This window comes from Peromyscus maniculatus, chromosome 3 (assembly GCF_049852395.1).
Source record: "Peromyscus maniculatus bairdii isolate BWxNUB_F1_BW_parent chromosome 3, HU_Pman_BW_mat_3.1, whole genome shotgun sequence".
NCBI classification, from domain to species: domain Eukaryota; kingdom Metazoa; phylum Chordata; class Mammalia; order Rodentia; family Cricetidae; genus Peromyscus; species Peromyscus maniculatus.
In genome coordinates, this window is record NC_134854.1 from 25,951,387 (window position 1) to 26,023,475 (window position 72,089).

Here is a 72,089-nt window from a genome sequence, read left to right on the forward strand (position 1 = left end):
GTCTTCGTTTGACCAGATATCCACGAGGCTGTAAAGTTGTTTCTGTGGTGTAGATGCAGAATGTCTCCAAAACTCATCTGCTAAAGGTTTGGTTGTGAGGCTTTGTGCTATGGACTTTTAGGAGATGATCCCTACTTAGAAAGACTAGAACATTGGAATCATGCCCTTCAAAGGATATTGGAATCTTGACGCATTCCTTGCTTCTGTTTTGCTTTCTGGCTTCCGTGAGTTGAGCAGCCTCCTCTGTTGTGTGCTCCCTCTGTGATGATGCTCCTCACCACAGGCCAGAACCCAGGAGAATTAACTGACAGCAGACTAAGACCACTGAGACCATAAGCCAAAAAATGTTCTTCTTTGAATTTCTTTTCTGCTGTATTTTATAACAGCAGTAGAAATTGGAGACAGTGTCTTTCTTAATTTTATTTTTGACCAGTTATGGTTTTATAGTAATTTTAATATTTTCTATAAATAACTTGTAATAGAATTTATCAGGAAATAAAGATATTATTCAGTGAATAAGAGTCTGACAAATCAGAAGTCTGAAGATCAGCTTTCATATAAACCTTTTTAAATCAATAATAACTTTATAAAATTCTTAATCTGGCCAATCTTCTTGTAGTCTACAAATTTCATGTTGAATGGAGTCTTTCAAGATGAAGTGATCCAGTGATATAGAAAAAAATAGATTGACTAATATCACAAGCACAAATTCATAGAGAATTAAGGTGCTAGCAAGGATCCTATGCATTGTTTTCATTTTTATTTATTTTGGTTTTTCAAGACAGGGTTTCTCTGTGTAGCCCTGGCTGTGTTAGAATTTGCTTTGCAGACCAAGTTGACCTCAAACTCACAGAGATCCTCCTGCTTCTGCCGCCCAAGTGCTGGGATTAAAGCTGTGCACTGCCAATGCCTGGCCTATTGTTTTTATTTTTATATTTGGGCTCATGTGTCTTTTTATTACTCATTTAAAAATGTTTAAGGTGTATAAAAAAACATGTTACAATTGTTAGTTATTTTCTGGCGCTGTGCTCTTACCCTTCAAGGAAATGTCACAAAACATGATAGAATCCGCTAATAAGAGTTTTATTAAAGATAAAAGGGACAGAGAGTGTGCAGGCCTGTGGGAGAGACACATGTGTGGAGAAGAAGAACAGGGAACATGGCGCTGGCTTTTAAAGGCTGGGCGTGCACAGGTCAATGTCACTACTCCACACATGCGCAGATCACATGGCTACATTGCGTGCTTACGTAAGCATGCAAAGTCACGGATCCTGACCCGGAAATGGCTATCCTGACCTGGAACTGGCTAGGCGGATGTGTCCAGGTCCACCAGGCATATGCAAACATACCCAACCGTGGGGATGTGTGAACCCTTCAACAATGTTTTAAGAAACTACCCAAAGACAATTTCTCTTCACTCCTTCCCTTCATTCCCCTGTAATTTTGTTTTAAAATTTCAGTTCCAATCATAAGTATTATAGACTGAATTGTCTTATCTCTCAATTCATGCTGAAGACCTAACCTCCAGTGTGGCTGTCATTGCAGATTGGCTTATAAAGGTATAATTAAGGTTAAAGAGTCATGTGAGTAGTGTCCTAATCCATTATGACTCATGTCTTTTATTAAGGGATGAGCCATACAAGGCCTGTATGGGATGTAAGGGTACAGCTAGAAGGCAGCCATCTGAAAACTAAGCAAAGAGGTGCTAGAAATACCTTTTCAGGTATCTTGATCTTAGTCTCTAGCCACCAGGACAAGGAGAAATAAACTTCAGTTGATTACAACAAAGAGTGTGATATTTTGTTGTGATGATGCAAGGAGATGATTAATAGTCTAGGCAAATATTTTCCAAACTGTCTCTTCAGGTAGAATGCAATGTTCCTTGGTGATTTCGTATCTCAATTGGAAACACAGGTAGCAAAGCTGTATCTGCTCACAGTGTCATGGCTGTTTGCATTGAAACCTTATAATTCTTATCACCTCTGCTGTTTCCTATTGTCATTTATTTGACTTGGTTACATCATTACTCATGATGCTTTATCATTCATCATGCCCCCGTTAAGTGAAAGCTGGCTTCCCAAGATGCTAAAGACTGTTTCTGTGCTTCCATGATAATGACCTGTGTGCAAGAAAATATGAATCACACACAATGTATTTTCTAGACATGCTAAATTTATCTTTTAAAACTTTATAGAGTATGTATAGAGGTACACACCTTCCAGCCATGTCTTATTTGAATTCTGTAGGTGGCAGTCATTGTGTCCTAACACTGTGGGCACTAGGGATGTATGTGGTGTACAGGCATACGTGCAGGCAAAATGTTCAGATACACAAGATACATTGAATAAGGAAAAAGATATCTTTAAAAAAGAATTAACCTTTAAAGGGAGGCATAAAACTCGGAAATACAGATACAGTGGTTTCCTTGTGTCTAAGGGTAATAACAGGCCTTTACAAAATGCAAATTATTTTCTGTCTGGTGACTGGTTAAGCAGATATCTTCTTATATTTTCTTGTAGTCATTTAGTTTTTAAGGATGTTTGATTGATAATCAATTTCCTTTTCCAATAAAGGCAGGCTTTGAACTTGGGTTTATATAACATGAAAACTCCTTTCTACTATGCCCAAATTAAGCAGTTATTTGATGCAGTAATAGTATTTTCTTCTTCTACAAACTCACCATCTTTCTATATCTTCTTTCTTTACACATTAAGAAATGCCCAACAGTCCAATTAAGAAATGGGCTATAGAACTAAACAGAGAATTCTCAACAGAGGAAACTCAAATGGCTGAAAGACATTTAAGGAATTGTTCAACATCCCTAATTATCAGGGAAATGCAAATCAAAACAACTCTGAGATACCACCTTATGCCCGTCAGAATGGCTAAGATCAAAAACACTGAAGACACCTTATGCTGGAGAGAATGTGGAGCTAGGGGAACTCTCCTCCACTGCTGATGGGAATGCAAGCTTGTACAACCCAGCTGGACCAAGAACAGAGAGGGAGAACAAGAGACAAGAGACTATGATAATGAAGACCACATGAGAATAGGAAGAAGCAAAGTGCTAGAGAGGCCCACAGAAATCCACAAAGATACCCCCACAATAGACTGCTGGCAATGGTCGAGAGACAGCCCGAACTGACCTACTCTGGTGATAGGATGGCCAAACACCCTAATTGTAGTGCTAGAAACCCCATCCAATGACTGAGGAAACTGGATGCAGAGATACACGGCTAGGCCCCGGTGGAGCTCTGGGAGTCCAACTAGCAAGAAAGAGGAGGGTTTATTTGAGCGAAAATTGTTGAGACCAAGGTTGGATAAAGCACAGGGACAAATAGCCAAACGAATGGAAACACATGAACTATGAACTATGAACCAAAGGCTGAGGGGCCCCTAACTGGATCGGGCCCTCTGAATAGGTGAGACAGTTGATTGGCTTGATCTGTTTGGGAGGCATCCAGGCAGTGGGACAGGGTCCTGTGCTCATTGCATGAGTTGGCTGTTTGAAACCTGGGGCTTATTCAGGGATACTTGGCTCAGCCTGGGAGGAGGGGACTGGACCTGCCTGGACTGAGTCTACCAGGTTGATCTCAGTCCTCGGGGGAGGCTTTCCCCTGGAGGAGGTGGGAATGGGGGGTGTGCTGGGGGGAAGGGGAGGGGGGCAGGAGGGGGGAGAACAAGGGAATCCATGGCTGATATGTAGAACTAAATTATATTGTAAAATAAAATCAAATTAAATTTAAAAAAAGAAACATCAGTGTGAATATTTACTGAATCTGGTAATATGTACATAGAAACATAAGGGTCCTAAATTTATTATCATTCCTCAGCTTCACTGAGAGTTTTGGTTCTGGTGAGAACAGTTCAACTCCATAACCTAAAGTGAAGTGATGGTTAATACTGCCTGTCAACTGGTAATACTACTTGAGTAGGCCATGAAGTACCCAACCATTTGGTCAAATATTATTCTGGCTGCATCACTGAATGTGTTCCTGGAAATTATTAATTTTTAGATCAATTAAGTAATTGCATACCTTAAAGTGGGTAGGCCTCATCCAGCCAGCCAGAGACCTGAAGGAGAAAAAAAAAGCTTTACTCCTAAATAAGAAAAATGTCTCCTGCCTGGCTATGTGAGCTCAGGCATCACTTTTCCTTCATTCCAACTTGGCTGAAAATTTCACTTCTGTTTTGAGCTCATTAACTTTCTGGCTAGAAGGAATACCATCAGCTGCCTTCATTCTCAGGCTTTGGACAGAGTGAAACTTTGCTGTTGACTCTCCTGGCTTTCTAGCTTGCTGGCTGAGTATCTTGAGTCTTAGCTCTGTAATCATTAAGTCAGTGCTTACACACAGAGAGAGACACATGTACACACAGCGTAAACACACACACGTGCTATTGGCTTCATTTCTCTGGAGATCCCTGGTTAATCTTCAGATCTGGGTACTGAGAGTAACTCTCAAGGAATTTAAGGATATGTTTCCTGAATTGGTTCTGGGATTCTAATGAGATCTCTAGTCTAATTATATTTAAAGATGCTAATGACTTCATTTATAGTAGTGAAGAAACCCACCAAACCATAAAATTGACATGAGTGGCAGGAATATCATCAAGTGCAAGCAGTGTACATGTGATCAGTTGAAGCAGGTCATAAATGTTCAGATGAGTGACCTACATGAGAAAGTGGTCCATGGTCTCCCCTGTGGCTGCATTGCTTTCTCTCTCCCAGTCTTCACCATGCCTGCAAAAGAAGTTGACAGAGGAGGAGAAGACTGGTTTATAGTGTTTTGCAAGACATAAAGGCACCACCTTAAAGTGAACAGCAGAAGCTCTTCAGCCTTTCCGAATTCTTGTGGGCTGCAAGAATATATTATAGAGATTCATCTGTGTATTAAAACTATACTTTGACTGACCAAGGGTCCATCAAATGGGAAGCCATTTATCATGGAATATTTGGTGGTATACAGCCTTAATATTCAGCTACCACCTTGCTGAGAATTTCTTGTGAGCCTATATATTACTAGACCACTTGGCAAACAGTTCTCCTTCTCAGATCTGCTGAACTCCAGGTAACTAACTCCACCACTGAGCCTAGGAGACAATCAGGCAGTAGATTCATAGCTTTGTTTCTTGTGCAAATGAAGCTCAGACCATTCCCTTCCTTCAGGCCTAGGTGTGACAGAGAGATTGACTGAGGACAATAGGGCTTTTTGCATAACCAGGTGCAGTAAGGACTGGAGCAGAATTCCAGAGACAGACACTGAACTGGATGGGCAGAGAGAGGAGAGGAGGACAGAGATTCTGTAGAGGGTAAAGCAGATCTCAGGAGAGTTTTCTCAGGAAAGCCAGATGGAGGACGAAGAAGGGACAGAGGATGAAGATGAGCTCAGAAGCATAGGATCTTTTTAAAACTATGAGGACAGGAAAAGTGGGCACAGAGAGGAGCTGAATGAATGTGAGGATGGAACTGAAGCTGTATAGATAGAATTTTGTCATAGAGGAATAAAGTAAACAGACCCAAAAACATGGTGTATGTAGATTTTTTTCCCTCAGAGAACCCCACGCTGGACGTAGCATTTTTCCCCAGGACTCTGGGAGGAATTTTCTCAGGGATGGCCTTGGGAAAATGCTGTTATCTTTAGGGATATCCGTGAAGGTCAGTGACATAAGAGAATTCTTCCAATGAGCAGAGCTTTAAGTAGTGATCCTGGTCATTCACTTTGCTTGTAAAGAGAAAGGATAAAATATGTGATTATCTGATAGTTCATGGACTGTAGCAAATCATTTGGCTGGATAATCAGGAACTTTGAAGTAAAATTATTTGAAAATTTGTGACAAGGAACATGGGAGAAGAGACTTATGGGTAGATCTGCTTGGATGAACAAAGCTACAAATATATTTGTGTCTCACACGAATGCTCACCAAATGGTGTTCTTAGCTTAATAGTGATCTGGAGGGGGTAACCGATTCTGTAGATCCCAGTCAGCTGCTTTCTGCAGCTACCTTACCACTGCCCAGTGTGTTCATGGACAATGTGATCATGTTACCAGGGATGGAGGTTATAGAAGGCTCAACCTACCATGGCCAATATAGCTTCAGCTACTCCTGAGTGAGTGACTTACCTGCTAGCCGTGTAGAGAAACACAGAATCTCTACTAAAGCATCATTCTCCAGAGAGTTCAGCCAGCTGCCTGCATGGTGGCAGATTGATGACTCTGGATCAGTTTCATGATAGAAATAAAATAATTTGTCCTTATATATATTAGGCACTTATTCTGGATACATACTTGTCTTTTCTGTATATAGTCCTTTTTTTTTTAAATCAAGACTACCATCCACAGACTTACAGAATGCTTTTTATAACATCATATACAAGACATTACAACTGACCAGAAATCTCACTTTATAAGAAAAAAAGTAGAGCAGTGAGACAGTTCTCATGGAATTTAATCATCATATCATGATTTCTGCTCTCCAGAGGGAGCAAGTTTGATAGACCAACAGACATTTTTAAGTTGCAGTTACAATGACATATAAGTGACATATCTAGAAGCATTAGGGTACATTCTCTATAAGGCTGAGCATTCACTGAATTAGTCTTCATTGTGTGGTGCTATCTCTCCTATATTTAGGATTCATAGGACTCCAGGGATAGGAATGGAAAAGTTACTACTCAGCATTAGTAAACTACCAACAAAAGTTTGTTCCTAGGATCTTATACTTTTTTTTTGGCCTAGACATCTTGGTTCTAAATAAAAGAATGCTTCTACTAGAGACATGCAGGTTGCTCTACTAGACTAAATGTTAAGACAGCCACCAAAACACTTCATTTATAACTGAATCAGTAATCAAGAATGTTAAGCTTACTGGCTGGGGTAGTTGTTCTTGAATATCAAAATGAAATTGAATTTTATTCAACATGTAGGTAATGAAGACCATGTATGGAACACAACACATCATTTAAGGCATCTTTTAGAATTATAAGCCTTGTGATTATGTCAGGGAGTTATTACAAAACAATACTGGCAGGGTTGCTAGTGATCATTTGAGCTATTTCAAAAACTGTTTAAAAAGTATGTCTCGCTGAAATACTTGCTGAAGACAAATGGCAGCACAGGATGATTTGTGGAAGAAGGTAGTTAGAAACACTAGCATGCTGTGTTTTCTGTTTTGGCTTTGACATAGTTTGAGTCTATTCCCCAAGGTTCGTGTGTTGGAAGCTCTGCCAGTGTGGCAGTGTTGAAGGAAGACGGCACTTTAGGAAATGGAGCCTCATGGGAGTTTAACAGGTCACTGAGCTGTCATCTCCATAAATGATCAACGCAGAATCTGTTGAATGAGTTTGGTCTAACAAGAGTGGTTGTAACGCAAGGCAAACCCATATGCCTGGAATCTACTGCACATGGCCATTTCCCGTTCTGGTCCCCTGTCAAGTTATTATTCAGCCAGTACCCTCCAACAGAGTCCAAGCATACGAGATTGCCCACTCTTGGAATTTTAGCCTGAACATTTAAACAACCAGACAAATACATACAGTGTTCTTCATAAGATACATGGCCTCAAGTATTTTGTTAAAGTAACATAAAGTGGACAAACTTTATTATTTTTAAAAAACAAGACTGGAATTGTCATGAATATTTCCTACTTGATTTAAATATTCATGCATAAATATATTTGTTTGCTTTATACCCCTATGCATTTATCATTTATCATAAAATACAGTGGCTTTAGGTCACAGATTTTAAGTACTGTTTATTTTATGCCATGGCATGTTAGTTATGAGAGCAGTAGAAAAATAAATATCACTTAAGGATTTCTATCATCTTTGAGGAAAGGTTCATGTGTTTTTCATTTTCTTCGTTTGGAGATTAGGTATGGTTTGAGAAAATGCTTATGGGTCCCAAGTGAACAAGAGGGTGGGCATGTGAGGGTAAATTTGCATCAGCTTGACTGAGCCATAGGGTTTTCTAACACTTGGGCAAATATTCTGCACAGGTCTGTAAGGGTGTTTTGGAAGAGATTAACATTCAAAGTGACAGATGGAGTAAAGCAGATTGCCTTATCTAATTTAGGCTTCCCTCCTCTAAATAGTTAAAGACCTAAAACTAAAACATAGTGATGAAGCCTGCATTCAGTATGGGAGATACCCTTCTGCCCGACTGCTTGAGCTGTATCTGGATTCCAGCCTTCACTTCAAGCTTCAGGCTCTCCTTTGCCTTGGGCCTGCTGGCTGCTCAGATGAAAAGTTGCCTCTCCTGTTTCTCAAGCCTGTTGGTTAGAATGGGAACTACATGTGACATGTGCCTTAAATTGACAATGTAGTAGATGTCCCTTCTTCGTATTGATGTATCTAAGTATTTACATGTCCAGTTGTCTGATTTATGGTCATCTCTCTTCTTTACCATTTATTCTGCTTCTCTAGGACAGTACTCTTTGTAATATCAGCATGTTTTTAGAAATAAGAAAAGCAATTGCACTGTGGTAAATCCTCAATGACTACTTTTTGAGTGAATATGGTTTATTACATTATTATTTAAATGCATTCTCTCTACATCCAATAGCCATATGAAATCATTTGCAGAAGAGTACCATAAGCAATGTTAGTTAAATCACACCTCTTTTTAAAATGTATGAATATTTATAATTTAACATTGTGTATGATAAGTTCTCTACATAAGTAAGTGGTTTAATTCAGTTTGTGCTGTGATTTAACATGTACTAGGCTATGCAGCTGTTTAAAATGAAAATGATGGTTCATACAAGATGTTCTATGAAGTAGTACATTAATGAATTAAGTGTAAATTTCTGCTATATATCATATTGAATAGTTTTGATGGAGTTGTATATTCTTAAAATGTGTTGTATCAGTTATGATATAATTTATACTTGTGTTATTTTAAATATTCCTCTATCATTAATACTTACTTTACAGTGTTTTGCAAACTGGAAAATAGCCCAGGGCCTTTGCACAATATTCCTGTGTTCTTAGACTGCTCTTGGCTCAATCCATCACATTTTAAAGACCCTCTGACCTATTGCTTCCTGAGAAAGTTTTCTTCTCTCTTATTGATCCTTGTTAGTTATGTGAAACTTACCATGAAGATGAGTTTTTTAATGTTTATCTTCTTCATTAGACACTATTGATCATATACATTTTGCTGAGCATTTTTACCATCTTCTAGTCTACAGCATAAGCATAACAAATAGATATGTTTATGTAATAACTATTTCTTTTCTTTACATGGTAATTAGTATAAAGTCAGGGATTTGTATGTATTTTTTCTTTTAACCAAAAACATGAGTGAAGTAAATAGCATTGAACTATTTTTTTTTTAAATGAGAAAACTAGCTATCTGGTTCATTGACAAATATTTGATTCTTTTTCTATCCCTTCTAGTCTGTTAGTCTGATAAATAAATAAATAGATAGATAGATATTATTTATTATAATAGTTTAACTGGATGAATGCTAGAAAATAGGCTTTACTGTTGTTGCCTTGGGTGTTATTTTAGTTCTACAGATGGAAGCATGAAAAGAGAAAAATAAAGCAAAATGAATTGTCTGGTTTATCTTCTTGGTTTATAGCATAGCAGAATGGAATGTCACCAGAACAGAATTTAAATATAAATCTGAGTTTTAGGAGCTTCTTCTTCTACTATTTCTATAAACAGAAATTCCCCTATGGTATTGAATGGGCAGGAAGCAGAAAAGAATTCAGAGGTGTGGGCACTTGATTACTTATCAAATATTTTTGAAACTCCAAGGAATTCTATAGTGTTCAAATGGATTGAATATCAGTGTGGACATCAGAGGCACACCAGATCAAAGTGTGGTTTTCATTATGAAGAGTTAGAGCAGTAAAGACAGAGAAATACCAAGGAACTCTTGTAATTATTTTCTTTTTACCAACTGTAAGCCACAGGAAGCTCACCACCTCTGGGGGAAGGGCAGTGTACAATGGGTTAGCTCCTCTTAGCATAGAAGGCTTCAGCCCTGTGAGCTGTGGTTTAGTTTTCATCAGCACCACTTACAGGTACAGCTGGACATAGTCCTGGATTTGCTGACCTGTGCTTTATCTGTGGTGAGAGTCTTTCTTCTTTTCCCTCTGTCCCTGATCAGCTTGGTTCTTCAAAAATTACTTTAGCCTAAAAGTTTAGACAAAGAAAGTTCAGCAGCTTTTATTTCAAGATGTATGTCTTGGGAGAAAAATAAAAGACTTGGGGGGGGGGTTGTTACTTTCATCAGGAAAGTCTTTTGAGACGTCTGGGAATGTGGAGAATGGATGAGAGTAGGGGCAGATGCCGTGTCATGAGCTTAAAAGCAATCACAGGAAATGAGTGCAACTCAATAATGATGTCTAAAGCAATTTCTAGGACTCAAGATGAGTGAATTGCAAAGAGAATATGAAAAGATATATATGCAAGAGAGGTTAAAGACAATCTGTTCCCCATTTCTCATTTCTTTCTTTAAAAATCCTGGAGGCTTTTAAATAGCTGGCAATTCTCAATGTTCTGTATACAAAGACATAGCCTCTTCTCCAAGGAGTTCTTTTGTCTGAGGCTTGAAGCACAGATAGCCTATCGTTGTTTTGCTGCAAATTATAACTTCTCTGAGTTGTTTCATGAAGCAACTTTTCATTTGAATGCGCTTAATGCTTGTGATCACAACTGATATCTCATTATCAGCTCATAGATACTCAAAACTCCTTTAGTGGGTTTCCACTGCTTGTTAAAGTCATCTGTTATTTTAATAAACATGAGCTCTGGCTACATGACAAGTACTGATCTGTACTGGGGGCTTTGCACTAAATAAAAATACAGAAGGCCTATAGTCATAAGAGTGGGAGAGCCATCCCTCATCTCTACCAGCTACAACACTCGGGAGAGCAGGCCCTGCACCTTGCCAGGGCAGCACAGTAGAGCCAACATGGTTAATGCTGGTGTAGGTGAGCCAGCTTTGAAATTGTGACCATGAGAGAGCTGTTCCCATTTTCCATCTGGAAGAGCAGTCATACAGCTGCCCAGGCCCAGACCCAGGGTTATGACTTGCCCAGCTCCAACATCCACCCTGTCTATGATCTGCTGGGACATATGTGCAGGATCTCCACAACACAGCAGCAGAATGTTCAGGAAGAGTCCTGGTTGGGGCCCAGCATTAAATGTGTAGTGGAGGCCAGGGGCCTTGAACCAGACCAATGATTCTTTGCAATGAACACTTGAAAGTAGAGATGTATGGACAAAGGTGTACACGGTGTGACTTGTTGGGTCGCACTGCAGCTTCCATGACAAGATTTTTAATTCTTTTTCTTTTTTTTTAGATTTCTCATTTTATTTTTTTCTCTTGAGTTTTGTTTTATAGTGGGGGCATGCAGGGGCAGAGGGCAAATGCAAAGGGACAGGGAATGAATGGGATCAAGAAATTAAGATGTGAAAAACACATAGAATAAATAAATTTTACTAAAAAATGATATGCATAAAAAGTGTTTTTTTTTTTTTTTTTTTTTAAAGACAGAAGGCCTGCACTTCTGGAACAAAAGAGAAAAAAATATACAAATCAGGGAGGATAGGTATAAAATGTCAGGTGGCCACTAACTGAAACACAGGTTTTATAGTGAAGAAATAAAGAAAGTTAAGCAGATGGCATCACCAGTTGACAAGATTATACTCATTTAGAAGACAAAACTCTGTGTATGTCTTTAAGCATGTTTCTAGAGAGATTTCAATGGAGTGGAAAGACTCACTCTACATATGAGTGGTACCATTCCACAGGGGGTTGCTGACTGAATAAAAAGAAGAAAGTGAGCTGAATACCAGCATTTATCTCTTTCTGCTTCCTGAATACAGAGTCAATATGATCAGTTGACTCCTAATTCTGCCACCATTCCTTCTCCACCATGATAGACTATAACCTTTCATTTGTGAGTCCGAGTAGACCTTTTCTTTCTTAGGCTAAGCCTTTTAGGTTTTTGTTTGCTCATTTGTTTTGTCACAAGAAAAGTAAGCAAAACAGTAGGTATGTCAAGAGCAGCCATCAAAGGAAATAGAACAGGTAGTGTAATGGCCAAGAAATGGGGCTTTGACTATTGTCTTCAAGAAACAGAGAACATGCCAGTGCATTTTGGGTAGTATACATGAGGATTCACTACAAGAGATGAAGTCAGCAGTGATATGGTCTGTGTTGGGTCTTGCAGCAATGGGGAGCTATATATTTGATTCACCTACAGAGCTTAAGGCATTCCCCAGGTTACTAAATGATGGGTATCCCCAGTCACTGGTGTGTTTGGAAGCCATCATAGGCAGCCAGATTGGGACCCCACTGTAAGTAGTAGAAAGACATGCTCTAAACAGTATAATGGGATGCTCATTTTAAAAAGTTCTCTCTAGCTCACACTTAGTGGATTTTCTGAAGAGGGGAGAGAGCAGAAGTTACAGCAGTGGCAAAACTCTAGGCAAAAATGATAGCCATCTAGGGCAGCAAGAGGGCTAGAACTAGCTGGATATATTTTGCACTCTGTGATGAACAGGTTACATACACTGTTCTGCATGCTTCTCTGAAATAAGCTGCTTACTTAACCCACCAGACATGTGAACTACTATGTCCAGACTCCTTGATCATTAACATAGTTGTGATGCTTTAAAATAAGGGGAAACAGTAAACAGAGACAGATTCTTGTAATGTCCTCTTTTGCTACAGGTGACTATAGAGTTTTATTCAGCTACAAGACTCCATGAAGGCATATATTCATGACATCATCACTTGCCCATTTGCAATTTATATTTCAACATTAACTAGATAAGCACCCACTCCTGAGTGAAAGAGACTGAAAGTATTTAAAACCACAGGTGCCTTGCTGACTCATGTCTCTTATTCACTAGTTGCAGGATGATGCAAGTGATTGGGGTGTAGCTAGAGTTTTCCTGCCTGGCCCACAGTCAGGACAAATCTTTGTCACTAGCCAGTCCCACAGCTGTTCAGACCCAACCAAGTAAACACAGAGACTTATATTGCTTACAAACTGTATGGCCGTGGCAGGCTTCTTGCTAACTGTTCTTATATCTTAAATTAATCCATTCCCATAAATCTATACCTTGCCATGTGGCTCGTGGCTTACCGGCATCTTCACATGCTGCTTGCTTGTCATGGCAGTGGCTGGCAGTCTCTCTCTCTGCCTTCCTGTTCCAATTATCCACTCTGTTAGTCCTGCCTATACTTCCTGCCTGGCAACTGGCCAATCAGTGTTTTATTTATTGACCAATCAGAGCAATTTAACATACAGACCTTATGGCTTTCCAGCCCCCAAGAGCTCCATCTGTATCAACAAAAACTTTTGTTGATTTCCACCATAAAGATGAACTTGTAAAATATCTACACAAATATCAATTTCTCCATGTTAGTGTTGAACACAATGGGATTGAGGTCCTTATGCAAGTGAAGTAGATCTTTCACTTGGTGTCTTAGTCACTATTGCTGTGAAGAGACAATTATAACCAAGGTAATTTATAAAAGGAAGAATTTGATTGGGGGCTTGCTGAACAGTGTCAGAGGGTTAGTCCATGATCATCATGGTGGTGAGTAAGGCAGCAGACAGACAAGGTGCTGGAGCAGTAGCTGAGAGCTCACATCTGATCCACAAGCAGCAGCCAGAGAGATCTCAACTGGGTTCTGGCTTGAGCTTTTGAAATCTCAAAGCCCACCTCCAGTGACACACCTCTTCCAAAAGGCCACACCTCCTATTTCTTCCTAAACTGTCCACCAACCGAGAATCAAACATTCAAACACACTAGCCTATGGAAGCCATTCTCATTCAAACTGTCATACATGGTAAGAAGGAAGAAGGGGGGCAAGTATAAAGTCACTAAAAGAGGAGAGAAATCAGTGATTTGGGCATCTTTTTAGTCTTTACTATTGACCTCATAATGTGATCTTACACTCTACTAACCCTGAAGTCTTAAAATGTGAGTCTGTAGTGCCAGGGAGGGAGTTGAGTAAAAGTTAATATTTGAGAAGACCAATGGACCCAAAAACTCAACCAGAAATTGGAATACCTTTTAGAATCCACTAGTATGATGGACTTTTTTGAATTTATTATTATTATTTCTGTCTGTGTGTGTAGACTAAGGTAAGGTTTACACTTATAAACAAAAATGATACATAAGATTCATACCTTGTAGAAAGGAGTTGACTTACCAGACATGATTAACTCACTATAACATTCATTTATTAGAAAATGCAGTGCATTTAAAGATAGCAATTCTAAGGAACCAAGTCTCATTGAGTGTATTGCACTATTTCATTGATCTATACCTAGAAAGAGTACACTTTGCAGGGCCTGCCAACATTTGCTTGGTATTCAGAAAACGATACTTGGAGAGGCAAGTGGGATTCTAGTAATGTCTGTGATGCTAAGGAAGACATCTTTTAGATAAACAGATTCAGCTCTTTTTTCAATGTAAATAATTTAAATGTTGTTTTTGAATGTAGAGGTGTTTAGGACCTCTACTTACCTTCTAATGCTCTATGATTATCCAATTATTAAGTGTCAGCTAATCAATTGAAGAGCAGTCTTAGACAGGATTATTTTTCTGTTGTCTTCCTCCACAACAGATTGTCCCAAAAAGCTTGAGAGAAAGGAATGTGTGGAGACCTCTTTCCACTCAACAGGCATAAAGATCCCAATCACTGTCTTTTCTAGGCTCACAAATGCATCTTACTGTAACAGGACATTGTGAACAAAGATGTTTTGCCACACATATTTAGGCAAGAATTATAACACAGGGCTTGTATTAATTGCATTCTAGACCATATGCTCTGCTTAATCAAATGCATTACCCTTGTTGAAATTGCTTTCCCTAATAAACTTAGTGTAGACATTTTTCCTTTTCTTTTTAGGATGTATTCTAGGCACCCAGCCTAATTAGTAACACTAACATTTAATATATTAAAAACGCTGTTAATTTTTTGTGTTTTCTAATATTGAAACACAAATATAAAGAACAATGGAGGATTTTGAGGACTGTTTATATTTTGTTTATTTGAATAGGATTTGGTAGGCTCTAGGAATGTGTTTTGTATCTATAATTTTGAATTTTAAAAGTTTATGCTTTGAATTTATTAACCTTTTACCTTGCCAGTTATATAGAGTATTCCAAATGAATTAAAAACAAATGCAGGATGTTTTGCTTTAATTTATATACAATGGAACCAAAAGCAGGATTATTTGTTTGTTTTGTTTTTTTTCTTCTATAGGAACAGAACTTGGAGTATAGAACCTCTGTGTTTGGATAATCTTGAAGTTAGTTTGTGATCTTATGAAATTTAGAAGCATCAATAAGAGAGTTTCCAATGGTAAGAGATATACTGGCAGTCCATGCAGCCTGGCATATATCACAGTATAATAAGTCTAATGATCATCTTTGGATAATTATAATAAGTGTCCATGAAGAAAACAAGGATTTGGGTGGCCAAATTCTTGCTATCATTGAAAAAATCTTGCTACCCTTGTTGTAACACTGGGTATAATCCTTTTGCACAGCTATTTCAAAATGCACAGAAAAAGTAAATATATGAATATTATGACTTCAAGTCTCAGGATGCAAGGAATGGTCTAGAATCCTTCTTTGGCTGCCCCCTAATAAACTTTTCTACTGAACTCACAAGGTTAGTAGATTTCTGAAACGTATTTCTAAGTCCTAAAGTCATTTTTTTAAAGCAAAACAAGTTTATAGCCTTGCAGAGTTTCATGGGTTGAAAGTGTCCCATAGATTTAGACATAGTAGAAACTAAAACCAATTGATATGGCCCTTGTAGAAAGACCCTGACAGAGCTTGGGGCATTGGACTTTAAAAGCTTTGTTGACTGTCTGTCAGAGTAAGCACTTCCTTATTATCTCTGGACTTAGTCTCCTTGTATCTGAAGACTATCAAACCCATTCTAAGGGAAAAGCCTCACAAGTAACTACATGGTTACTTGGTATCCATCTCCATCTACTATTTTTCAGATATATAACTAGACTAAAATCCATGAGCTATCCATGCAGGCCAGGTAGTAAATACAACATGTAAAACTGTCCTGTACATTGTAAGATAGGTGTATTTTTTTTTCAATTTATATTGACAGAATCTTGGAGCACAATCTATAGAAATGGATCCTTAAAATAATTGGAACAGTGTAGGGAAAGTGAAATACTAGGTTGTGCTTGATGTAATTGGACTGAGCAGAGATTCTGGATCTTATGCTCTACTATATCAGCTAGAATGCCTCTGAGTTTATTTAGTCTGTTTACTAAAACTTGTTCCTCAAATGATGTACAGTAACTGAAGCAGAAATCTTAGACGTTCAGTAGAAAAAGACAGTATCTGATGGCTAAGGGAGATTGAATGTAAGGGTAGATTTGTGATGTAAAATTTGTGTGTGCAATACTGAACTTTATCTCCCAGAAGGGACTAGAAACTCTTTTCCCCAAAGTTATAGGAAATGAGAACACTCCCTCACTGAAGCTGTAAGAAATGTTATAAATGAGTCCTGAATCTTACAGAGGCCTGGAGGTTCTTCCTTACAGGTCAGGGTTGTAAGCTGTAAAGCTGCCATCAAATTGGACGATCTTGAATTCAGAGGAAGGGATGACATGATCCCAGGGTTGCAGGGACCAAAGGCGTCAGTTAATTGACAGAAATAAGATGAATGTATTTCTCTTACTGGACAGTGGGGCAAAGCAAGCAGTCATCAGATTTTGACCTGTAAAAAGAGATCCTTGATCATTATGGGATATGTAAGACTCAAATATTTATTCAGCCCTTTGTAGCCATACTTCGTTTTAAGTAGACATCTCTAGGTCTTAGAACAACAATCTTATTTGAATCATCACAATGAAGTTATGTCCTCTCAATTGCCAAACACGAGTTGGTTTCTAGACCCAGAGTCCCTTACATGAATGTGAGACCTGATTCCCTTGAAGAAAAACCTTAACACAGCCAGCATTTTATTCTAACAATCTTAGCATCCTTCAAAGGAATCTATTCATGTTTTAGCAGAATAGTAAATTTAAGACAGTGTTTTAGCAAAATTATTGGAAAGTGGTCTTGTAACTGACACTTACGTGCCATTGTGACCCCTCAGTCCCAGCATTGATTCTGCCAGTTCAGGAGCACAGGAGTTCATTTAATGTCTAGTGTCCTCTTCAGTTTCTTTTTATTGTATTGAAGCTTTTCTTTGTAGAGATCTTCTTACCTCCTTGTTTAGGGATATTCCTAGGTAATTTTTTGGAGCTATTAGGATGAGATATTTTCCCCAATTTCTTTCTCAGCAAGTTTGTTATTGGTATGTATAAAAGCTACTGATTTTTGTGTTACTGAAAATGCTTATCAGAGTTAAAAGTTTTCTGGTGGTGTCCATATAAAGTATAAAACCATGCTGTCTACAAATAGGGATGATTTGAGCTCTTCTTTTTTCTTGTATCTGTACCTTTTATACATTTTTCTTATCTTGTTCTCGGTATGACTTTGAGCACCATACTGAATAAGAGCAGAGTGTGGACCCACTATGTTCATTTTCAAAATTTCTATTTGGTTATTTTTTATTGTCTCAATTTCCTCACTGAAGTTTTCCTCCAAGTTTTTCATTTCTTCTCTAAGTTATTGATCATTATATTCAGTTTGATAACTTTCTAGTCTAGGTCCTGAATTGATGTCTTATCTCCCCCATCTCCTTTTGAGTCCTCTATATGATTATTTATCCTTTTTAAAAGTAGGACTCTGTATTCTTTCTCTAAAACTTCAGCCACCTTAGTGTCTTAAGTTTCTATTTTGTGTTTGTGACCATGTTATGACAGGTTGCATTGTGTTCTGTGCATCTGTGGAGATAGAAATGTCTTACAGTTTCTCACCTTTGTTTTGTTTTATGAGTCCACTTGGAGGATTGTGTTTTCGAGACTTATGTTTTCTACTACTATTTAGAGGCCATTTTGTGCCGTCTGCCCCAACGATTCATCCCAGCAGTTTCAACATTAATACCTGTGAAATGCACTGTCCTGATAAGTCTCTGAGAGAGTTGTGTTGAGATTTTGAATGGGGAAAGTGTACTTTTAACATTTTTAAGAGCTAAGACATTGATATTTAAATATAAAATTGAAGAAGGAATGGGGAAGGTGGAAAGAAGGGGCAGAGATGTATGAGAAGGAAACTATACAACTGGAGATGTAAGAGGCAGTGGAAACTATGGTAAATGTAGAAATCTAGAAAAGAAATAACTTTATAGGTGCAGAAAAGAAATGGACTCGATGGTCAGATGAAAGTTTACAATACAATAGCTTAACTATTGAAGTAAAAATTCAATAATCAAAAATTAAAAATATAGAAACATAGCTAAAGTGTTTAATAAAATAAACAATAGCACAAAATAGAAGGTATTATTTTGCTTTTAGTCAGCTTTCCTTCCTCACTGGGGTGATATTGTCTCTCTCTCCTCTTGTGTTATCATTTACATCAGTCTCCACATGTGCCGGGTGGACTGCTAATCTGGATACTTTAGACAAGTTAAGTCAGTGTTCCCTGTAAACGAGGGATTTCTGTGAGTTTAGATTATTTTCTGTCAGAATTAACCATTCAGAGCCCTCCTGCTCTCCCTCTTCCCACAAGTTACAGCATGGCCCCTAGTGAGATAGGAATTGAACTTTCTCAGAGATAGGTTCTTCTACACCTCAAGGAATGAAGTGATAGGGAAGATTCACACCCCTGTGAGTAGTAGGGCTGTGTTCCCAACAAGTGCTGCACTGGGTTCCGCCGCACACTCCCAGGGCTCTTGTGTAACAATAGCTTGTATCTTGTCCCCCAAGGCGCGAGCGTTGGGGAATCATTTTCTCTGGGTGAGTATCAGAAGTCCACATTTCTCTTACACACTTTGGTGATGGCTATTCACTTGGACAGACAGTTAATGCTGATCAGCAAGGTAGCCACAGTGGTTGTGCCTCAGTGCTGGTAGCAGTAGTTGGTGGTACCCTTGATGTGTAGCCCATACCCTAATGTCTTATTTTGATATGAATTTAATCACATATATACATTTTTTCCCATTCCTTCTTCCATCCTTTTGTTACCTAATTTATGCCACAGTGTATCACAGAAGGAAGACCACATGAACTTGTTGGTTTGTGTAGATTGCCTTTTAGTTTCTGAGTCCCAGCCAGGAGAGCTGCAGTTCTGTGATGTGGGGGCAGGGTAGCTTTACTTGCAGGTCATGGTGACAGTTGGACGTGTTCAATCAGACATATTTCAGTGTCTCATTGATTTAACTTTGTCTTTGCAGATTCCAGTTGATCTTGTTCCACCTCTTTCTCTATTGAACTTTTCTCCTCCACATCACGGGCCTTGGTGACTGACTTATAATGGCTTTAGACTTACTGACAGATGAGGAGTCAATCGCTATCAATAGATTTCTTCCTCGGGCTCTTTTCTTATTCGATGGATCCAATTTTTCAGGTCTCTTCTTTTAGACTTCACTACTCTTTCATCTCACACAGTGGGTAAAGTTTTCTTGCTAAAATAAATGTCTTAATCAACAGCACTCAGATCTCTGGCTCTCTCAAATACTGCTCATCTTAATTATTAACTGTTATATTTCCCCTTAGTCTCAACTCTGTTATAGTTTTTTATTTTAAATTATGTGGTGGATAAGTGAATACAATGTGGTTGATAGGGAAAGTTAAACAAGACCCTTTACAATATATGAGCATTTCTCTAATGTCAGTGTCATTTACTGTTTAGATTTTCTCTGTCTGAAGTCTAAGATGACGTGCTGCTTCCAGGCCAAATGTGCTTGATGGCTTAATAGTCATGCAACTGTCATGGAGAAACTACTTACTGACTGGATTTTAGGGCTACTTCACAGGAGGAGATATCATACTTGGTTCTGGGCAAAAGCCCATGGCTGTGAGGTCATGAGATCCTGTGTGGAACCTGGTATGGTTATTTTGTGAAATGGTCATGCTGTCAACTCTTCTTCAAACATTATGTTTGTACCCACAGAGCCAGGCTGCTCTCAGCCTTGGTCAGAGAAACTTCCTTTTGCAGTGAAAAGCAGTCAATAGGGAGGTGAATAATTAGTCAAAGAGTTGAGAATGGGTACTAGCACTAAACAGGGTACCTTTATTAACTACTCTGCCTCACAAAGTCTCAGGGAACATCGGAATAATGAAGTGAAAAAAACGTAAGAGTCAGAAATGGGAAGGAGCACTGTGAAATGCTGTCTTCCGATACGGAAGATATGGCTGTCACAGTCGTGAAGGCACAGCAGCTGTGGTTACCAAATCCTGGCATAGATGGGTAGATGATCTCTAGGTCCAACACATACCGAGCAGCTATTGGCAGTGGGCAGTTTCTGGAGGAGGATTGTTCTTTATTGAGGATATGGCAGCTGGTAGGTTTCTCATGCCCTAAAGGATGATGCCACACCCATGCATGTATAGTCGACACTAACTAGACGTAGTAGGTTAGTTTTTATTATAGGCATGTTACAAGGAGGAGGTATGATGGGAGAATATGGGGAGAGTTGGAGGGAAAATGGTAATAGATATGATCATATTTATTGTGTGTATGTGGGTATAAAAATTTCAAATATAAAGAAAAATTTAAACATATTTTAAGTGTTATATTAAGATATGGTTTAAATTGAGCAAAATATCATTGGGTCTATAAAACATTTAGCAATTATTACTGAGAGACTTAAATTGGCTTGTTACTATTTTCATTCCTTATCTGCTAAGCCAAAGCACAATTCTGAACAAAATTCAAAGCAGAAATAGGCTTTTTCTCTCTAACTCTTCTCCAGCTGTGGCCATAATTTTCTTTTTTTAGCCATGCTGCTGACTTTTGGGTGAACCTGTATCTTCTGTGCATGTTTTTTGAGGATTGACACTAACAGTCTGATACTTCAGGCTTTTGGGGAGAAAATGTCAGCTCTGTTGTGGCGAGTTTTGTATTTGAACTGCTGTTAACATTTTAAACTTTAGTTATGCTTCTGAGAACTTTCATTATGTGCCTTTTCTTTATGTCTACAGCATAGTATCTTTGTTAGGCTGTGGACCACACATTAGAAATAAAAATGAAGAGGGAGAGTTTCTGTACAGTTTTACCTATGGTAGATTTACAGTGTCACATTCCAGGATTATTACATTTGCTAGTGAGCAACGCTCTCCACTTTGTCGTACATCTTGGAGGAAACTTAATGAAAAGCACCAATTGGGATCTGGAAGGAGACTTCCAGAAGATTCATGATAGCAGAATTGACTTCTGACTTAAGATTAGTGCCTGTGCATTACTCTGCAATAAAAGGACAGGCTACACAGAAGGTAGCAAGTCAATGTTTCAGTGCTGGGGTCCTGATGAGGACCAAAGCTGTGCTGAAATGGGTGTTGCAATGATGCATTTGCACAGATGCTCTGTGCTCTCTGACTACGGATGTGGACCTTTCCTGTTCATCTAAATGTAAAATTAAAGAAAGTTTCATGTTGCATGAGGTTTCTTCGGTAATATAGTCTTAATATACAGATAAACAAGGAGAATTCCTTGTTTCTTTAAAGCTAAAAATTGAGACAATTCTTAAGAAGTCAGAAATTGCTTTATTTTTTCCAAAAGGAAAGCATGTTCTTTTCACATTTGAAATTGGAGCCATTCAAAAGGCAGAAGAATGGGAGAGGGGCATTGCTTGCTTGAACTTTGGCTTGAGATGGTGAACCTATCATTTAATGTTGCTTTCAATTAACCATTTACCATGAGTACCTGTCTGGCATGTAACTGAACTAAGAACAATAAACATAAAATAAAACCATAATAGTGGTCAGTAATGTTTATTAAATGGTGAAGGACTTAAAAATAATATATTTGATAGGTCAAGCCATAAAGTTTCTAAATTTGACAGTTCACTTAAGAGGATAATGCAGTCTTCAGACAGCTGCCAACGGCTGAAGAATTTTTATCACTGACTAATCTTACCCTATGATTTAGGAGATGCCAAGGATTACACGTGGCTTAAGGCAGGCTGCCTTCCATTACTTTATCTTCTGTATCCTATTTTAAGTATTTTGCTGCCATCACAAGTTACATAAATATTCTCAGGGTATAATCAGTCAGGCAGCCCATTGTGTCCTTTTGGCTGGCTGTCAGAGTGTTCTGGGTAGAAGGAAGCCTTTATGGGGAAGGGTAAGGTTATGCATTGCTGAAAATATAAAAAAGAAGTTTTGTGATAAAATGCATTTCATTAATCTGGTAAATACCATTTCTCAAATTACAGATGAAGGGCTTTATCATATCTAGGATCTATAGGACTGTGAAAACATAGCTCTGTGCTAGGCTTTCAGAAATGAAGAATGAAAAACTAAAGTTATCTTTTCTCTCCATTTCAGTTCTAATGTGTGAATTCTTTTAAGTTGCATTAGTACTTCAAAAGTTACTTTCTCTCTCTTTGAAAATAAACCAATTTATTGTAACAGATGTTTTACACATGGCTTTTCTTTGTTTCACATACATGCGTGTGCTGTGTATAAATACACATTCACATCTACACCAACAATCTCCTCCCCACATTTTAAAAAAAGAAGTCTTAAGACTCTCCACTAATATTTGTTTTCCTGAATATAATAAAATTAAATCTGAGATAGTATGGCTCTGATGTAGTATGAGTTTATTGCATCCTCTTTAAGATTCAAATAACTTTAAAGGTGTAAAGGAGTCCATCTATGGATTCACAAATCAACTGTTAAGAATCTACACAAATATTCTGGAAAAAAATAATAGGATACCAGCAGGAGCTGTTTATGATGTCAGAGTTCAAATGCCACTTGTGGGTCAAGGGTCAATGATATAGGTAAAATTGGATGTTGGTATATGGTTTGTAGTGTGTTTTGCAATAATAAGTTTTGTTAGATACTGTGTTTCATGGGTTTGGGGCTGAGAGTCTTAAAGTGTTTGCTATAGGAACACAAACACAAAAGCCTACATTCAGATCCCAGAACTCAGGGCCACACATGCACCTGCAACCCTGGTGCTGTGGGAGGTGCAGACAGGAAGCTTGCAGGGCCTTCCTGACTGTCAGCTCAACTCCACGTTTAGGGAGAGACTCTGTCCCAAAGGAATAAGGTGGGAAAGGATATAGCAGGGCATTCAGCATCCCCTTCTGTCCCACTCACATGGACTCACAAGCACATGCACACACATGTGCACATACACCACACATACATACACCATGCTTACATAGCATATATAATTAAGATGGGTTCTCTTCATGAAAAAAATAAAAATCACATGTACAAAAGTAGTAAGAAAGAATTTTTCTAGACTAAATTAACACATTTGGTACCACATAGAAATCTTTAAGACATATGCCAGGAACCACACGTTTTGGGGCAAATTGCATGTTATTTAAATCATCATAATTACAGATCATAATACACTTTAGGTGTTGTTTTCAATAATTGTAACATTTTTATTTACAAAAACAAACAATTAAAGACCTAATTAAACAATTAAAGTTTCTAGTACTTTTTTTTTTTTTTCTGAGACAGGGTTTCTCTGTGTAGTTTTGGTGCCTGTCCTGGCTCTTGCTCTATAGACCAGGCTGGCCTTGAACTCACAGAGATCCGCCTGCCTCTGCTTCCTGAGTGCTGGGATTAAAGGTGTCCGCCACTGCTGTCCGGCCCTAGTAATTCTTTTTTTCCCCCCACTCTTTGTATATTCTATCTTTTTAAAAAGATTTTTATTTTATAATTAACTTAATTTTACATAATTAGCCACAGATTCCCCTGTTCTCCCTCCTCCCACCCACCACATCCCCCCCCCCCAATTCACCCCCCATTCCCTCCTCCTCCGAGGCAAGGTCTCCCCTGGGGATTCAGCTCAGCCTGGTAGATTCAGCTGAGGCAGGTCCGGTCCCCTCCTCCCTACACCAAGGTTGAGCAAAATGTCTCAGCATAGGCCCCAGGCTCCAAAAAGCCAGCTCATGCACTAAGGACAGGTCCTGGTCCCACTGCCTGGGGGTCTCCTAAATAGTTCAAGCTAATCAACTGTCTCACTTATCCAGAGGACATGATCCAGTTCCATGGGGGCTCCTCAGCTATTGGTTCTTTTTTTAAATATGTGGTACTGCATAGAACGTTTTTCACTATGAAGAGGGACCAAACAAAATTTACATAAGTACCTAGATTCACTCCTCTTCCCTTGGGCGGCACAAACCATGCAGGCTCTCAGGAAATGTTTTCTTTCCACACACTGGAATAACGAAGGTTCATGCTGCTTCGCATCCCCTGACAACCCTTTGGATGGATCATTATGAGGTGCTCATCTTGCAGCCCCAGGGGAAGGGCTAGACAGATTTGTTTCTGGTTCCGGAGACCTTCATTATTGTCCTCTGTTATCCAGTCTCTCACCATCGATAGCAGAAACTGTTCATTTTTCATTTTTGCTCGTGAACTGAAGAGGTACACTCCAAATGAACTGAAAAGTCCAAGATTTATAAGGTACAGCATTACATTTTTGTCCATTTCATCATTTTCCTTTGAATGGACAGGAACTGATCCTCACGGTCAATGCCTTTCATGTTGGCCATGATGTGATAGGGTTACAATATTCTCTCCCTATTTTTTTTTTTCCTGTTGTTGAGATAGAAGTGTCATGGATCATTGATATCATTGGGACAACCTGATTGTCTTTCCATGCTAGGAGAAGACTATATTTTCCTTTTCTGGAAAATATTATGTCACCTTTCTTCATTCTTGATGTTTTCATTTTCAGATTTGGTGATAACCTCTGCTCTCCCTACTAGTCCCACAGACTCTAATTTTGTTCTGTAGCAGGAATTCATCAGTAGATGTAACATTGTAATAATTATCCTGGTAAATATGGTGCCCTGTGCTAGAATAGGGTCCAAAGACTGAAGAGCAGTTTCTTTCCTCCAGCAGTGTGTATCTTCATGTTGTAGACACAGTCAGTGTTATTGGTGGATTCTTGGGAGTTTCCCTGGTATCTCTCTGACCCCAAAATCAGCCCCCATCAAGACATCTCTTTCATTACTCCCCCTCTCTGCCACATCCAACCCAGCCAACCCAGTCCTTCATGTTCCCATCTCCCCTCCAGTGTTAACACAGGAGATCTCTTCTATTTCCCTTCCCAGGGAAATCCATGCATCCCTCTTTGGGCCCTCTTTATTACCTAGCTTCTCTGGTGCTCTGGATTGTAGCCTGGTTATCCTTTACTTTACAGATAATATCCAATTATGAGTGAATACATGCCATGTTTGTCTTTCTAGGTCTGGATTATCTCACTCAGAATGAATTTTTCTAGTTCCATCTATTTGCCAGCAAATTACATGATGTCATTGTTTTTTTCTTTGTTTTGTGTTTTTGTTTTTTTAACAACTGAGTAATACTCCATTGTGTAAATGTACCACATTTTTCTTATCCATTCTTCAATTGAGGGTCATCTAGGTTGTTTTCAGGCTCTGGCTATTACAAATAACACTCCTATGAACATAATTCAGCAAGTATCCTTGTGGTATGCTTGAGCATCCTTTGGGTATAGCTTGGTCTTGAGATAGATTGATTCCCAATGTTCTGAGAAACAACCATAGTATTTTCCAAAGTGGCTATACAAGTTTGCATTCCCACAAGTTTGCAGTGGAGGAGTGTTCCCCTTACTTCATATCCTCTCCAACATAAGATGTCATTAGTATTTTTGATCTTAGCCATTCTGACAGGTGTAAAATAGAGTCGTTTTGATTTGCATTTCCCTGATGGCTAAGGATGTCAAACAATTCTTTAAGTGTGCCTTGACATGCAAAACACAAGAAAACTTGTGAGTGGTATGAAATGTGTTAAGAAAAATACTTTATTATGATTGTTTAGATTACTGATACTTGTTTTGGCTTATTTAGAATGGAAGGTTTGCTACAATTTTTAATCAAATGAAATTACTTAATGATGCTGTCACTAATAAAATCCAAGAGAGCTTTCAGACTAACTAAAACATAAGTTGGAGAGCAAATCTTAGCATTGTTATGACATTGCATACATTACATACAAAGATGTACAAAACATGGGATAATACTGATACAATGTGTTTTGTTTGTTTTAGTCCTGCTGGCCACAAGGGGTATAGCATGCTGTATGTTCATAATGTCTATCTGTATTCAGAGATATGCTATTAGAAAAGAAATGTCAATGAGAAGACACAACTTTCCCATCTATCTGGTTTTTGTATATGTGTTTATACTAAGTTAGTGTTGCCTTACAGAAAATTTCAAACTTATAGAAAAGTTACTAAACTGTTCCCTGTGTGTTCCATGATATCCTTCAACTTTATTTTCTTTCACTGACTTATCATATATCAGTGATTTTCTATTTCTACTTTTGACAGAAAGAATAAACACCAAGTTGGCTTTACTCTGGAGGAACAGAAAGACTTTAATGGAAATACCTGTATTTATTAGAAGTTGATGAATTTCTTAGCAATTCTCTAGAGAGATATTAAAGTATATCCAAAAGCAGCTGTCCCTTGCATTCTTTCCTGTCTTCTTAACATTTAACTGCACAGCTAGAGCACAAGGTTCACTTTTGCTGCATTTAGCTCACAGTGAAACAAATCACTGGTCCACAGATGTGTGGACTTTGAATTTATTTATACTTCAGGTTTTCTGAAGTGGTATAGTATAAAGCAGCATAATTGCTTGAGTTAATGAGAGTCAGGCAAATGTGATGTGTGAGAGCAAAGGAAGCAAATGAAGTGACTTGCAGTAGGGCGGCCCATGCATGACCAGGGTCAGAAATGCCTTCTCTTTAACCCTAAGCACACCGTGGCTGATGCTGAGCTAGGCTTGTCTTTAATATCTCTAGCACTGAATGAAAAATATATAACAATAAGGTCAGTCTTGCTTTCTGGTCATAAATGTTGACCAGGGAGGCACACTGTATATTATGTCGAGAAAGAAGACACTGTGTGCCAAAGTGAGCAATGCTCTTGACAAAACACTGAGCTTCATTGATGTTTTTTCTTATCACCTGTGTAACCTATAGGTCTCTAAAAGCAATTCAATCTCATCAATTTGTAGAGGCCACAGTGTTGTTGTATAGGCAGACTGCACCCTTGGATAGCCCACTTTAACTCAGTGATAAATTTTAAAACTCCTAGAGGAGAGAATAGATGCCTCATGTTTGGAGATGCCTACCATAAATATTGTTTTCCATTCGAGTTCTTGATGGATCACAGGTTGCAGTGAATTTGGGGTTAAACTCACCAAAGATTCTGAAATGATGTTCTTTCTTCTGAGGCATTGCTGATCATGTACATGGATGCTTGCTCTAACACAGCCACCCTGGGTATAAGGTACATTTTTCTTGCCATATGGGTTGAGATGACGTTGTGGTAGACAATGTTTTCTTCTAAGCATGTCTTGGAACTGCACTGGCAAACAAATGATTAATGGAAGTCTTAAGTTTTATGTCATAAACTATGTACATAGAATTTAATATTAATCTGCTTTAAAAGGTATGACTGAACATCTGCTGTGGCTGTTTTTAAAAATATTCTCAACAAAACTTTCTTCTAAGTGCCTCTTTTTCTTCTAACACTCATACTTAAACCTGTCTTAATTTTTTAAATATTGTTTTCAACTCTACTTCATATAAAAAAGGAAATTAACTTTTTATCATGTTAAAATAAGGTACAGTTTTATACCTCATACATTAAGATTCACAGTTTTTAGTGGGTGGTTTTGTGAGTTTTGGTAAGTACACTCAGATATATAACCACCTTCACCATAATAAAAATATAGGCTAGTCCTATCACCTCTAAAACCTCCAATGATGCTAACATCCCTCTTCTGACTCGTAGCCCTGGCAACCACTAATCTGTTTGCCATCTCTGTCATTTTGCCCTTTGCAGAATATTTTGTAAAGGTACATGGTGTGATTTTGTTGAGTGTGTTATTTCACTTAAGTTAGTAAACTTGTGATTCATGCATTCCATTGCATGTATCAAAACTTGGTTCTTCCTCATTGTTAAGCAGCAACCTATCATTTGTTCACCTGTTTCATATGTGAGGGAAAGTTGAATTTCTTTTTTTTTCTATTAAGAATGGACCCATACAAAGTATTTGTGCTCAAATTTGGATGTAGCTATGCTCTATTACACATACTGATGTGCCTTTTAAAAATTAATGACATTATCTTCAAGCAGCACCATAGCACAGATGTAACAAGTTCCCAACCCTGTGTTCCCAGCCTGCCTCCTCCCATCTCCTTTGCTAGTCCCATCATACATTACACCTGTTTTTACCCTAAGATCTCACCAGATATTGTGGTCATTGTTGCTTTGGGTAAATGGTGACCTTTTATATCATTTATTTGAAACTAGAATTTTTTATACTAATTTCACTTGTCATTTTCACTTCTCAGTTTTTTGTGTTTCTTTATTATTACTTTTACTTGGGGGAAATGTCTTTCATCTGCCAAATATAAATCTTTCTTCTAGTAGTAAATTCTGATTTTATTTATTTGAAATACATTTCTCTTCATTTTATAGCTTCTACTATAAGGTATTATATGGCATTCTTATACAATTCTGTTTACAGTTTTTATTCAATGCTATAAAATGTCACTCTATTATGTAGCCAATATTTTATACAAGCAATCATTAGTTTGTCAAAGTAGATAACTTCTAAAATGTGTAGTATAGGACTCTAAGAGAGTGAGTGGTTACTGGCTCTAGGGCCAAGGAAGCATGGTCAAATTGAAAACAGAGAGCTGTTGGTTTTGGGAGCTGTCCTCTTCCACCACAAGAGTGCACTTCAGACCCTGTGGGAAACATGGGGATAGGGGGTGCTGGGTGTAGAGGTCCTTGATGACATACAAGGATGAAGCTGAAGTACAGCAAGTTGACCTTGTGTCAAAGAAACTGGCTGGAGAGTAAGCATCTTTGAACCTTCAGCATGCCACTGAGCAGGAAGGAGAAAAAACACTGAGAACTAGGAAAGGAAGCTGCCACCTCTCACCTTAGCACTTACTATTGATAAAGCCCAGAATTATGCAGTTGACAAAAGAGAAATGTTGATAAGCCCCAGTTTTATTTAAAATGTATGACAAACAGATGTGGATTTGGAGGAGGTAGGAAGCAATAAACTCATAAGTAGTGCACATGCCAAGATGGACTACATGCAAAATCATGCCCAGGTAGCAGGTGAGACATTCATTTGAATTTTTAATCATTTTATTGTTGTTTTAATCAATGAAAGCCTAATAGAGTGACCTTCTGTGACTTTAGGGAACAGTCTTTCCTTGCTCCTGTAAGAGTCATTGGCCTTAGGCATCACATTACTTTCAATCTCTGTCTTCTCATGGACTATGAGCATCTTTGTCCTTGTTTCCTTATAGAACACCAGGTTTTATATTCAAGGCCCCTCTGAAATCCAGGACAAGTTCCTATTGATTTTATCTGTAAAAGCTCCCATTTCAAGTAAGTCACCTTCCACAGTTGTGGGTTAAAACAGGTTTTTTTTAAAAGATACTATTTAACCCACAGTGGCCATTATGAAGGTCTAACTATAGTAGCATATGTTAATGAAAAACAATTGGAAAATTATAACCATAATTGAAGAAAATTCAATAACAAATAACATAAATCAGAATTTATTAAGCTTTGCTGAGAGAAGTTAAAGGAGGCAGAAGTAAATGGAAAGACATACCAAGCTCTTAGATTGGAAAATTAAAATTTTATAAGATATCAATTTGCCTCTAATTTTGTAGATTCAATTTCATCCTAATAAAATTTCTAACAGTTGGGGTCTGGAGTGATGGCTCACTGGTTAAAAGAACAGACTACCTTCCAGAGGACTCAGATTCTATTCTCAGCCCCATATGACTGATCACAACCATCTATAACTTGAGTCCCAGGGGATCTGACACCCTCTTCTGACCTCCAAGGTCATCAGGCATGCATGTAGTACATGTACATATACACATACAGGCAAAGCACACATACACATAAAAATAAATAAATCTTTAAAAAAAGTTTCAAGAATCAGTTTTTTTTTATTTGTAGAAGTCAATCAATTTATGATGAAATACCAGAAATATAATATAACAATAGCATGCTTTTAAGGATAGGAAAAACATTGGTACACCTACAGTAGATGACTTCATTTACGTATGAAACAAATTTAGTATATTTAAGGTTATGGCAACTGAAATAGCTTCTTATTATTAATGGAACAGAGTAATGATGGAAATAGTAGAAAGTATGTGGACAATTGATCTATTGTTAAAAAGTATAATTGAAAGGTATTTTTTAATAAATCACCTAGACACATTAGGAAAGCCATGTAATTTAACTTTTATTCATGTAATTAATAAAAAAAACTACAAATGGATTAGAGAGAAATACAAAAAGTTTTTTGTTGTTGTAGTTGTTGTTTTTCAAGACAGGGTTTCTCTCTGTAGCTTTCCACCTTTCCTGGAACTCACTCTGTAGCCTAGGGTGGCCTCGAACTCACAGAGATCTGTCTGACTCTGCTTCCCAAGTACTGGGATTAAAGGTGTGCACCACCACCGTCCAGCTATGAAAAGTTTTAACTGTAAATGCTATAGGATAAAGTTTTTTTTTTGTTTCTGTGTATTTGACAACACAGAATGCATGAAGAATTATTATTGATAACTTTGAATTCATGAAAATCAAACAACTCTGCCTTTTGATAACCAAGAGAGGGGCTTTAATGCTTTCCTCAGCTTGAAACTTCCCAGGGGCTTCTTCCTCCCCAGCTCCTAACCTTTCTCCCTGACCCTGACTGAATTCCGAAAGGTCTGCAGGTGGTGGCCTCCCTTCCCTTTCTGTAGAGCATTTACATTGGATTGCATTTTCTGTCAAATTCTTTTAAAAACTAAATCAATTTTTTGAGACTTTCATAAATGAGGATTATGTTTCATCGTTTTTTATACTTCCTCTTTTCCATCCAAATTCTCTACCTTTGGGACGAAAACTCTTTTAAAAACACCCATTTCAGTTTTACTGGAGGGCAGTCTTAAGGACCTGGGATTCAGCTCTTCCAAGTGTGATCATTAAGGTGGTAGCCACATGCTTGCCATTCTCTGCCTTGGAGTAGGGGTGGCATGGGGGTCTGACTTCACTGCAAAACCACCTCTTGTCCCAAATGTATGAGAACACTTACTTTTCACTAGGATAAGACCAATTAGCAAACACAGATGGCTTGTGGTTTTCTCATTAGCTTTAAAAAATCTTGCTTTCAGCAGGGATGCCTTCAGATTATATTTCATTTTCTGTCATATATATAATAATACTCTTAAAGAAAGTCATCTTTACTGTCTCAAATGTCCAGGCCAATATTTGCTTCAATACTACAAGCTATTGAGAAGATTAAAAGGCAAACCTTGCCCCGAAGAAAAATAAAATAAAATAATGACATAAAAGAAAAGTCACAAATAGGAAGACAGTGTTACCAATACAAATATCTGACCAAAGATTTCTATCAAGAAAACAGATCTTTTACTGTCCATGTTTAGAAGACAACACTATAAGACACTTTACCAAAGATAATAAAAATAGCCAATGCATACTTAAAAAGATGTTTACCAACTTATCAAGGAATAAAAAATAAAACAGTAATAAGAACTAATTCCCACAAAAATGGCAAGCATTAAACATATAAATTCCTAAAGATAATCACCAAGTTCTGTTTAAGAAAGAAAGCTATTGGATATTGTGTGCATTGCTAGTGGGAATATAACGTTGCAGACACTTTGGAGAACCATGTAAGCAGTTTCTTAGAAAGTTATACAAATTTCATCAGATAATTTAGAAGTTCTACTTATAAAGCAGTCTGAGAACAAATGCTTATGTAAGAAGTTATATAAAAATTCCCAGAGAAATTTATTCATAGTCCCCTGAACTACAAACAACCCAAATGTCTCTTACCAGGTGATTTGATAAACTGTAATATCCATGCATAAAAAACTGCCCAGCACATAGAAGACATGAATTATTGATAATAGATAACACAAATGAGTCTCAATGACATTAAGCTCAATGAAGTGTCAGCACAAAACACCTAAGTATATAATGATTCCATTTACATGCTGTTCTGGAAGAGATAAAATTAATGTATATAGATAACAGTCAGATCTGTTCTTGCTTGGGGTGAGGTTGAGGGTGGAGGAGAAAAGCATTAGGGAATCATTAGGGGTAATGAAAAGCTTCATTGCTCCATAGTTGCACTAGTTACACTGATCTATGTAAGCCTTGCAAACCCCATTACTCTACACTTTTCAAATAAGAGCATTTTATTTTTCCGGTAAACACACTACTATGAAGTTGATGAAAAATAAACAACTAATGTGAGAACTTCAGCATAATATAAAAACTGAATTTCAGACTGTATGCTATTTTTTCAGTTAATTAAAGAATGGGACTTTGAAAGTGGAGAAAAGTCAGCTTTAAATTCTTTATTAAGTTTAAAGCTGGAAGTGGATGGGATTCCAGTTATGGTGATAATCTGTTTGAATTTGATATCAGCAGGAAAAGCATTAAAGGTCATGTGACTAAAATTCACATGGATCTATCTACAAAGGAACCAGAAATAGCCAAAGTGTTATCAATACAAATACTTTTAAGGAAAGTAGAGGCATTATACATTCTTATTTCAAAATGTATTATGAAGTTACAGAAGGTAAAATATTGGTATGACAAAATTAAATTAAGACCAGATAAATAATTTAAATAGACCTATAGTTCCTAAGGAAATAGAAGTAGTGACTAAAAGCCTCCCCCCCCCCAAAAAAAAAAGCCCAGGGAAGATGGTTTTATTTTTATTTTTATTTATTTATTTATTTTATTTTATTTTATTTTTTCGAGACAGGGTTTCTCTGCGTAGCTTTGCGCCTTTCCTGGAGCTCACTTGGTAGCCCAGGCTGGCCTCAAACTCACAGAGATCTGCCTGGCTCTACCTCCCGAGTGCTGGGATTAAAGGCGTGCACCACCACCGCCTGGCAAGGGAAGATGGTTTTAATGCAGAATTCTACCAGACTTTCAAAGAAGAGCTAATACCAATACTCCTAATATTATTCCACAAAATAGAAACAGAAGGAATATGGCTAAATTCTTTTTACAAGGCCACAGTCACCCTGATACCTAAACCACACAAAATTTCAGCGAAGAAAGGGAATTATAGACCAATTTCCCTCATGAACACTGATGCAAAAATACTCAACAAAATACTGGCAAACCAAATTCAAGAACACAGAAAGAAAAATCATCCACCATGATCAAGTAGGCTTCATCCTAGAGATGCAGGTATGGTTCAACATAAAAATTCTACCTATGTAATCCACTATATAAACAAACTGAAAGAGAAACAAAACCAAACAAAAAATACATGATCATCTCATTAGATGTTGAAAGAGCCTTTGACAAAATCCAATACCCCTTCATGATACAAGTCTTGGAAATATTAGGGATGCAAAGAACATACCTAAACATAATAAAAGCAATATACAGCAAGCTGACAGTCAACATTAAATTAAAGGAGAGAAACTCAAAACAATTCTACTAAAATCAAGTACAAGACAAGGCTATCCACTTTCTCCATATGTATTTAATATAGTACTTGAAGTTCTAGCTAGAGCAAGAAGACAACTAAAGGAGATTAAGGGGATACATATTGGAAAGAAGTCAAAGTATCAGAGAACTCTTTTAGCTGATAGTCACCTTCAGTGAAGTGTCTGGATACAAGATTAACTAAAGAAACAAAAATCAGTATCCCTCTTATATACAATTGATAAAGAAATTAGGGAAACAACAACCTTCAATAACAATAGTAACAAATAATATAAAATATCTTAAGGTAACTATAACCAAGCAAGTTAAAGACCTGTATGACAAGAACTTCAAGTCTTTGAACAAAGAAATTGGAGAAGATATCAGAAGATGGAAAGATCTCCCATGCTCATGGATAGGTATGATTAACACAGTAAAAATGGTCAACTTACCAAAAGCAATCTACAGATTCAATGCAATCCTCATTAAAACTAACACAACTCTTTAAAGATCTTGAAAGAAAATACTCAACTTGTTATGGGGGAAAAAAGGCCCAGTACAATTCTGTACCATACAATAAATGCCAGAGGTATCACCATCCCTAATTTCAAGCTGTACTACAGAGTTATAGTAATAAAAAATTGCATGATATTGACATAAAAATAACAAGTAGATCAATGGAATTAAATAGAAAATTCATACATAAATCCACACACCTATGAACACCATGTTTTTGACAAAGAAACCAAAATTATACAATGGAAAAAAGAAGGCATCTCCAACAAATGGTGCTGGCATAACTGTATGTTGGCATGTAGAAGAATGTAAATAGGTCTATACTTGTCACTCTGCATAAAACTCAAGTCCAAGTTGATAAAAGACCTCAACATAAATCCAGTTACTTTTAATGTGATGGAAGAGAAAGTGGGAAATAGCACTGAATGCATTGGAAGAGATCACTTCTTGAATAGAATACCAGTAGCCCAGACACTAATATCAACAATTAAAGGGGACCTCATGAAACTGAAAATCTTCTGTAAGGCAAAGAACACCATCAATAGGACAAAAAATCAGCCTACAAAGTGGGAAAATATCTTCACCAACCCCACATCTAACAGAAGGCTGATTTCCAAAATACACTCAAGAAAGTAGACATCAAAAAACTAAATAATCCAATTAAAATACGGGGGTACATATCTAAACAGAATATTCTCAATAGAAGAATCTCAAATAGCTGAAAAACACTTAAAGATATGTTCAACATCCTTAGCCATCAGGAAAATGCAAATCAAAACAACTCTGAGATTCTATCTTACACCTGTCAGAATGGATAAGATTAAAAACACAAGTGACAGCTCCTGCTGGAGAGGATGTGGAGCAAGGGGAATACTCCTCCATTGCTGGTGGGAGTGCAAATGTGTACAATCATTTTGGAAATCAAGATGAGTTTTTTGTTTATTATTATTATTATCATTATTATTTTAGAAAATTAGGAATCAATCTACCTTAAAACCCAGCATTACCACTCTTGGCCACATACTGAAAGGATGCTCCATCATACCACAAGGATACTTGCTCAACTATGTGCATAGAAATTTATTTGTAGTAGCTAGAACCTAGAAACAGCCTATACACCCCTCAACTGAAGAATGAATAAAGAAAATGTGGTACATTTACACAATGGAGTATTGCTCAGCTTTTAAAAACAGGGACATCATGAAATTTGTGGGCAAATGGATGGAACTAGAAAAGATCATCCCAAGTGAGGGAACTCAGCCTCAGAAAGACAAATATGGTATGTACTCACTTATAAGTAAATATTAGCTATAAAGTAAAAAATAACCATGCTACAATCCACAGACCCAGAGAGGCTAAGTAACAAGGAGGTATCAAGAAAGGATGTTTGGATCTCCCTGGGAAGGGAAAAAAGAAGATATCTCGTGGGTGGGCAGGGAGTGGGTGGGCGTGGAAATATGAGGGATCAGGTTGGGCAGTGGATGGAGGGGAAAGAGTACTGAAAGAGATGACTGGAAAGGTGGGCATCTAGAGGTCAGGTAGAATCCTGGTACAAGGAAAACTTCCAGGAATCTATAAAGTTGACCCTAGCTAGGACTCCTGGCAATAGCGGATATGTAACTTGAACTGGCCATCTCCTGTGACGAGGCAAGACTTCCAATGAAGGGATTGGGGCATCAACCCAGCCACATAACCTTCAACCTACTCTCTTTTCTACCTAAGGGATGCTCTGGGTGTAAGAACAGCACTGATATTGTGGGAGTGACCAACCAAAGACTGGTCCAGCCTGAGTCCCATACCACTAGAGTGAGCCCATCCCTGACACTGCCTGGAGGGCCAGGACCCAGAGGCTGGATGGCCCAGAGCCCCAGGATAAAACCAAACACTATTGGAGATAAAAAATGTCAACATAATGATGTCTAATGATATTATGCTATACTCATTGATTGGTGCGTACCCCAATTATCATCTGTGAGGCTTCATCCAGTAACTGATGGAAACAGATGCAGAGACCCATAGCCAAATAAACATTAGACTGAGCTCGGGGAATCCTGCTGAAAAGAGGGAGGAAGGATTGTACAGGTCAGAGGGGTCAAGGACATCACAAGAAAACTCACAGCATCAACTAACCTGGGCTCATAGGGGCTCATAAGAGTATGAATCGACAACCATGGGCCAGCATGGGACTGACCCAAGGCCTCTACAATATGTGACAGTTGAGTAGCTTGGTCTATTTGTGGGACTCCCACCAATGGGAGCTGGGGCTGTCCCTATGCTTTGGCTGGCTTTTGGGACACTATTTCTCATGCTGGGTTGTCTTGCCCCACCCTAATTCAAGGGGAGGTACTTAGTCTTACTGCTACTTGATATGCCGTGTTTTGTTGATATCCATGGGAGGCTTGCCCTTTTCTCAACAGAAATGGAGGAGGAGTGGATGGGGATGCAGAGGGGAGGTAGGAGGAGAGGAGGGAATGGAAACTGTGGTCAGGATGCAAAATAAATAAAACATTTAAAAAAAGTATTGGTATGAAGACAAACATACAGTCAGTCAATTTCTGAAAAGGATTTTAAGAACACATAACTGAACATATATACTTTCTTGGTCAAGTGATGTTTGGAAAGTTGGAAATATACATGTGACCAGGCCATGGACCCAAGTTTACCTCTTCTATAATATTAACTCAAAGTATATTAATGACTTAGTTTTAAATATAAGACTTGCTGGAACAGTAAACTTTAGAAGACAATGTAGAGGAAAGTGTTCACAAACCCGGTGTCGATCTGATAATAAATTAATTTCCAAAAAACACCTGTAATTCGAGAGTCTGGTTAAATAATGGACCAAGGATTTGCTAATAGATTTCTCCAAAGAAAACATGCAAATGACTCAAAACACATAAAAAATAAACAAACCCACTGGTCATCAGGAAAACACAAACTAAAACTCTAAGGAAATACAACCTTGTATCTATAAGGCTATAATAAAAATAAAATGAAGAAATAAGAGACAAGTGTTGGTGAGGATATAGAAAAGTCAAAACCCTGGACCTCACAAATGCAAATATTAAATAGCACTGTGGTATAGAAAATAGTATGGAGTTTCCTCAAGTAAACATGGAACTTCTATTGTGATTTTTCTTGTGAGTTTGTATCCAAAACATTGGAATTAGGATCTCAAGTATACATATAATCTCTTGTTTATTATTATTATTTATATTTAAGACCTGTATACAACCTGAGTGCTGATCAAAAGATGAATAAAAAAAGATGTGTTAAACATACTAATCAGCCTTATAAGAAACTTTGGCATTCCTGGAAACATGGTTGTTGTGAAACCTGGAGGTTATTTTACTAAACATTTTAAACAAACAAACAAACAAACAAACAAAAAAAAACCCCCTTTTTCACAAAGATAAATACTGCATAATTCCACTTACATATGGTATTAAAAATAAACTCGTAGAAGTAGAACATACAGCAGTGTTTCCCCAGGTCAGGGGATAGGAGAAATGGTGGCCGAGTTTTAAGCACACCAGATCGCTAAGTTCTGAAGTGCTGCTATACAACGGTGCTTAGATAAAGCAAGTATGGTTTTGTTCACTTCAAATATTTTTTTTTTGGTCTTTTGTTGTTGTTTTTTGGTTTTTCAAGACAGGATTTCTCTGTGTAACATCCCTGGTTGTCCTGGAACTCGCTTTGGAGACCAGGCTGCCCTTAAACTCACAGAGATCTACCTGCCTCTGCTTCCTGAGTGCTGGGATTAAAGGCGTGAACCACCATGCCTGACTTTCAAATCTTGTTAAGGGACAGGTTTCATATTAAATGTTCTTAAAAAAAACAAACATCTCCTCACCACTCAAATACACAAAAATGGGACAAAAGATACATTGGGAGAGGTAGCTCTACCTATTCCGTGGTGTTAATGATATCATAGATGCTTGCATATGCCCAAACCTGAGAGATGATTTATGTAAATCCCATGCAGTTTAGCTCCTTGTATATTGATACCTTAATAAAGGTATGATCCAATTATGCATGAATGTAGTAATTATAAAGAAAAAAGGAAGAGCTGTGTAGATGTAACCAACCGTCTTATTAAATAAGAAACACAGAACCAATGCAAAGAAGAAAGCCAAGAGATCAGAGCTAAAAGCCTTACCGCCTGCTGCAGCTAACCTCTTTAGCCAAGAGACCTCTCTGAAAGAGACCTACTTCCTGTGTGTTTGTCTTTATATGGTCTTTCTGTTCTGCCTTCTCATTGGTTGTAAAACCAACCACATGACTGCCTCGTCACTGCCTGTAAGTACAGCCCTCCAGGTCTTTTATGGTATTGAGATCAAAGGCGTGTGTATCCAATGCTGGCTGTATCTTTGAACACACAGAGATCTACCTAGCTCTTCTACCAAGTGCTGGGATTAAAGGCGTGCACCACGAACGCCCAGCTCTGCTATGGCTTGCTATTAGCTCTGACCCCCAAGCAACTTTATTTATTAACATACAAATAAAATCACATTTCAGTACAAATAAAATACCACCATAGAGCTACATATCCCCCACCTCTTTCTTCTGATGTCAGTTGAATTTACTTAAGGAAAAGTGAAGCAGAGGCCTCTGGCAGTTGAGTCTGTGTCCACAGCGTCCATTCCGAAGCTTTCTGCCCTTTATGGCAACTGTGACGTCATCTCACCCTGGGCAGGGAACAAAAAGGTGACAGGAAAAAACATTTACTTCTCTGTGGGGGACTTCACAGCTTTTATTTCCTTCAAGTCCTCAAACATATCCCTGGTAGTCAAAACCACTGTGTGTGTGTGTGTGTGTGTGTGTGTGTGTGTGTGTGTGTGTGTGTGTGTGTGTGCGCACGCGTGCGCGCGCGCGCGCACGCCTTGGAGAAGTAAAGCAGCGTCCTCTCTGTCATAGCTTGTAGGTGGCCCTGGCATTTCTGCATCCCCCTGTCTGTGGCCAGACCTGTGCCGGCACATGCTGCAGCTTTCTGCCACACTGTGCTGCGTATTTTCTTTCCAAGCTGCTTCTTTCTCCACATACCCTTGTCATTGAGTACAATTTTGTGTTCCCTACAGGCTGTGAAGATGCTTTCATTTATTTCTTGTTTTAGGTACCTAGAATGTTTGGCTCGGGGTCAAGAACTATGGATAATTAGCTCACAATATAGAAGCAAAAGAATTCTGCTTACAGATTTACAACCGCAGGATGGACTGGAAATAACCCTGGATTCTAATAATACTATTTATAGTAACCATCCAAGGGAAATTGTAAGAAAGTCGAAGGAAACCAAAGGCAAAGTAAATTGCTTCAATCTAGGCTGAGTTATTTCCCCATTAGTTTTAAACTCAAGATGATGTTTATTAGTTTTTTGATATAATCTAAACTGGCCAATCTATTTTTGGGAGCAATCGGTGTTTAACTTGCCTGCCTAGAAATTCTTTACAGTTAGCCTTTTGATGAAATTAGTGCAATGAATTGTGCTTAGTGTTGGAAAGCTGCTTCGAAGTGGGAACCTGTAATACGCCTTTGCTCCATTTAGCTGCATTTTCTACCATAACTCAGTTCTGGAGACTGAAGTAAAGGCTTATTCCCTTGTGGGGGAAGTTCGTTCACAATGCTGGCAGCAATCTGCAGAGTTTCATGACTCAGGCTCTGAACACCTTGAAAGTGCACAGACAGCGATCTCCCCGAGCTTTATTGTGCCAGCATCAAGGTCAGCCAGTGAGCCTCGGCTCACATTTGTACGGTCGAAACTGCATTACTTGGGCAGGAAAGAGAAGTTACTTTTTTGGGCAATGTTCCAATAGAGCCAAATGTTTTGCCCTCTAGTATAAAAAGTCTAGTTGTAGTACACCCTTTTTGTTGCCTACAAAAAAAACTTCCTTCTTTGTTAATAATACTCCGCTTTCATTCTTAGCTCAATTAGCCAGCCCCAGGATGGGAAACCGGTTTAGCTAATTCAGGAGTGCAATCCCACCCGTCCACCATTGATTAGTTGACACTGTGTGTGCCTGTGATTGGAGCTTCACAAATGGGAAGCGTTGGGAAGATATTCAGAAGATAATTACCCTCTGATTAAGACAGACAGAAGGTGCTTTTCCATTCTTTGCTTTGGAAACTGTTGTTTCCAAACTGCTTACTCTGCTTTTAGTGGGACACAGGGCTTGAGGCATGAGACAACTAAGCAAGTGTCTCACAGACCTGCAGGAATGGCCCAGTTGCACTCCTGAACTGACTCTAGCTGGTACTGTGACTTTAAGTTTCTTGTTACATGAGGAAATGGAAGGAAGTTATCACTTCAGCCCCAAATGATCAGGAATTTTGTTACTTGCTCTGTAAAGCATTGTGACTATCGATCCAGTGCTTAATACAGATTATTAGTTTTCTTAAATCTCTTCCTTTCTCCCATAAACCAGATGTCAGTATTGCCATGGCGCAGTTTCATGCTAGAGATTCACTGAAGAGTTTAAGTGGCAGTATTCTTATCTGCTAACATTTTTTCAGTGCTTTTTAATTCCTTAGAAGACAGAATCCATATGAAGTCATCCTCAAATGCATTTCTTAGGTATCTGTTATCACTCACTGAGATACTTTTGGATGATGGTGCCTTAAGTCACTGCCTCCTTTGGGGCTTACATATAAATGTTGTTATTTGTTATGGGGCATTCACCATAGAAGACTTCTCAGACATGGGTTTAAGTCAATAGAATGTCTATTAGTTGGGATTCCAGTGTAGTCCCGAGCCTTTCTCAGGGTGAGCTTTTAAGTATAAAAATCATGTCCTGGGTTGACATGCTTCAGTTAACAAGAACTAAGCCCAGAATCAGAACTATAGAAGCCAAAAAGCAAGGTTAGTGTATTCAAAAAACTTTCCCCTAACTACAGACTTTGATAGATTAGGTCTTTGTTTTAGTTTTGGCAGGTGGTGCTGTCTTCATGCTGAGTTTTAAAGCCTGAATGGTACTTTCATCATGGAGTCAGTCGTGTTAAGATCTTGGGGCTTACTAAGTCTGGTGCCCTGTTACAATATTCATGTCTTGGGAGGGACAAGAGAGGAATAAATAACTGAATCATTAGAATCTGATGTTTAATTTGGTCCTGGTAAGAACACATGTATATGTGTGTATCTTCTAATCAGGACAACCTTTACTATTCATGATATACCTCTTTTTTGTCTCTGTTTTCTATAATATTTTTTTCAGAATTTCTTTTATTTTCTTAGTAAGGATATACACTAACATTCCAGAGGCTTTGGAGACCATTGTAAATAATTTATACTTTGAAAAATGCCTGCTCAGGATACAGAGAGCAGGGCGCTTGCGGGGTCAGATGGTGTATTATTCTGACTGTTGACAGTTCAATTGCACCTAGGGGTCCAGAGAGTGGAAACCTTCTCCCTTATTACACATACTGAAAACAAGAATGGACCTTTTGCATATCCTGAAGATTTATTCTTCTGCCATGTGTAGATGGCCCCCACTACCGTCTTAAACCTTGGCCAGAAAGCTCTGCTCTCCTTGGTATTGCTATTAATACAGTTATTTATATCCCAGCACGTTCTGTTTTATTTTCCCTCTTTGGTATGCATGCCCTCTTGTCAGGGGGCCAGTGTGTTTTTGCGTTATCTTCTGTGTCCATAGACACTTGATTACAGTAAATAACTACACCCAAGACATTTGTGGGTCAGGGGAATGTACCTTTGGATGGGTCCTCACACTACCAAAGGACAGCAGGTACATCAGGAGAATGGAAGCAGAGTTCATGGTCATAGGACATGATGCCTGATGCTTCCTTGCTCTGGGGTTGCTTGCAAATGGCAGTCCCATGTCACATAGACCTGACTGTTAATTTTAGCTTATGAACTCATGCTTATAGATTTCATATAGATTTGAAATGTGTAACATTTTCTTAAGAAACATTTCTTTCTATTAAATGGTAAATACCATTATAAGCTTTTATTTCTGTTGTTTTACATGTAAAACTTAAATATTGAGATTATATTGAGCATCTGTAATTTGAATATCATAAATGCTATAACTCTTTTTCTTCATTACTGTAAGATGTAAACGTCAATGTATAGTTAAATGTGTATGGAATTTATAGGGAAATATGTAGAAGAATCGAGTACATAGCAGTTCATCAGACAAGAACATAAGACTAATGTCAAAAGGGGAGATAGGTCAGGTGGCCTTGGTACATGCCTTTAATCCCAGCACTTGGGAGGCAGAGGCAGGCAGATCTCTGTCTTCAAGGCCAACCTGGTTTACAAAGTAAGTTCCAGGACAGCCAGAGTTGTTACACAGAGACAGCCTGTCTCAAAAAAAAAAAAAAAGAGGGTGGTGTGTGGGAAAAAGTTGGATGTCGATATTTCTCATGCTGTTCAGTTTAAGGACAGTACTGTTCTGTGGCCTTGTATGCCTACTGAATGGGGTCAGGGGCTGAGAGTGGGAAAAATGACTTCAGGGTCATTCCTGTGGGGCATCCTTTAAAACTAAAGTTTCATTAATTTAAGATTTGGGGTCTTTAATATTTAGGATAATTTTGATTTTGAGCTCAAGAAGATCTTTTAGGTTACAGGATACTTGGAACTATCTGGGAAATAATCATAGAAAATCCCGAAGGAGAAAACAATTTAGTTTTCCCATACAAGCCTGAAAGTTCATATTCAGCTGATACTGTAAATGAAACAAAAATGTGAACAATATCAAAGTATAACAGTTCCATAGAGGAAAAACTTGTTGGGAGGCTTTAACTTTTATTATATTTTATAGACAAGACAGTTTGATGCAACAGATTTTTTTTAGGCTGTCCCAAATATAATTTTGGGTGAAAACTTTTAAATAATTTAGATTTAGTGAATGTAGTTTTGGTTTAACCTTTTCAGTCTCCAAAGAAATTTCAGAAACATGTAATTATGTTTGTATTTTTTAGCCATCACATTACTTGGAAGAAATATTTATTTTTTTAAAAATTATTTGTTATGCTGAATAAAAACATAAATTAAAAAGTGAAGTTTTATTAATAAAAGAGGAGATAAAATTTTGTTAATGTTGCTGTTAAGCTGATAAGAGTTGCAATTAGCCATTAAAATAATCAGAGATCTGAGAAGGACAAACTAAAGCAGGAAGTGTACTCCAAATGGTACAGGAAGCCTTTTATTAACATTTTTAATGCTGTTTTCTGTAGATCACTGAATAGTTTGAGGACCATATATTAAGTATACTCAATTTTCATCAAACTTTACTGATTTTTAGTTACTTGCTTTAGGCATTACATTGAAAAGATATACAGAAGGTTAAATAAATCTTGTACTTATTATGATTATAAACATAGTTTTGAGCACATTAAAGAAAACATTTAAAAGGTGACTGATCATTAGCTTGCATGACTGAATTATTTTTGACAGTTTACAACAAATTATTAGCTTTTGTAAGATTAGGATTTTACAGTTTTATCCGTGCTAGTTTTGAGCCTTAAAATTCAAATCTTCAATTTAATTAAATAAATTAATAAATAAATTAAATTAAAATAAAACTTTAATGCTGTGGGATGTTCTGTATGTTAAATGTGTTGTTCTGATTGGTTAATAAATAAAACACTGATTGGCCAATAGCCAGGCAGGAAGTAGAGGTGGGACAAGCAGAGAGGAGGATGCTGGGATGTGGAAGGCTGAGCCAGAGAGACGCTGCCAGCTGCCACCATGAGAAGATGTTAAGATACCAGTAAGCCACCAGCCATGTGGCAACGTATAGATTAATAGAAATGGGTTAACTTAAGATATAAGAACTAGATAACAAGAAGCCTGCTGAGGCCATACAGTTTGTAAGCAACACAAGTCTCTGTGTGTTTACTCGGTTGGGTCTGAGCGACTGGGGGACTGGTGGGTGAGAGAGATTTGTCCTGACCGTGGGCCAGGCAGGGCCAGGAAAACTCTAGCTACACTTTAAAGTATAAGTACAGCCACAAAGGCAAAGAAGTTAGATATATATCTTTAAGTTAGTTTTCATTTGTATGAATGGACCTTAGGAATGTAGACCTTATTTATTAAACATATGCTGTTACTTATTTAAAGTGTTCTAGAAGCCTGGTCTTAGCAAAGATAAAAGTAGTTAGACATACATCTCTATGTCAGCTTTTGTTAACCTGAGTATAATTTTATAACCTTAGGAATTTATCATCATATAAAAGTCCATCCTAATTCAAATATCTTGAAGATCTGTTGTGCCCTCTCTAGTCTAAAAATAAGATGCAATAATAACCAGAAGCCTTTGTACCACGTGTCATTTTTATAAAGATGGTGTGGACTTGCATAGCAGGCACTTTTTAACCCGAGTGAAGATGGCCGCCACCACATGGTCCTTCTCATCCTGATGAGGCATCAGCCAAGACTGAAGCAAGCCATGCAGCTGCCATTAAAAACATCTATGTAATACAGTATGGTGTAGTAGGCCTATTTTTCTAAACAATAGTTGAATCACATATGTAGTATATTGTAGGAAATTAAAATTACCTATCTATTGATATAAAAATCAGCCATTTGCTACAAGCTTTAAGCTAAAGTATTTAACAGCTGAGAAATAGCTAATAAATGCCAATTGGTTTTAGTGAGCTTAGACTTTTGAGCTCTACAACCCAGGATGGATGAAATCTTTTTTTTTTTTTTTTTTTTTTTTTTTTTTTGGTTTTTCGAGACAGGGTTTCTCTGTGTAGCTTTGCGCCTTTCCTGGAGCTCACTTGGTAGCCCAGGCTGGCCTCAAACTCACAGAGATCCGCCTGGCTCTGCCTCCCGAGTGCTGGGATTAAAGGCGTGTGCCACCAACGCCCGGCGGATGAAATCTTTTTTGTGGAGCATGTGGAACTTGTATATAAAATACATGTTCCTATGTGTTTCCTTTCCTTTAGAAGAGCCATCTATAAAAGCATTAAAAGCCATCACTATAGAATTTTAAGTTGTAACTTTACGCAGTACCCATGGAAGATTTTTAAGAAATCTTAAAAAGATCTTTTGGGTAGTGATTATTTATAGATCTTGAGTAACATGCTAATGTAATCTGTCAGTTATTAACAGTGTAGAACAAATAATCAAGCTGCATCTTATTTAGTGGAACAGTAATTTTTGTAGGCTCTTTATCAGTAAGGGATTATTTCTATGAGCTACAGCCTTTGCAGCAGCATTAGCTAATAAACTAATAACTTGCTTTGTTTCAGGTGTTACATTTCCATAGAATTTAACTGGGAGTTTTCAGAAAGCAACTTAAAGAGCAGAGCCAAATCCCTAGTAATGATAAGTAGATGAGGGCATATGCAATGATATGACCCAAAATTTAAAATTTTCCTTTACCGTGAAAGTTAAGCACTCTAAACATTTATTAGTCGAGCAGGAGAAGAATCAATCCTCCATATCAGTGGTTCTCAACCTTTGGATTGTGACCCTTTGGAGGTGAAAGGACCCTTTCACAGGAATTACCCAAGACCATTGGAAAAGACAGAATTTATATTATGATTCATAACACTAGCAAAATCACAGTTATGAAGTAGCAGCTGTTATGTAATGAAGTAACAACAAAAATAATTTTATGGTTGGGGGTCACCACAACATGAGCACCTGTTAAAGAGTCACAGTATTAGGAAGATTGAGAACTACTGGCTTAGAGGAAGGATCTGTGATAAGCATAAGGATAGATTCTATTGGTGGAAGATGTAAAGTACATCAGGCCTTTTTCATAGAAATGGGTTCTATTCACTGAGAGACAAAGCTTAGAATTAGGGCCTAAACAATGTTCATGATATTGGGGGATTCACGTAAAGGCTGGCTCCTAATAAATAGCAAAGGATCATTTCACTCTGACATTCCAGATTAACCAGGCATCATTCATTTCCTTCCTTTGAAGAAAATAGACCCATGTGGTTGACAATCCTGGTTTCTCCAGTGCTTACTCTAAGCTGTGCTTCCTACAAGTCCCACTGTGGATACCAGAGCATACTGGCTGGAGTCTTTGGACAGTTATGTTCCCTGAAGTTAGAAGACCACACGATATAGCCTCTCACAGACATCTGTAATAGTTTCCTAAAGATGCTATAGAACATTCCACATACTAAGTGACTAAAAATGGCAGAAAGAAGTGCCCTACCAAGATTTTTGGAAGGTTTGTTTCTGTCTGAGACTGAAAGTAAACCATCCCATGCCTCACTCCTACTTTCTGATGGGTCCTGGCAATCCCCAAGCTTATGGATAGACAGAATTATAATTGCTCTCCACCTTTACACCACTTTCTGTCTCTTTCCACAGTCTCTCTCTCTCTCTCTCTCTCTCTCTCTCTCTCTCTCTCTCTCTCTCTCTCTCTCTCTCTCTCTCTCTCCCAGCCCCTCCTACACACACACACACACACACACACACACACACACACACACACACACACACACACTCCACTCCCCACTCATAAACTTGGGTCCTGAAACCCTGACTAGGGGTGATGAGGGAGTGAAGAATGGACACTTGCAGACACGGAAAAGCAAGGACTGAATGGTCTAGACAGATGGAAAAGCCACAGCACCCTGGAAGCTCAGTATGTTTATTATATACAGTTGAGCAGGGAACCAGGGCTATTGTGTACAGCTGAACAAGAACCTGGCTTAGTTAACCTTGGTAGAAGCATTCTTTTGAGTAGTCTTCAGTCTGCATATATAAGGGGAGAAAACTATGGTAAGTGTTTTCCATATACACTCAGCATTCACACTCAGACCAGAGGAAGGCTTTGCTATCTTTCTGAACCTCAAGGCAGGTTAAGGGGAGTTTACCAATTTCCCATGAAGGTGTGGCTTAATGTATTATTGGGTGGCTAGCAGCATCCTGGTATCTACTTCTACTTAAAGAAGCCTTTAATGCCAAGTTCACGCCAGTGTACCAGTTATGCTATCCAGCAATGCTGCTAGACATCGTAAAACATTTCCTGGGTACAGAATCACCACGTAATTGAGAACAACTGGCTTAAGTCAGGGTTGTCACATACAAGATAAACTTTGTCTGTAGAATAAGTTATTAGCATGATAACAAAGAAAAACGTATTAAACAAATACATCATGTAAAGAGGATTTAATTTAAAAACTCCACAGCCAGCCAGCTCTGCTGATGACAGCTTGCTGCAGCCAGACTCCAAAAATTACACCTGAGGGGTCTTCCAATCAGGAGCCAAGTTTAGGAAGAGAGCTGTAAGTGGCTGATTCTTTCCTGTCCCTGGTTGCTCAGCTCTCACTGGACAACTTTCAATAGGGAGACTGTGAATAGTGTCCATGATTTGCAGGTATTCACCTAAGGTCTGTCAGATCCACCTGTTCCACAGGTGGTCTTGCTGGTAGTTTATCCTTAATGTCTTAGATAAAATCAGCTAAAGCAAGTAAAACCCAGAGAGGCTCCTCCACTCTCTGCTTCTTGGATGCTGTCATTAGTGTAAGGTGATTGATGTCTTCAGTTGTTACTAGTAAAGGATGTGGGACTTGAAGTACTTGTCTGAATTATGGTTGGGATTCCTTGGCGAGTCTCGTTGATATTTTTTGTTCTCTAAGCAATGATCTCCTCAGCAGCCTTTCTCTCCCTCCAAGCCTACATCTGTGAAGTCAACACCCTGGTAGAGTATGCTTTCTCCATCCTAATTCTCTTTAGCTTATATTTGTAGTTTGGTTCTGTGGGGATCCCAAACCTATGGTGTGTAAAATGTGGCACGTATCAAAACCGCTGACACTCTTTCAAAGCAAAGTGAGAGAGGAGCCAAGTTTCAGGAGTGTGCTTAATTTGAAAAATGGGTTAGAAACTCTTGGATGCAGGAAAGTATCTGGGATGTTTGAAAATGACGTTGACGTTCTTAGCCTGAGAGAAGAGACTGTTGACCATTGTCTATCACTGCCATGTTGCTGCTGCATTCGCTCCTTGTCTTTTCTTCCTAAAGGCATGAGTCTTCCATGCCCTTTCTCATTGAGGGGCATTAACATATTGCCATGTCTCTCCAGTTCTCTGGCATGAGAGGGGAGTAGCTAGAGAAGAGCATGGTGTGAGGGTACCTGGCACAGAGTGCCTGTCGTCCATCATTCTTATTCCTCCACTGCAGTTACAAATGCTAAGTGGCAGCCTCAGCAGAATTGTCCCTGAGGAGTCTCCAGCAGGAGTTTCCTTGACTGTTTAATTATCAGATCCGACCAGATGGCAGAGTCTGCGAACTTTCTGAATAGATACTTTTTGATCATTCCTGCTATGCCTCGTAATTCTAACTGGACCAATCAGCTTTAGGCTCCAATAGTTATAAGAAATGTCACAATTTGACCTATGAGACTGATTATGGTATCCTATAGTTCAATGGGAGGGCAATTTTCCTTGTCTGCAGTAATTTTATTTTAAGTGACTGAAGTGACAGACTGTGACGGACTGATAGCTATGGAGGATGGGGACTGGATTAAATAGACTTAGGCACTGCCAATGCTTCTGTGTATGCTTAGCCCGTAGTAGAAAGATCGGAGCTAGAGCTTCAGGTTTGTTTGTATAGTATTTCCACAGACTGAATTTCGGGGCTGCTGAGCACCTGTACTTCATGGTTTTGGCTGCTGTTGTGGCTGTTGAAATGTCTTCTTGAGACAACATACTCATTTGCAGAGTGATAGCCACAGAGAGCTCCCAGCTGGGTTCCTCTCTAAGACAGTTGTCCTTGACCGTCACCTCAGCAGAGGGAACTGCTTCCATCCACTAAATTAGTCTTTTCAAGGCACTAGTTCAATGACCTAAGAGGGGATGCAAAGGCTAATTCTTTTGCCTCAGTCCTGGACAATTCTGAAGTGCATCCGAGCTCCGAAATCGTGTATGGAACTGGTTGAGGCCTCTGTGCCAATTGTATTGCAAGCCATCCTCTTTGGCTGCTGTCCTCATTCTGTCACAGGTGATATTTACCTGGAACACTCCCCTATACTTTCTGTACACTGAACTCTCCTCCAAGTATGCTTCTGGAAGCCAGAGTGGGACAGCCACTTGGCGAAGAGGAGCAGACAGGAATGTCATGCCACCTAGTTCTGAGGACATTTTTCAGCCACAGTTTGAGGATGACTCATCAGAACTCAGAAATATCTCTTATTTAATGTTGGATGTAGCCTGAATTTTAAAAGAAGATAATGATTATTTTTTATTAATGCCTACTTAGACATCTTTCACCACCAAGTGAAACATAATAGTTCCAGGAATGGGTTACATCTCCTTGAGTTGTTGGCCAAAGGGGCCCCATGGAAACTCCTAGACATCTTGGCTATTACCAAGACTATTGGGTGCTCTCCACAAACTGATGGTGAGGTATTATTACTGAAGACAGCACCTACATATCTCCTTGAACAAAGGGAAATTGAGCTGGTGCTCAACTAGAGACTTTACCCATACTGACTAGTGTTCATGATACTAGGATGTAATCTGCATGTTACCAGAGGAGAGAGGTAACCAACCCAGTTACAAACCCTTTGATCTACAATGGTGACCTGCCTGTGGATACAGTGGTATAATAGTTGTGGGAGTGACTCACCATTTTCTGGATTTAGGGCCCACTCCATGAGAAGGAACCCATGTCTGATGCTGCTTGGTGGACAAGCACTTGAGATTAGACAGGCTATAGGCCTAGGAAATAACCAAATACTATTGTTTTGACAAAGGACAATAGCAATAAAATGACTCCTAATGATTTTCTGCTATACCAATATTTTAATTATTTCTTTTTTAGTTATGTGTACACAATGCATACCAACCACTTTCACTGGCCACCTCCCTGCCATCTTTGTTCACCTCACATGCTTATTAAGTGAATTAGTCATTTATATAGAATTTGATTTGGCATAAAACTACTTTTTCTAGTTTCTTATTTTTTCTTTTTGTGCTTATATCCTTTTATTATATATTTATTTGTGTATGTAAATGAATTTGATGGTTTTTCCTCTTCTTTTATCTTTTGAAGTGTTGTTTAAATATTTAAAAATTCTCTTGCTGGCAAAGGAAGCCAATACCTAATAATCATAAATCTGAAGGAAAATGGTAAATTATTGAGATTTTCGAACATGGTGAGATGATTCTTGACATATTTGGGAAAGTTTATTTATTTCTTATTTTAGTTTTTTAAGTTTATTTTTACACTTCTTTATTTCTTTATTTGTGTGTGTGTATCTGTGTGTGTGTGTGTGTGTGTGTGTGTGTGTGTGTGTGTGTGTGCATGCACACATATGCATACACCCGACACAATAGAAGCACATGTGGAAATCAGAGTACAGTTTGAAGGAGTTGGTTCTTTCCTTCTGCCAAAATTCTTGTCATGTAACATGGGCACTTAATTCATACAAGAATTCCCCAGGTATAGGTCACAGTTAGATAATGGAATATCCACTCTTCAAAAGCTTAAGTCCAAGGAGAAGACACATCACTAATTCACATCCGAGTCTATAACTCACTGTGATAGTACATCGAGAATAATACATACTTCTCTGTTGGTGAGAAAATGCCGGACTATAGTTACAGTACTAAAGAAAGTCAGAAAAAATTTGTAGGGGATGAGATTGGGTAATGTTTTAGAGCACCAGCTGGACAGTTTAGGCCTTGGAGACTGTGGTCTCTCTGTTTCAGTGATCCAACTCTACAACATAAATGCTTGAGTGGGGGGGGGTATATTAAATAAAATGCTATTTACAAAACCAGACAGCACACTGCTTTTGATCTATGGGGCATAATTAATTGACCCTTGTTAAAGAAGATAACTGAGTTTATTAGTGGGGTCTGGTGAGATGGCTCAGTGGGTAAAGGAATTGATTATTGAATCTGTTGACCTGAACTTGATTTCTATGATCTGCACAGTGGAAAGAGAAACCTGACTCCTCTTAAGTTGTTCTCTAACCTCCATAAGTGTACTAGTGTGTATGCTAGCATGTAAACCAGCTAGTGTGTGTGCACATGCGCGTACACACAGAGTGAATAACGTATTGAAAGTGAATTCATTAGCTGAGAGGCAGCAGTGAGGAAAGAACACACCCATAGCTACACGCCAAAGTTTGCACTGAAGCGCCCCCTGCCTCCCTCGCTTTTCCCCTTTCCGACAACTATTTCTTATTTAACTATTTGAAGAGTAGTGGACCCTGTATGCCTATCATCTTTATCACCCAGAAACACACTAAATTTGTACTCCTTTCTCTTGTCTTTACTTTGAAGAAATGCCATGGAATGTATTTGTCTCACAAGTTCTCAGAAATCCTGCTGTATATTGGAGTCAACATTGTATTTTCACTTGAACGCAAATGCTGTCTCTACTCTTAGCCTTGTTGGAGTATGGTGGAACAAAAATTGTTATTCCATGCTGACTGTGTACAGTACTCATCTTTATGAAAGTAATTTTCTAAATTTATGCTTCAAGCCTGAAATATAAGTTTAGACATTTAGAAGACACAAAGATTTTGTAGAATTATAGCTTCTCTATTCCTGTCCGTTGGTTGTCTGTTTTATATCATTAACTTGAAGATTTTGTTGTTGTGAGTCAAGCTTAAAAATGCTGAAGTCCATTTAGGATGAAAACTGTGGTTTCTAAGAAGTTGTAACTCTCTTCAGATGCTACACATCACTGTTCCTAAGGGAGTTTTGGAAGTATAGTCGAAAGGAAATTGTATATATTTGGGAAACTTAACACAAATGATATATAAGTTTTGATGGATTTGGCAATGAGGAAAATATCATTTTACCAGAGATCAGTGAGAAGAAAAACATGCAAATGAAACCCTTTAGATTTGATAAATAAAAATTTCTTCAAGTATTATATGTTGATTACACTTTACAAATAAAAATCACACATTTCCACCATACTAAGTGAGTTAGATATACAGAGCTGTTGCAATGGAAGACAATCTACCACCTTTTGGAATAGTAAAGAATCAATAAATGGTAATAGCATATTTTATGTAAGTGCATACTCATTGCAGAGTCTATGCAATGATTATAATAATATAGGGTTGACACTTTTTATCCAAATTCAGAGTGGTGGAATCACAGTAAGTCAAGACTTCAATTATTTAAAACTTTTCATTATCTACCACTACTAAATCTTGTCTTTCTTTTTCCCTGAGTCAGAGTCTTGCTGTATAGCTGGTCTTGAGTTCATGATTCCTTTGTCTTGGCCTCCCAATGATTGCAATTAGAGGCATGTATCACCACACCTGTAGCCTCTTACTATGCCTTATGCTGACCAGGCTTCTGACTTATGATTGAAAGCCCATATTAGTTACACTTCTCATTGTTGTGATAAAATACCTGTTACATCAATCAATGTAAGGAAAGGTGAGTTTAGAAGTCCTCGGGGTAGAAACATGGAGTAAGCACTCACATTGTAACCCGCAGTTAAGAAACATAAACTCTCATAAGAGTTCCTTAACAGTTTTAACACCATTCAAAAGTTCAAAGCCCATTTCCCATGCCAAAACTCTTGCAGTCACTTCCCAGTGAGCCCACACCACCACCAGCAGCACTGCCACCACCACCACCAAAAAGAACAGAAAGGGTTCTCTCTCTGCCTTGAAATGCATCATATGGGCTCAAATGAGTTTGAAAAGCCTTGCCTCTTCAGTTTGACACCTTTAGTACATGTGGCTCCTTTTGGACTGGATCCGCCCCAGCTTTCCTTGATAGATGCCTCAGTTTGTTTATTTCTGATCAGAGGGTTTCGTTTTTACTTCTACTTTTTATTTTTTTTGCAGTTGGTTGTAGCAGTAACGCCCACATTACCGATACCCGTTCACCATGTCCGAGCGAAGGGCTGCGGATTAAAAATAGAGACAAGAGACAGCAAGTCATTCACCATGGCTGAATGCTGAATGCCCTTTATTGAAAGAGGGAAGAAACCTTAAATACAGGCTTACAACACAAATGGAGGAACCCCGGAGGGCAATGATCTACATTCTAGACCCAATGTTCTACATTCTTGCATCTAAGTTGTTTACACCAAAATACAGGATACAGGAACAAAGAACCTCCGGTGAGTTCTTCGGTGAACCTTAGGTGAGAAGGAGACCGGCAGGGAATCTGAATAGGGAGGACATCTGGTCAAGGTCAGCAAGCAAGGCGGCAGCCACTCACAGTCGGTGGCCAGGGCCCACGGGGCCCATGGGGCCCACAGGTCCCCCCTTTTTATTAAATGAGCTTCTGACTTAGGTTGCGTGGGACGTCAGCAGACCACCTTACCCGTCATAGAGACACCTGCCCAGGCCACACAAGTGCTCTGTCTTAGGTTGATGGCCGCCCCCAAGCATTACCCGTCTCTGAATACTCATTATCATACAGACTCAACCACATGAGCTGTAGAGTGACTGCTGCCAAAGATCTCAAAGTGGCACTGGGCTTGCAATCTGTGCGACACAGAAAAGACCAACAGAAGTCCTAACCCACCCATAGCCAGGAGTCTAAAGGCAATTGAACCATTCCCTTCTTAAACGAGCCTTACTGCAAATTGGAGTCCTTTAAGGTGGTATCCCATAAGCAAATGGAACTTGAGTTTTAATAATTTACAACTTTCAAAGCCAATTTTAATGTATAATAGTGGAATTAAATTTATCATGCCCAATAAGAAGAAGGATTAACTAACTGTGGTAGCTACTTTTGCTGCCAGGGTCTCCATTGTGCTAGCTGTAGTAACCAATTATGAAATAGCAATTCCAGAAACAACAGCAGCAGTGGCCACCACTGCTATAACAGCAACAATGGCAACAGCGATGTCAGAGTCTCTTCTGGAGTGTGTGAGCATCATCTGTGTCTAGCTGCCACGGTCCACTGGCATGGACACGGCTCCAGGAACACGAACCATCAAGGCCCATTTTTCTTGATCCCAGCACTACTTAGGCTGGCAGGTCTGCAAGAGAACAACTGAGAAACATAAAGAAAACAAAAAACAAAAACAGCAAACAAGGAGCAGAACTAATGGTCTCAATAATGGCTACATTCAGGCTCACAAATTTTAAGGTATCTTCAAAAAGGCTAGATGAATTTCAGGAGGCCAATAAATGTTGCACAGAGCCATTCCTGAAAAGTAGGTACTACACCAGCTTGAGGGGGGTTGCAAAATTCAAAAAAGGCTTAGCTGGCATGCTACTGTTAGCAAATGAAGTTCATTGACCTTCAGAGTTATCCTTAATCTCCAAGGTGTGATACATTCTCAACGTTTTTTGAAAAAAGTTACCATACATTACCTTCTGAAGAATCCAACCACATGGCTACAGTTACTAGGCTTACAATAATGTTTGCCAAGGCTGGCCGTATTGGGCTCTCAATCCCCATTGGCATCGGAAGGGGAGAGTTTTTTACGAAGGCCCAATAGGTCTCTGCCATGTTGGGATTCAGCAGCAGCCACAGGGCACACACAGCGTTCAGGAACCCAAAGAGGAACTTCATTGTCCTGCGGAAAGACACAAACAGATCCCCGGGCCCACACCAACACCAGATCGGGTCCCCTCCAAGTGCCAGTAGAAAGATTTTTCCATCACACCAGAGGATGATTTGCAACAGGAGCCCTCCAGTGCTTATCTGCAGTGGATACTCCAGCAGAATCCACCGATAAAAAATTTAAAATATATAAAACAAGGGAAAGAATAGAATGTGGAGAGGAGAGATGAGCCCCTAGCTCCCCCCTTTTACTTTAGCAATATAAGTTTTTAAGGTACGATGGCAGCATTCTACTATAGCCTGCCCTTGAGGATTATAAGGAACACCAGTCTTATTAACAATAGAAAAATCTTGGCAGAATTTTGAAAATCCCATACTACTGTAGGCGGGACCATTATCAGTCTTTATGCATTTTGGCACTCCCATGTAAGCAAAAGCATGAAAACAATGATTCTTTACATCCTTAACCTTTTCCTCTGAATGGACAGAAGCAAAAATTAGAGAAGAATATGTATCAATAGACACATGGACATATTGTAATTTTCCAAAGGAAGGCACGTGTGTGACGTCCATCTGCCACACATGATTAGGTAAAAGTCCTCACGGATTAACTCCCAAATGAGAAACAGGTAAAAATTCCACACAAATAGGGCATGATTTAACTATCTGGATGGCTTGTTCCCGGGTTATGCCTGTATGATAACGGAGAGATCCAGCATTAAGATGATAATGTTGATGCAACTGAGTAGCCTTATCAAAGGCAGAACAGACTAATGTGACAGCCATACGAGTAATGGCATCAGCCCTCTGATTACCTTCACTTAGAGGTCCAGGCAATTGAGTATGAGCTCTAATATGGCCCACATAAAGGTTATGTGAATGGGACCATATAAGTCCTTGCACTTGGAATAAGTATTCATGAATGGAAGAAATGGATGGTATGTAGGCTGTTGTTTCCAAAGGCATAATGGCATGTGCCACATATTGACTATCGGTATAAATATTTACACTCTCATCAGAAAACATCTGTAAAGCAAGCAACAGCGCCTGTACCTCTGCCACCTGGGCAGAAGTGCCCTGGACTTTTATTCTCTTTACTATGTTACCAGAAACTACCACAGCAAAACCACGTGAAGTGCCATCAGTAAATACCACACGGGCCTGAGGAATAGAAGTCATTTGTACTATCTTGGGAAATATAACAGGATACAATTTAAAAAATTGACACACATCATTGGAGGGGTAGTGAGTATCACACCGACCCTGCATGGAGCATGTCAATATGGCCCAAGCATTATCATTAGCTTGCAACCATGCTACTTGAGACTGGGTGTATGGGGTCACCACAATATCTGGCTCCTTACCAAAAGTTTGAACACTGATCTTGATTCCCTTAAATATAATCTGAGCGACAGCCTGTGGATAAGGAGTGATGATTTTTGCTGGAGAAGCTGGGGAATGTACCCAAGAAATAGGACCTGTTTGCCAAAACACTCCAGTAGGTGAATGAGTAAAACAAAATATCAAATACAATAAGGGAGAATTAAGATCTATATATTGCATGTGAGCCTGTTCCAGGGCCTCTTGCACACGTTGTAGGGCTACACGTCCTTCAGCTGTTAATTTACGGGGAGATGAAGGGTCAGGGGCGCCCTTTAGTTGGTCATTAACACAGAGACATGCTGAGACCGTGGAGTGACCAACTGTAATGGTCTGTCTACATTATACTCCCTCATTCCAAGGCTCCGGGATCATTGTGAAAGAGGGGGCAGAAAGATTGTTGAGAACCAGAGGTGGCAGATGACTACAATAAACAGGGATTTCCAGACCGGGCAGTTGCACATATGAGCTCAAAGTGGAAGTGACAGCATGTGCAGAAACTGTGCAAGATGGAGCCAGCTTGGGGGGAGGCGGCTCGTGAGGTCCTACTCCCAGCCGTGGAGATTGGGCGATTGATGACTGCCCCGGGAAAAAGAGCCAGTTTTCTTCAGAAATGAAAGCCGCAAGAGGTTACTCATGCCCCCTAATATGGTTCTAAACTCATACATATACAGATGGCACTAAGAGATCCAGTAGTTTAAAAAACAAACAAACAAACAAACCCAGCACATAAAGCTGGGAGGGAAAGGTGGTGGTGATGGGAGGAAGCAATGAATTGTAGGAGACAGAGTGGGATGTGGATTTGACCAAAACATGCATGTGTATAAAATTCTCAATAACAAATAGTAACTATGAAAAAAATAAAATAATAAAAAAGGAGAAAAAAAAACATTGATTTTTTTTTTTGTTTTACTTTTGCCCATTACAGTTCACAGAGTTCTTGGGTAAATCCTATGTGTTTCTGAGATTTTGGTTCTCTTGTGACTCGAGGTCATTAAGTGACCATCAATATGTTCACAGTGCCACCTGGGAAAATGAGAACTCATTCTCTCCACTATAGATCATCCACTTCCTTTCTTTTATTCATGGTGTGCTTGGGGCAGGGCCAGAGAAGACAGAAGGAAATTCAGGGTGAAAGCGAATGCCAAGTCTATGTTCTCATTTAGGGCAATTTCCACATTCTGGAGATTCTTCCTCCTCAATCTCCTTTGAAGCTGTTGTCTTTCATCAATATATCTGTCAATAGCTCTGGCACTCTGACGTGCACACTCTGTTTCTTAGACCAGTACACTTTCTTCTAAACCCAGTTTCCTTCCTCCTACATTGATTCTTTGCCTGTCTGTTTTGCTCACCATGTGCAGGTTATTTTTGTAGTGAATTAATCAATACATGTCACGTCATTAATTAAAACCCTTGGATAATTTGTACTTTCTTATAGAGATGGTGTAAATTCCCTTAGTTGCATTACTTCATAATTTGCCTGCCTACTATCCGTCTATCTTCCTGTGTTTCCTGACATACACTCCTGGTATTATACTTTACACTAGATGTTGTAAGCATTAGTTATTAGTTTTGCTGTACTTTTTATCTCTGTGCTTATGGGTCTATCACTAATGGCACAGTTGGTTTAGCTGATTCAGTTTGATACCTAAACTTGGTGTCAGTAATACTAGTAATATATGTAAAATATGTAATACTGTCCATATTATTTAACCATTCTATGGCTCAGCTGGTTTTCATGTGAGTGGGGATATTTACTATGAAGAATTTGTAATTCTCATGTTTATTTTGAGGATAATAGCAAGTGATCGTAAGTGTGTCTGAAGCATAGGAAGTGCTATATAGACATGATCCATCACTGTCACTCGGAATGCTTTGCTTTGTGTGTTAACGGAATGAGCTTCTATACATTCATAAAGACAGGTTTAATATTACCCACTGTGTAGAGTCTTTGACTCACATCCCCACGAGCCTTTTCCATTACATGTGCTTCCCACATAGTACTTAATGGAGCATATAGAAGACTTTGTGACATTTTCTTTATCCCCACTATTAGACTATGAGTTTATTTGAAAAGAGAATTTAATTTCATATATTTTGTTTTATGCATAGTAGACACTCAGTTTGTTGAATAAATGAATGAATGAATAATGTAGAGACTTATATGATCTGTGAAAAGGCTTTTACCATAGAAAGTTTCAAATACTTATAAAACTAGAGGTGCTGATGCAAGGAATTACCACACACTCTGAATGAAGTTCCATACTCTAATTCTTGTGTTTTTGATAGTGTATTTTTGTTTGTACGTGTGTTTGTGTGTGTGTGTGTGCATATGGATGCCTGAGGACAACCTCAAGTATTATTCCTCAAGAACTTGTCTATATGTCATTTTTAAAAAATATGTATTTTAGATAATACTGTAATTACATCACTTTTCCCTTCCCGTTCCTTTCTCCAAACCCTTTCATATTGCCTTTCTTGCTCTTGCATATCTGTGGCCTCTTTTTTTGTGAATTGTTGCTAGATTCATATATGTTGAGACAGTATCTCTCTGGTCGGGAACTGGCTAGCCATTAGGCTAGGCTGCCTGGCCAACAAACCCAAGGTATCTACTTGTCTCCGCCTCTCCATCACTGAGATTATGAGCCCACACGCCAACTCCAACTGCTTTACATGAGTTCTGGGGATGGACTCAGACCTTGTACTTTCAAGGCTATCACATTTAAAAAGTGAGCTTTTTTCTCAGCCCCTTCATAGGGTATTTTAAACAAATATCGGATATTACATTTTGATTTATAAATGAATCAGTATATAGTCTTTTAAAAGGCATTATTTAAAACACAATGACAGTGAATAAATTTTATTTCTATTATCAAAGATCCATTATATTTTTAAATGATTTCAGTTGTTTCCATAAGCTCTTTGAGTTATTAGATTATTTATATCAATGTCCTCTCATTAAAGTTTGTATATTGTCTCAAAACTTTTAATTTTAAATGGCATATCTTCTTTACCATTTATTATTATTTTTATAAGATAGGTCATTTTTAATAAAATTTCCTATAATATAGGAATTTGGACGATTTGAATTTTATGCTATTTTTCAAAATGCTCAACTTCTCCTGTTTCATTAAAGTTGTTTTAGACGTTGATTAAATTCAAGCTCATTTTCCAGTGAGAAACTACAAATTCTAGTATATACTTCCAAACACATTGTTTAAGTAGGAATACGATGTCTGACTCTTCTCTTTGATAAGGTTTATCAGTGAACTTTAAGGTGTTTAAACCTCATTCAGACATTTTCAAATCTTTTCAAGAGCCTCTTGTGTAATATTTTTATGACCATTGTCTTGAGTCATTCTTTTGCCAGGAGTTACAAAATAGTGATTTTTCTCATTCCACTTTTTGGGCACATATTAGCTGTGAATTTTTTTTTTTGTATGAAGAATCTTTTAACTATTTAGTTACCTCTGAGTATACTTCATAAAAGAAAGGACATAAACAGCTTATTCTTCTCTTTGTAAATGTTTAATGTGATGGCTTGGTGTATGTGGGGTTTCTGCAAACACCATATCCAGTGGAGTATTGATCCAAAGGAGGCAAGAAAGAAATTCAATTCAACATGGCTCAGTAGTTGCTGTTGGTTCAAACTTTGAGAGTCTGGGTTATTTATTTTAGGAATATTTAAGCATAGCACAATTTGGAAAAAAAAGTTTTCTTGCAATAATGAACTCGGTCCCATGTACAAAACAAAGCTTAATGTACAAAACAAAACAAATACTTATAAAACTAGAGGTGCTGATGCAAGGAATTACCACACACTCTGAATGAAGTTCCATACTCTAATTCTTGTGTTTTTGATAGTGTATTTTTGTTTGTACATGTTGGTGTGTGTGTGTGTGTGTGTGTGTGTGTGTGTGTGTGTGTGTATACATGATTACATTAAAACTCTTTAAAGTACAAGTGATGTCTTCCATTAAGATAGGTAGGTTCTATAGATTAATTGAGAAAGCCGTCTCAAGGCAAACAATGCTCATAATAAGGAGCTATGGATCCAATGTGGCCTGTCCATACAGATAGTGCAGAGGTCATTGGACTATTAACCGCATTTGCTCCCAGGGTCTGGGGCAGAAAACAGGCCATATATCTCTGTCTTTGAGGATACAACCCTGTATGTTTAACATTCCTGGTTTCTCTGGTGGTTACCTGTAAACACAAGGGCCTACATGCCTCCTACATGCTAATCTAATATTAAGGTGATTGTTTTAATCAGCAGTTTGACATATTTTTCTCAGTTGCAATCAGTACTCTTTCTGATATTCAAACATCTCCAGGTTTGGTCTGTCCAACCACTCATGGAGCCTGTCAGCCTTTTGACATGTTTTGAGAAATCTTGTCTAGACTTCCTGCTTTCAGGTACAGCAAGATAACAGGATTGTCATGTTCATCTCTTGCCCCAAACCTAGAGCCATTCATTTCTCTAAGAAGCTCCACTCTTCCAAGATGAGCATCAGGTTTTGAGACATGGGATAGACTTACTTCTGGCTCCTGCCGGTGGATAGACAAAGGAACTACACATTGTTAATAGAAAATGAACTGTCAGTTCATGCTAATATTTACAATAGAAAGATTATAGTTTCTATTTAGCTTTTTTGATGTGTTATAACTATTCCTTAAAATTTGTGGTTCTTAGTTATATGAATACCATCACATGTGACTTAATTTACTATAATTGTTTCACAGTAAAATGCCTATAATTCTAATATTAAAGAAAAACAGAACTATAGAATTAAAGTAGGAAAAACAAAGAACTGTTACAACAAAGTAATAATAATAGAAAAGAGAGTTCAGTATAAAACTGGCCTCAGTTCTAAAATGGCATAGAGACAAGGGGTTTATAGTCAAGAAGAACAAATATGTGTGTATAATTGTATATTTTTTATTTAAAGGAAACAGCATCATGTACTTTTTTCTTTAAAAATTTATAAACATTTGTTTTAAGACAATTGTTTCTTAACACACAGTTTTAAGAAACACTACAGAGACTTCCTATGTATTATTTTTAGTGATTTTTGTGTGTTCTTTCTGAACATGTTTGCCATTATTTGTTTAGTGTGTCTGTGTGTGTCTGTGTAGGTGCCCAGGCCTGAGGAGGTCAGAGGTATCCTCCAGAGCTGGAGTAACTGGCAGCTGTAAGTCCCTGATGTGGAACTGAACTGTGTTCCTCTGCAAGAACAGTACTCTGACTGCTGAGCCACCTCTACTGCACAAACTTTAGTCAGTTCCTCCAGTGGGAACATCTGGTAAAATCAAGAGCATGGCATGATCCAGACTTTGAATCCGAATATTTTCTGCTTCACAAGCATGTCTCAGATGTCTTTTTACACTCACACCCATTTCCTCCCTGTCTCATACCCTCTTCTTACCCACTGGAAATCAATAATTGTTCTCCATGTTTGTCATTTAGAAATACCGCAGAAAGGAAAAATTTCAATAATGTAATATTTTGAGAATGTTTTTGCCTAATAGGGTCCCTAGTGAGTCACCAAACAGTTGTATGTTTCTATAGTTGATTCTTTCTTATCTTTTTAAAAAATCTTTCTTTTTTATAAATATTTTTATTTTATAATTAATTTAATTTTACATATCAGCCACAGATTCCCCTGTCCTCCCTCCTCCCACCCTCCATCCTTTTCCCCCAATCTGTCCCCCATTCCTACCTCCTCCAAGGCAAGGTTTCCCCTGGGAGTCAACCCAGCCTGGTAGATTCTGTTGAGGTACGTCCAGTCCCCTCCTCCCTGCACCAAAGCTGAGCAAAGTGTCTCAGCATAGTCTCTAGGTTCCAAAAAGCCAACTCATGCACCAAGGACAGGTCCTGGTCCCACTGCCTGGGGGTCTCCTAAGCAGTTCAAGCTAATCAACTGTCTCACTTATCCAGAGGGCCAGGTCCAGTTCCATGGGGGCTCCTCAGCTATTAGTTCACAGTTCATGTTTTCCCACTAGTTTGGCTATTTGTCCCTATGCTTTTTCCAATCATGGTCTCAATATCTCTTGCTCATATAATCCCTCCTCTCTCTTGCCATTTGGACTCCTGGAGCTCCACCTGGGGTTTGGCTGTGGATCTCTGCATCTGCTTCCATCAGTCACTGGATGAGAGTTCTATCATGACAGTTAGGGTGTTTGGCCATCCAATCATCAGAGTAGGTCAGTTCTGGCTTTCTCTCAACCATTGCCACTAGTCTATAGTGGAGGTATCTTTGTGGATTTCTGGGGACTTCTCTAGCACTCTGCTTCTTCCTATTCCCATGGGGTCTTCATTTATCATGGTATCTCTTTCCTTGTTCTCTCAATCTGTTCCTGATCCAGCTTGGACTTCCCTCTCCCCTAAGCTCTCTTTCCCCCAACCCTTGCCTTCCATTACCCCCTCTCAACCCCAGTTTGCTCATGTAGATCTCATCCATTTCTCTGTCGTTGTGTGATCCCTGTGTCTTTCCTAGGGTCCTCTTTACTAGGTAACCTCCCTGGAGCTGTGAGTTGCAGTCTGGTTATCCTTTCCTTTACATCTAGTATCCACTTATGAGTGAGTACATACCATGTTTGTCTTTCTGAGTCTGGATTACCTCACTCAGGATGATAGTTTCTAGTTCCATCTATTTGCCTGCAAACCTCACGATGTCATTGTTTTTCTCTGCTGAGTAGTATTCCATTGTATATATGTACCACATTTTATTTATCCATTCTTCAGTTGAAGGGCATCTAGGTTGTTTCCAGGTTCTGGCTATTACAAATAATGCTGCTATGAACATAGTAGAGCATGTGTCCTTGTGGTATGTTTGAGCATTCCTTGGGTATATGCCCAAGAGTGGTATAGCTGGGTCTTGAGGGAGGTTGATTGCCAATTTTCTAAGAAAGGGCCATATTGACTTCCAAAGTGGCTATACAAGTTTGCATTTTCACCAACAGTGTAGGAGTGTTCCCCTTACTCCACATCCTCTCCAACATAAGCTGTCTTCAGTGTTTTTGATCTTAGCCATTCTGAGGAATGTAAGATGGTATCTCAGGGTTGTTTTGATTTGCATTTCCCTGATGACTAAGGAAGTTGAGCAATTCCTTAAATGTCTTTCAGCCATTTGAGCTTCTTCTGCTGAGAATTCTGTTTAGCTCTATAGCCCAGTTTTTAATTGGACTGTTGGGTATTCTTCAAGCTCTACTATAAAGCTATAGTAATAAAAACAGCATGGTACTGGCATAAAAACCAACATGTGGATCAATGGAACCGACATTAATCTGCACACCTATGAACATACGATTTTTGACAAAGAAGCCAAAACTATACAATGGAAAAAAGAAAGCATCTTCAACAAATGGTGCTGGCATAACTGGATGTCAACATGTAGAAGAATGCAAATAGATCCATATCTGTCACCATGAACAAAACTTAAGTCCAAGTGGATCAAAGACTTCAACATAAATCCAGTTAGTCTGGACCTGATAAAAGAGAAAGTAGGAAGTAGTCTTGAACGCATTGGCACTGGAGGTCACTTCCTAAATATAACACTAGTAGCACAGACACTGAGAGAAACAATTAATAAATGGGACCTCTTGAGACTAAGAAGCTTTTGTAGGACAAAGGACACAGTCAACAAGACAAAATGATAGCATACAGAATGGGAAAAGATCTTCACCAACCCCACATCTTACAAAGGGCTGATATCCAGAACATATAAAGAACTCGAGAAATTAGCAGCTTGCTTCTTAAGACCACTTGATTGGAAAGACTTTTCCCAGCCTTTTATTCTGAGGTAGTGCCTATCTTTGAAATTGAGGTGTGCTTCTTGTATGTAGCAGAAAGATGGGTCCTGCTTTCATATCCATTCTGTTAGCCTGTGTCTTTTTGTAGGTGAATTAAGTCCATTGATATTAAGGGATATTAATGACCCGTGATTGTTAGTTCCTGTTATCTTTTGGTGGTAGTGTGTGTGTACTTTTCTTCTTTGGGGTTTACTGCTGTGGTGTTATCTATTGCCTGTGTTTTCGAGGTTGTATCTTACTTCCTAGGTTGGCATTTTCCTTCTAGTGCTTTCTGTAGGGCTGGATTTGTGGATAGGTATTGTTTAAATCTGGTTTTGTCTTGGAATATCTTGTTCACTTCGTCTATGATGATCGAAAGTTTTGCTGGGTATATTAGTCTAGGCTGGCATCCATGGTCTCTTAGTGTCTGCATTATATCTGTCCAGGTCCTTCTGGCTTTCAAAGTCTCCATTGAGTGTTATTGTGATGGGTTTTCCTGTATAAGTCACTTGGCCTTTTTCCTTTGCTGCTCTTAATATTTTTTCTTTATTCTATACGTTTAGTTGTTTAATTATTATGTGGCAAGGAGACATTTGGGGGGGGGGAGTCTAGTCTGTTTGGTGTTCTATAGGCTTCTTTTATCTTCATAGGTATTTCCTTCTTTAAGTTGGAAAAGTTTTCTTTTATGATCTTGTTGAATATATTTTCTGTGCCTTTGAGTTGGTATTCTTCTTCCTCTATTCCCTATTATTCTTAGGTTTGGTCTTTTCATGGTGTCCCGGATTTCTTAGACAATTTGTGTTATGACTTTTTTGCCTTTGGTATTTTCTTTGACTGATGAATCTATTTCCTCTATTGTATCCTCTACAACAGAGATTCTCTCTTCCATCTCTTGTATTCTGTTGGTTATGCTTGCATCTGTATTTCCTGTTTATTTACTCAGATTTTCTATTTCCAGCATTTCCTTTGTTTGTGTCTTCTTCATTGTTTTGATTTCCCTTTTCAGGTCTTGAACTATTTCCCTCACCTGTTTAATTGCTTTTTCATGATTTTCTTTAAGGGATTTATTGATTTCTTCCACTTTTTATTTGTCTTTTCCTCTATTTCTTTATAGATTTCTTCCAATTTTTGTTTGTCTTTTTCTCAATTTCTTTATAGATTTCTTCCACTTTTTTTGTTTGTCTTTTCCTCAATTTCATTTTTCATTTTTTCTTGAAAGGCCTCTAGCATTTTCATGATGCTATTCTTACGGTCACTTTCTTCTGCTTCTTCTACCTTGTGATGTTTAGGTCTTGCTGTTGGAGGAGAGCTAGGTTCTGGTGATGCTGTATTGCTCTTTATGTTGTTGTATGTACTTCTGCCTTGAGGTCTGCCCATCTCCTCCTCTAATGGTTATAAGAGGTGCTTGTGTCTGAGTGAGTTGCTGTTGGTCCACTCTGAGCTTGTGTCTGTGTCTCAGAGGGCCCTTCTTGGTATAATCTTTGCTCTTGGTCTAATTGGAGCAGGCAGCTTCTGTATCTCAGGGAGCTGCTCTTGGGTCAACCCAAGCTAGTTGATTCTGTGACTCACTGATCTGCTTTTGGTCTTAACAGGGCTCTTGGTCTAGTCAGAGCTGACAGATTTTGTGTTTCAGGAAGCCTCTCTTTGTCCAGTGAGAGGTAGCATATTCTATTTCTCAGAAAGTCACTCTTGATCTAATGAGGGCTGGCAGATTCCCTGTCTCCTGAGGTTACTCTTGGTCCAATGACAGCTCTTTGTCCAATGAGAGCTCTCTCTCTAGGCTTAATGATAGCTGGAGGTTGGTTTATAAGCCTCAGGAAGTGGCTGGGGTCTCAGGCGGATGGGTATGGGGGCAGGGTGTGTAGATTGCAGGGTCCACTGGGGGGTCTTGGTGAGGGAGAGGCCTTCCTGAAGGAGCCCTGCCTGCTGGCTGGCAACTGGGGCCAAGTTGGGCCGGCATTCCCAGGGAAAGGCTGGGGCCCAGGGATGGGTCCTAGAGGCAGGACTCACTGGGTATGAACAGAGTCACTCACCTCTGGGCCTGATGAGACCTGGGAGTTAGTTTTTATAGTTGATTCTTTTCCGTTGCTAAGAAGACCTTCAGCATCTGATAATTTCATAGTTCATAATTGCTAAATCACATGTGCTTATTTTTTTGTTGTAGAGTTTTTATTTGTTTTTGAAGGAATAGTTCTCAGTTAATTGTATGAAGCTAATACTATTCTAAATCCCAAAGCAGAAAAGTACAACCCCCCCCCACCCCAGAAAACTATAGATCAATTTCCCTGAAGAACTGTTCATTTTAAAGTCCAAGTCTCCTGTGCCTAAGGAGACATTGCCTGATGAGCAGAGATGAAGGTTAAATTGTTGTCTAGCTTCCCAACTCCACACTTCTTAGGTCCCACTGTGGTATATTGAGAAACTAAGAGAGATGTGGCTGTCTCTGTACTGGATGGCTTCTGAGAGCCATCTCCCTTGTTCTCCTTTACTAGGATCTAAACTGCATTTCTCTCTGATGTCTGAGATTTTTGACACTGCTAGAGGGGTGTTCTATTTTGAGCTATTTCTCTTCAATTTGGGGCTTTGTGTATTTTGATACTGCAGAGAGTCCAGCGTGCCTCACCACCGTCCGACCTTTCCCAATCCACTGTCCCGATCTATACACTAGAACCTGGGAAGCTGAGCAGCAGCGGTGACTGTCTGTAGTTTGGCCTTTTGAATCCCATCCATCTTTTCCAGGAATATATACTTCTTGGTAACTGCTGGGTTTCTTGCCTTTCAGAATCTGCTAGATTTTTCTTTGCCTTCCCTTTACATATTCCCGCATAACTGCTATTCTTTCTGAGATCTTGCTGCTGTCTGAGTTCCAAATTTACTTGTTCTTCTATGGGGACTTTTGTGCTTATTTATCAGCGTATTCTGTTAATTGCAGTGTAACAATTGTATTGAATGTATTGACTTGAAACAATACATTATTGTCTCATGAAGTTGTATTTTGTACATGGAGTGAGCTGGGTGTCTTGTCTCCATTTTATAATGCTGAAACTCCAGATGAAAAATCTTAAATGATTGACAGATGGAGCATGTAAGGGGTTAAATAAGACTCTTTTTATTTTTTTTTAAATCTGTACATGGTTAAATTGGTCTTCTATAGACTGGAGTGGCTAATGGTGATTGAGTTCTTAGCAGCCGCTGATATCACCAAGTGATGAAGACAATAACAGCTGGTTTTCCTACAGACACAGCCAGAAAAAAGCTTGGTATAGCATCCTTTATGCTCACTGTAATAGTCAAAATATTGATAGGCCCTCTCAGTCACACGAGTGAGGGAAATAGACTTAACCTAGTAAGAGTAGGAACTGTGTAGCTTCCTCTAACCTCCCATAATGTACTAATTATTCTGGTAGCTTTCTAGAAAATGAAAGCTTTATTAGACATAATCCACATATCATGTAATTCATCAAAAAGTCCATTCATTGTTTTTCAGCACATAAACCCAGTCTGGAAAAATTCCACATTTGTACCATTGCATAACAAAGCCATGCACTTCTGCAGTGACCTCATTTCTGTTCGCTTCCTATGGTATTGGAACACCTGTGCCATGAGATTCTTCAAACTTGAACATATTTAATGGGTCAACAAGTGACATTAAGATGTGAAATAATGAATCAAGCTAATTAACACATTTATCACTTCAAATACTGAATTTTGAGATGAAAAGTTTGGAAAATTACTCTCTCGTTGTCATCCTGCTGCATGTCACCAGCTTCAAAAAAAGTTCTTACTCCCATTTAATGAAAACTTTGCATCTATTTATTGAGAATAAAGGCAAAAACATCCAACTTTGACAATAAATCAGTAAAAATGAGCATTTTATCTTTCCTATAATCTACCAGATGTCACAGGAGAAGGATGAACAGAAGTTTTAAAAATCTGAAAATCCATTCTACATGTATCATTTATAATCATTTAAAGATTAAAAAACAGAAGGAAACAAAGCATTTTGAGAATTCAGTACCATATCTTCTACATATTCAGTACATGTTAGACAGAGTGAATTCTAAATTTCTTCAGTAAAAGTCATGCTCGTCTGTACAGTTCTGATTTTTGCTTTGAACCAATGCAACATCATGGAGAAGAGAGAAGGATTTGGAAAGCACCAGCAATAAGGGCTGCATCCTGAAATGATACAGCTCCTGCCATGCTTTCTCTCTGAACCTGCTCTACCATCCTGGTGCAGGGCTCTGTATGCCACCTGGATCAAATGAGAAACAGAAGATTCCAACTGCCTTGCGCATCAACACACACTTTTTAGGACAGGCAGTGTGGTTTTTTTGTATTTTTATTTATTTTATTTTTTATTGAAAATATTTTTTTTCACATAATATATCCTGATTACAAGTTCCCATTCTCCCAATTCAATGCCTTCTAATTCCTCTCACCCCTCCCTCATATGGATCCACCCCCTTTCTGTTTCTCATTAGGAAACAAAAGAGCTTCTTAGGGATAGTAATAAAATAAAATAAAAAGCAAAACAAAAACTAACACATTGGAATAGGAAAAAACAGAAGAAAAAGAGCCAAAGAAGAGGCACAAGAAGCAGATATAGTTGCAGAGACACACTCATTTGCACACTTAGGAAACCCATAAAGACTCTAAATTGTGTGCCAAATATGTACTCAAAGGACCCGTAGGGTAAAAAGAAAAAAAGAATATAATTAAGATAAAATAAAAAAGTTAAAAGCTCTGACTTGGCACTATGAGACAAGGAACCTCCAAAGATGCCTTTGAGTTCATTTTCTGTTGACCATCTACTGCTGGGCATGCAGCCTCCCCTTGAGAATAGTATGTTTCCCTGTTGAGACCCCTTCAAAGAAAACTAAATTTCATTTGCAAGTGGTTATTGTTGGAGATGACTTCTAGGTTAGGGATGAGCATGTGTCCACTTCTCCTTTCTGCTCTAGGACCCTATTTGATGCAGACTCATGCTGGCCCTGTGTGTGCTGCCTCGGTCTCAGTGAGACCATAGATGCACTGATCCTGTTTTTTTTTTTTTTTTCTGGTGTCCTCCAACCCTTCTGACCCTTTTGTTGTCCTCTTCCACAGAGTTCTCAGAGCCCTGAGAGGAAGGAAGGATTTGATGAGACACCCCACTTAGGGCTAAATGTTCAAAGGACTCTCACTATCTGCACATTCTCTGCCTGTATGTCTCTATGTTTGTTCCCACCTGCTGCAGGAGGAAGCTTCTCTGATGATGGCTAAACAAGGCACTGATTTAAGAGTGATAGCAGGATATCATTAGGATATTTATTGCTATATTCTTTTAGTATAACAGTAGTATTTGGTTTTACCCTAGGCCCCTGGGCTAGCTAGCCTCAGGTTGCTGGTCATACTCAAGCAGTGTGAGTATGGGTTCCATCTCACAGACTAGGCTTTAACTCAAATCAAGTATTGGTTGGTTCTTCACACAACTTTGTGCAACCACTGTACTAGTGTATCTTGCAGGTAGGACAGCATTATAGGTTGGGGGGTGTATAGCTGGCTTGGTGTTTATGTTTCTCCTTTAGAAGCATGCAGAGTACTGTGGTGGTATTGTGTTCCCCAAAATATTGTGTACCCTAATAAACTTATCTGAGTTCAGAAAACAGAAAAGCCACTAGATACTTAGGATAGGCAGTGGTAGCACACGCCTTTAATCTTAGCATTCCGGAGGCAGAAATCCATCTGTTCAAGGATACAGCCAAGCGTGGTGACTCACGCCTTTAATCCCAGAAAGTGAGCTTTTAACCCCAGGGAGTGGTGGTAGAAGGCAGAAAGGTATATAAGGCATGAAGACCAGAAACTAGAAGCATTTGGCTGGTTAAGCTTTCAGGCTTCTAGCAGCAGTTCAGCTGAGACCCATTCTGGATGAGGACTCAGAGGCATCCAGTCTGAGGAAACAGCATCAGCTGAGAAGTTGGCCAGGTGAGGTTAGCTGTGGCTTGTTCTGCTTCTCTGACCTTCCAGCATTCACCCCAATAACTGGGCCCAGGTTTGTTCTTATTAATAAGACTCTTTAAGATTCCTGCTACAGAGTACCTTCCTATACCAAAGACATTATCACAGAGGAGCGAAGGCTCTGTGTAGGCATCGTATCAGCTTCTCCATGTTCAATGAGTTGTATAGGTGTTTTCTTCTGCTGTCGTTTGTGGAAAGCAACCCACAATCTTGGCAGCAGCCTGGGTGGCTTGGGGGTTTCCAGGAGACCCTTTTGGCCAGCAACTCAGATGTGTAACCAAATCCCAGTACTGGAAGCTTCATTTGTTGATGACAAAAGATATCCAGCTGGAACTCTGTCTTCTCTCATTATTTGTCCCATTATTTGTCTTCTCCCATCATCTAGATTTCCTTCATATATGTATATATTTTAGGAGGCTTTTACTGTATTAGGTTCCCATACTATCCCCTAAATGACCCTTAATTTTAGCTGTCTCTCCCCATATTCTTTTCTGTATCCCCTGCTTGTCTCCCCTTCTCTACTTGATCCTCCCATTCCAGTCCCCTCACCGCCATAACTATCTATTCTATTTCACTTTTCTTGTCCCTTACTTTATACCTAAACTCTCTGGTTCTATAGATTGTAGCTTCGTTAACATTGACTTAGCAGGTAGTGTGTTTTTAAAGGAATAAGTAAATGGATTTTCCTTTTCACATAGAATTGAAAAATGGTAGAAAGCACTTCGCTCTTATTTAGAAAAACATTTAACCCTTTCTAAGAAGCAGATGAGGATGTGGCTAACAAACAATATTCCTAACTGGGGATTCTAACTGTAGGTAATCTTCTCTCCCTGCTTTAAGATTACCATACTCACACTCTACACATTGTGATGCCTCTATCTTGAAGAAATGCTAACTAGGTCAGACCACTAGGCTGGAAAATTTAAACTGTGCTATTTCTGAGCAATTAAAATGTGTTATTCATCCTAAGAAACATCTTTTTTTTTCTTCTTTCTCTAGAGCCTCTGAGCCACTTGATAACTGAAAAACTGCCTTTCTGGGTAACTGGGAATGGTCTTTAAACAGACTGTTTCAGTTTACCAACACCACCCTGGGAAGATGGATTTTGTGGCCAGTTAGGCACCCACCACCCAAACACTATGTAACTACCATATGTGTTCAGATACTGATTTACTCATTTGAAGAGAAAGAATCTGTACCATAACTGTTGGATGAGATGAGAATTTGACTATGTTTGGAGGTTGATTTAATTACTAGTTTCATATATTTGTTATCTTTTGTTCAATAAAATTATACAAAAAATCCTTAATAAAACATGAGTGTCCTCATACCAACATTTCTTTCTCCAAACTTTATGTCCCATTGTTTTATATCTAAAAATAAACTTTGAGTGCAGTTCTTCATTGTACCTTCATTTTCTACCATGAAGAACTGAGAAAAAATACTATCCCATAATTCTCAGACTTGTTTTCAGCCATAATGAGGTGACGTTTGCATGCTTGTAAACTTAGTGTCTGTGCAGGTGCTAACCACATGGACAATGATCACTTGTGATTCAAACACTGAAGTGAAGAATCTTGGGTTGCAGTTTCAGTATGTGTCTTTCTGCACACTACTCAATGCCAATGAATATGTGGCTTAGAAGACTCATGCCTTCCCAACAGGGTCATAGTAAGAACTGTAGAAAGTAGCACATGCACATGTTGTAGCTAAGTGCTCTAAAGTGTTAAGCACATATAGACATTAGCTATACTGTTAATAGTTGGGGTCATTAGTTGTATTAGCAAAGGGAACAGAAAAGGAATAAAGTGGCCAGAGAGATGGCCCAGTGGGCAAGAGTATTTGCTGCTATTGCAAATGATGATGGATCAGTTATGAGCACTTGCATGGTGACTGACAACCGTCTGTAACTCCAGTGACAGGGAATCTGATGCCCTCTTCTGACTTTTATGGATACCAGGCATGTATGTGGTGTACTTCACACATACAAACACTCATTCATAAACATAAATTACAAATAAATAAAAAATTAAAAGATAAAAAAGACTGGCTAAGTCAGTACTTGCTTTAAAATATGATAAAATATTTACTAATTTTAAGATGGGTTGATTGAAGTTGCATCAGTTTTTCACTTTATCCCATAAACATCTCAGAAATATTGAACCGCTATTCTTAGTCTTGGTTTTCTTCTTTTCACACACAAGTATGGCTTTTTTTCCTTTGCCACATTAAAGCTTATGTTCAGGGATAGTAGGATATCTGCATGTGAAAAAGGATTACCTGTTTGTTCTGTCAACCTGTTTAGGAAGGATTAGTCTGTGGGGACCCCCGTTTGTAGGATGCCCCGGGTGTGGGGCAATGCACTTGCTCTGTCACAGTGAAAGGTTCAAGCAGAGTTTTTGCCA

At 38.6% G+C, this 72,089-nt stretch overlaps 1 long non-coding RNA gene across 1 annotated transcript; it reads right to left on the reverse strand.

The window, feature by feature from the left end:
- Nucleotides 1–15,076: 15,076 nt before the first annotated feature.
- LOC121828246 (uncharacterized) lies at nt 15,077–38,768 on the reverse strand. Its single transcript, XR_006070730.2, has 3 exons — nt 38,649–38,768; nt 27,271–27,437; nt 15,077–16,734 (listed from the first exon to the last, which is right to left on the reverse strand). It is a non-coding gene; the product is annotated as an uncharacterized LOC121828246 (long non-coding RNA).
- Nucleotides 38,769–72,089: the final 33,321 nt, after the last annotated feature.